This window comes from Plecotus auritus (assembly GCF_963455305.1).
Source record: "Plecotus auritus genome assembly, chromosome: 8".
Taxonomy (NCBI): Eukaryota; Metazoa; Chordata; class Mammalia; order Chiroptera; family Vespertilionidae; genus Plecotus; species Plecotus auritus.
This window is the reverse complement of record NC_137782.1, coordinates 48,415,788-48,487,876: the sequence shown is the minus strand read 5'-3', so window position 1 is coordinate 48,487,876 and position 72,089 is coordinate 48,415,788. Positions and strand designations below refer to the sequence as shown.

General features: G+C 39.3%; 2 protein-coding genes across 2 annotated transcripts; both read right to left on the bottom strand.

Moving 5' to 3' along the window:
- Nucleotides 1–38,323: 38,323 nt before the first annotated feature.
- On the bottom strand, nt 38,324–40,207 carry LOC308255940 (endogenous retrovirus group K member 9 Env polyprotein-like; the record flags this gene model as incomplete). Its single annotated transcript, XM_080683796.1, has 1 exon — nt 38,324–40,207. One exon carries the CDS (start codon nt 40,205–40,207, stop codon nt 38,324–38,326), a length of 1,884 nt encoding a protein of 627 aa, XP_080539922.1.
- Nucleotides 40,208–43,398: 3,191 nt separating this feature from the next.
- On the bottom strand, nt 43,399–45,531 carry LOC308255939 (endogenous retrovirus group K member 10 Gag polyprotein-like; the record flags this gene model as incomplete). The annotated part of the gene is made up of 1 exon (XM_080683795.1): nt 43,399–45,531. One exon carries the CDS (start codon nt 45,529–45,531, stop codon nt 43,399–43,401), a length of 2,133 nt encoding a protein of 710 aa, XP_080539921.1.
- Between the last annotated feature and the right edge of the window lie 26,558 nt (nt 45,532–72,089).

Below are 72,089 nucleotides of genomic sequence, written 5' to 3'. Positions count from 1 at the left end.
AAAGCCTGCGGCAACCTCAGCATTCAGTCTTCTCTGTGAGAAGATACCCCCTACTGGCGATGTGCCTACAACCAAGGTACATGCCCTTGACCGGAATTGAACCTGGTACCCTTCAGTCCCCAGGCCGATGCTCCATCCACTGAGTCAAACTGGTTAGGGCTAGCTTAACTTTTTAATTGGTGATTCCTGTGAATTAAGTTAATATGAAGAATCAAACATTTTTAAATATTTTACTGAAATTAAAAATAAGACATGTTCTGCAAGTTACAGTATTGGCTGGGTCTCACACACAAAAATCAAGTATTAGCGCATTTGAATTTTCATGCATTTCACTGAAGTTTCCAGTTTGGGGTACATTTAGCTATCACATGCTGGCTCCATAAGTAAAATCCAGACCTATATTTGTCTGTTGCATTCTCACCACATAGGATAAAATGTCACTTTGTTTAGTGATGGATGGGGTTAAATAACAATGCTCATTTGCTGAGTATTGTGTAATAACTTCTGAGTGAAATTTGCCAAAATTGAGGCACACCTACTGGACACTCACTCTCCTCCTTGGCCCAGAGTAAGGCCAGCACAATCACTGATATTCCTTGGTCTGGGTTTTGCTGTGCTGTGCTTTGGTTACATCAAAGGATGTAACTGCTTCTTATTAATGAGTACTCTTGAGGCTGATAATAATGGAGTCTCATTTGCTTTGTGTTTTCTAAATGTGCAATGTGGGGCCACCTGAAAGTTTTGTTACTATCAGAGGCTGTATGATTTCTTTAAGTGAGGGCAACAGAACGCCTCTGTCTCAGTGTCCATCTGACCTGGGTCAGGGTTCCACCTGCATGCCTGCTCTCTGAATCTTTTTGTTTGCTTGTGTCATCAGACTGTGACTGCTCCATCTTCTAAGATGTTTATTCCGGTTAGGTTTTGGCTGGCTGTGAACTCAGTAACAGGAGCCTGCACTTTGCACATCAGTTCTTACAGAAGACAAGAGCACCTTTATGTATACTAAAGAGTCTTGATTGCTTTTCTAAAATTCAAATTTAACTGAGAAGATTCCATTTCATTCCACTGTATTCCTATTCTTTTTTATTCCATTTTGTTTTGCTAAATCTGGCCACTCATCCACACACAGTGAGCTGGAACCCAGAATCTAGCAATACCTCTTCAATAAGCAGAGCTTTTCTTCACAGATTCTGAAAGTGAACTTCAACACATGTTAAATATTGAGTGATTTCAAGAACAACAAGCAAATTTATGAAGCCATTCTGCAGTATTTGTACTAGAGTCCCAGGGCTGCTGTAACAAATTACCACATATTTGGCGGCTTAAAACAACATAAATTTATTTTCTCACAGTTCAGGAGGCCAGAGTCTAAAATCAGTATCACTGAGCTGATGTCAAAGTGTTTAAAGGCCGTAGTCCCCCAAAGACCCTAGAGCTTAAACACACCTTGCCTCTTTCAGTTTCTGCCCTGGCATTCCTTGGTTGGGGACCACATTACTTCCATCTCTGTATCCCTGGTCACTTGGCTTCTCCTCTCCTGTCTGAAATCTCTGTCTCTGCCACCCCATTATAAGGACAAGTGTGAGTGCATGTAGGGCTTACCTGGGAAACCCAGGTATATATCCCCATTTCATGAGCCTTAATTAAATCACACAGGCAAAGTGATAGCCCGGTAAGCTAACATTCCTGGGAATGCAGACACCTTTGGGGGCCCTTATTCAGTCTACCACAGCATAACTGTAGGAGATTTTCAAACTTCAATTGGTTGAAAGTGAAAATTTACCATTTTGGAGAGGGATATACCATGTTGTAGTAGTTGTTAAACTGTAATTCCAAAGAAAATTCACATTCATTCTGCTAGTTTCTATTTATTCTCATGTAATAAGATGTTGGCAATTACACCTAAATTATATGGCTTGGGATAAGATTAAATGAAACAATGTAAGGTACTTAGCACAAGGTCTAGTTTATAGAAAATGCTCAATAAATGTTAGCTGTCTTATTGGAATTAATAGAATTAACAGCTATTATTGCTATTACACTGAATTAGTTGTAGATAAGGAGAGTACAAAGGAAAGCATTCTAATGAGGATTCATTTAAATAGTCCAAGTTCCTGGCAACTGAAAATGAATTTAGAGCTTAAGGGTAAGGCTTGTAAGTAATGCAGTTAATCAATGCTTCAAATGTATAACCTATGTGCACCCATGACTTACTGTAGAGCAGATATAAAAATATATTTAGGAAGTATAATTTCTATGGAAAATGCAGTAATTATAGTTTCATCTCATGATACTGACTTTAAAAATATCTGTAATAAGAAAAACTTTTAAACATAATGCTGACACACACACAAAAAAATTTCACATCCGCTATGCTGTGTTGAAAATATCCTTTTACATGATAGAATACATTAATTTTTTTAAACCAAATGTAAATTTATAAAAATATATTTTCTCTACTCTAAACTTGAAAAAATCAGTGGCAATATAAATTTATAGATTTAATAATGGAATCCCTAAGCTAATGTATTTTCAAGTACATATGAATTTAATAAGCATATGCCAATACACTTACTTCTCTAATCTCAGCTCAATGTATATAATTATACAAGCTAAGTCTCTGTATAAAAGTGAGATTTTGAAAACAGAACATTTCTATAATTATTGAAAGGTACATTACATTAGATTGATTTCATGATCCCCTTACTCACAAACATATGGACAGATAAGTTTTGCTGCAGCCCTTTGGGCAATTCAATTACACAATGCAAATGAGGTTGCACATTTCAAACTCAATTACAGGTTTCCCTAAAAAAAAGGTATAAAATAGCATGCCTCTGGAAAGCACACACACACACATGCTAATTATAAATATATTTACCAAATTATTTATTAAAAGTACTGTGTTTACTATAATAGTCAGGTTGGGCTCTGTAACAAATTACTACAGCCTGAGTGGCTTAAGCAACAGAAATTTATCTTCTTGCATTTCTGGAGGCTGGAAGTCCAACATCAAAGTGCCAACAGGAACAGGTTTGGTTTCTTCTGCGGCCTCTGGCTCACCTTCTCTCCGTCTCCTCACATGGGTTTTCTCTGTGTGCTCAAACTCCGGTCTCTCTTCCTCTTCTTATAAGGACACTAATGCTACTGAATTAGGGTTCTGCTTTTATGACCTAATTTAACCCCAATCACCTCCTTAAAGGCTCCACCTCCAAATACAGTCACACTGGCATTAGGGCTTCAAACTATGATTTTTTCATGGGGAAGTGGGTTGGCACAATTCAGTCCATAACATTTACTAAATAATTATGTTAAAAGATTAAAATCATCCTTTGCAATTTATTTATTTAAAAATATTTTTATTGGTTTCTGAAAAGAAGGAGGAGAGACAGAAACATTAATGATGAGAGAGTCATTGATTGGCGGCCTCCTGCAGGTCCCCTACTGGAGATCAAGCCCAAAACCCAGGCATGTGCCCTGACCGGGAATAGAATCATGACCTCTTGGTTCATAGGACAATGCTTAATCACTGAGCCACACCAGCTGGGCCATCCTTTGCAATTTAATGTCCCTTAGGAATTTACAACAGTACACAAGTATAAATAGGAATGATAGGACTTATGGTGATCATCGCTGCTATTCCCCAAACATACATGACTTTCTGCCTTGTGGGTGTGCATCACTGTGGTTGGGAGAGATCTTACGAAGTAGTTCTGTCCAGTGAGTGAATAACAGAAATTATGGATGTCACTTTTGAGACAGAGCATATAATTGTTAGTATAGGCCTTCTCCTCTGCCATTTGGACAAGCATTTTCTAGATAGATAGTGAATACCCAATTGTGTCATATGTATCATGTGGCCAAACCTAACATATCCTGGCTGGTATAAGAAGTGGGTATTGATACTACAACACAACAACAAATTAATGCATAGTATATGTGGCACAGGCAATGAAGATACTGTTACTGGAGGCAATAAACATCTATGTATATGAAATGGGAAAACGTCTGTCAAAGCCACATAATGTATAAAATAATTTTGTGTCCCTGGGGAACATAAATGATTAATATAGGGCAATGGTCAGCAAACTGCGGCTCGTGAGCCGCGGTTTGCCGCTCTGTTGACTAATGAGTTTGCCGACCACTGGTATAGGGTGAATGACATTGGCCATATTTAGCAAAGAAAAAAGGCATTAACTTTTGTTTTATTGATAACTTGTTTGTATTTTGTATAGTGCTTATCTAAGAGTAAGAAATTTTTAAGATATATGTGTATAGCCTGGCTGGTGTGGCTCAGTGGCTGAATGTAGACCTATGAACTAAGAGGTCACAGTTTGATTCCCAGTCAGGGCACATGCCCCGGTTTGCAGGCTCCAACCCCAGTAGGGGGCATGCAGGAGGCAGATGATCAATGGTTCTAATGAGAAAAATATTAACTTAGAAATGAATTGGCCAATGTGTGAGCAAAAATGATAGGAGAAAAAGAAAGGCTTACAAATGTATGCGCGAGTATGATGCCCCACATTGGGTGCCAGTTGTGAGTGCCCCACGTTGGGTGCCAGTTGTGGGTGTACCCGCCCCCCCCCATGTCCTGCGTGGTTCAGGGTTCAGGTTCAGGGTTCAGGTTCAGGGTTCAGGTTCTGGAGGAGGCCACATGCAAATGAAAGAGACTAGACAAGAAAATATTAATTTGGGAATTGGGGGCCAGGGGGAAGCCCAAGAGAGGACTCCGCTTTGCTCTGGCCTTGTGATCCCTTTTATTCAGGTTTGGGATCCACCTATAGCCCTTAGGCAGGAAATTCCAGTAATAGCTTGATGATAGCCCATCAGCAAGTATTTACATAAGACTAAAAGGTGGAAATTGCTTCAGCTCCCTTTGTCTCCACCAGACAGTGGGTGTATGGCTCTGACCCTTGCCAGAGCCTCAAGGTTGACCAGCCTTCCAGACTCATTGTCCACCTCTTTCTGCTAGTGAAGGCAATGGGCAGCTTCCAACATGTATGGACTTGAGTATTTAGAGGAGGTAACTGCTTCTCATCTCCAAATAGCAAAAACTAAAATTGAATGAGAAGGTATATTAAAACCCAACTGCATTTAATCAATATTACTTTCATCCACATTGGTAAAAATGTTTCACTAGATGTAAGTGGTGCTCAGTAAATCTGGTTAGTTGGACAAAATGGACTGAAGATAAAAGAATAAGGGAATGCCACCTCCACAATGCCAAGGCAGTGACAATAAGTTGAGGAAAACAAAAACAAAAACAAAAACAAAGAGAGCCACAGAAGCAAGAAAGCAAAGCCTGATGGTTAATTTTAGTGTCACTTTAGTTAGGCTTTGGTGGCCAGCTGTTCGGTCAAACACCAGTCTCGATGCTGCTGTGAAGGTATTTTTTACATGTGATCAACATTTAAACCAGTAGACTTTGAGGAAAGCAGATTAACTTCCATTATGTCGATGAACCTCACCTCATTAGTTGAAGGCCTTAAAAGCAGAGACAGGTTTCCAACTGCCATAATTCCAGCTAAAGGCTTCGCATAGAAATCATGCCTGAGTTTCCAGCCTATAGGTTTTAGACACAAGCCTCAACATCAGCTCCTCCCAGAATTTCCAGCCTGCTCACCTACTCTACAGATTTCAGACTTCTCAGCCCCCATGATTTCATGAGCCAATTCCACACATGTCTTATTGGTTCTGTTTCTCTGGGAAACTCTAACTAATAACATGAGGGAATACAGCAAATCTAAGAAGTATGTCTGAAATGTGACTATTCATCGAAAGTTACTATTGAAATACTGAAGCAGGTTACTAAGACTTTAAGAACATTATTTTGACAAAAAGAAGAAATGATCAAATGTAGCTTGGAAGTCTGTGACCCCATGAAACTGAAAATGGCCTTTATGTTCCCAGTGTTCCACTGAAAAAAAAAAAAAAAACAAAAACAAACAAACAAAAAAAAACATGAGAAAGAACACATAACACCAGGAAGAAATAGGAAAACACATTTCATTTATGGATAAAGAAAAATGAAAAATGAAGGACCTGGACTTCAGCTCTGTCGAGGCTCCCACACTCACAAGGAAAAGCTGGAGGGACAGAAAATGAATGACTCCTCTTGGACCCAGCAGAGCACTGAGGTTGTAGGGCAAAAAAAATCTCAAGTGCATGAACCTAGGCTCATCCAGAGAACCATAGCTGAGATCAGCTTCCCTACAAGCAGCAGCTGGTACCATAAACTATATAAACAATGTGTGGTGACTGATACATTTCCTGGTGCCCAGTATGGACTAGCTTATGAGAGAAAAGTTCTTAGGAGCCATAGTGTGAGTGGGGTCCGCACACTTTTGTGAGATTTACTATCAAGCACCCCAATAGATTCTCAAATAAAGATCCAAAAAGATCTCATTTCTGTCTCTGCCATGAGAAGGGGAGAAGTGACAGTTGTGAAATCCACCCCAAGAGCCTTCTTCAAAGAAAGACACTCTACAGAGAAAATAAAATTCCCCGGTTTTAGCCCAGCTGGGAGACTTTCTGTCTTTCTGTCATCAACTAAAGAGGTAAAAAACAGTCAGCCTGGCTGGTGGTTGAGCATTGACCTATGAACCAGGAGGTCATAGTTTGATTCCCAGTCAGGAAACACGCCCAGTAAGGGGTGTGAAGAAGGCAGTCAATCAATTATTCTCTCTCATCACTGATTTTTCTCTCTCTCTCTCCCTTTTCCTTCCTCTCTGAAATCAAGAAAAATATATTAAAAAACCCCCACATAGTCAACCAAGGCTAGGGCTTTAAGGAAATAGAGAATGCTGCAGCCAGGGGAGGGGGTGGGGAATAAAATCTGCATCACTGGAAAAACATTTGTGGGATATCATTCCAAAGAGACAGGCTCACTATAACTCTAATATTTAACTGGAAGATTGTTGAACACTCCCCCTTTCCCCATCCCTCACCATATCAGCAGGGCTATGGTATAAACGCAGTGGATTATTGCTGAAGGAGCTGCAGCACACAGACTCTCGGGGGAAAACTTACGAAAGTCCTAAGTAAAGAGGAGAGACAAAAATAAAGGCGCTGGTGGCATCTGAAGTGTCTGGAATCTCTAATACTATAAACACTTAACACAGACTTAATCTGAGCTAGATTACCATAAATCCTCACAATAAAACATTTTACTGCCCACTATCTGATCCAGTATGTCTGGTTTTCAACAACAAATAATGTTACAAATCATGTCTAAAGGCAAGAAAAAATACAGTCTGGAGAGACAAAGCTATTATTAGAACCAGATAGAGATGTGATACAAATTTTAAAACTATCAGGAAGGGACTTTAAAATAATCATGATTACTATGATAAAGGCTCTCATGGAAAAAAGTGGACAACATATAAGACTAGATGGCAAATGTAAGCAGAAAGCTGGAACTCCAAGAAAACAATTGTTTAATGTCAGAAACCAAACACACTGTGACAGAAATAAAAGATATCGTCATTTGGCTCATTAGTAGAATGGAGGAAAGAATCAGCCATCTTGAATATATGTCAACAAACAGAACAGAACATCCAAAAATAATGAGACAACTTCAAAAGATGTAACATGTGCATAATTTGAAAACCAGAAGAAGAATCAACAGAGAAGAGAGAAGAAATATGTGAAACAATAATGGCCAAAAGTTTTTTTTTTTAAAGAAGGAAGTCATTGCCCTAACTGGTTTGGCTTAGTGGATAGAGCGTCGGCCTGCGGACTGAAGGGTCCCAGGTTCGATTCCAGTCAAGGGCATGTACCTTGGTTGCGGGCACATCCCCAGTAGGGAGTGTGCAAGAGGCAGCTGAATCGATGTTTCTCTCTCATCGATGTTTCTAACTCTCTATACTTCTCCTTTCCTCTCTGTAAAAAATCAATAAAATATATTTAAAAAAAAAAAAAAAAAAAAAGAAGGAAGTCACCAAATTTCATATGCAGGAAGTAGAAAACAACAACAAAGACAAATTAACATCACCATGCACTCCACTCACACACCCTAGGTTTATCATACTCAAAATGCAGGACTGCAAAAAGATAAAGAAAACCTTGAAAAAAGTCAGAGGAAGAAAACACCTTATCTATAGTAAAATAAAGATAAGAATTAATGCAAATGCATTGCTAAAAAGCATACAGGATAGAGAGAAATATTTAATATGTTAAAATTACAACCTAGTATTCTATACTCAGCAAAATTATCCTCCAAACTCAATGGAAAAGTAAAGATGAAACTCAGAGATGACATTCGTGTGATTTCTCCCCAACATCCCTTTGCCGGTAAAGATCTTGTTCTGTATTCTCCTTCTTTTTTTTCAGTCTCACATTAAATCTTTGGATTTTAACTGGAAATTTATTCCAAATATTATAAATTAAGTTAAAGGAATAATATAAATTTGTTAAATGTTGCTAGTAATTGTATTGTAATCCTATTGTATTAGATAATCATGTTTTAATTTGCCATTAGGTTAAAAAATTTCAAAAGTGATTATTGCACAGAAATTTCTTTAAGGCCTTTAGCACAAAATTTTAATGAAGACTTTTACATTCATTATCAATAAATATCTATGTTCACTAGCCCCAAAGAAGGGACCAAAAGATAAAAAAATGTAAACCTGAAAATAAGCAAATTGTGGCATTAGTAAATTTGGATGCATGGTAGAGACATTTGGTGGTAGCTGCCTCTCCTATCTGTCTTTTTTTTCCCCTCCTATCTGTCTTTGATACCCTCTGCTAAATATATCCTTGAAAGGGGATAGAAACATCTCTCTTGGTATGTCTGATTCACAGTCACAGGTCAATTGCATACTGTCTGCTTCTCAGATATATATAACTTGTTATTTTTGCATAATGATTCATGCCTGGCAACACTGGGAACTTGGCTCTAATTGCTGAGCTCCCAAGTTTAGTTCATGTCAACTGATCAAGTTAATTTTCCAGCTGTATCAAATTTATAATCACATGAAATAAACTAGCATCTGCCCTTAGCACCCTAGCTACTTATTTAAACATTTTCTCAGTTATGACATATAAAATCATTCTCCCCAATACTGCTTTGACCTGACACACTCTATTATCTTCTTGTGAGTTCCTTCATTAACAAGTTAATACACTTTGACATATGCTCAAGATCAATTTTTCTAAGAAATTTTGCTCTAACAACCCATAACCCACACATTCCATCAACTGATGATATTGCCTCCAAATTCCAGGAGAATAAAATGAAGTTATCAAGAGTAAAAATTAATTCATTACCCCCTACTCCTCACTTATCTACAAAGCTATAATTATCTGTCATCAAAATTATAGCCTTTCCTGCAGTGTCCAGTGAAAAGGTGTTCCTTCTAGTCTAGGTGTATTCCTGTACTCATGCCCTGGACCCTTTCCTACAGCCAAATGACCCTAGTGCCTTATTATCCCTAAATACAGGGTGGGGCAAAAGTTGGTCTACAGTTGTGAATACACAAAACACAGATTTTATTCTTGTATTTTTATTTATTAATTAATGTATTATTTTCCACACAAACAACTATAAGCCTACTCTTGCCCCACCTTATGTAGATCATTTATTTGTATTCCTGCATGGTTTACCTGTTCCTCTATTTAAGCTTCTTCTTATGGCTTTTAAACATCCTATCTAATGAAAGAGTAATATGCAAATTAACCATTACTGTGCTACACCCACAAGCCATGCCCACCAGCCAATCAGGAGCAAATATGCAAATTAACCCAACCAAGATGGCTGTGGCCACCAGTGAGCAGGAGGCTTGGGTTTCCCCAGCAATGGAGGAAGCCAAGCTTTCCGCATACCCTGGCAGGCCCAGGCCTCCACTCAAGGCTACAAAGTTTCAATTATAGAAGATAAATAAATCCCAGATACCAGGGCCTCAGCTTGGGTTGCCGGAGGGGGCGTGGCCGGCCTGCAAGCCACCACAGGCCCCTCGCCCAGGTAGCCCCACGCCCCAAGGGAACCCCCACCCTGATCCGGGACACCCTTCAGGGCAAACCAGCTGGCCCCCACCTGTGCCCCAGGCCTCTATCCTATCTAATAATCTTATCTAATAAAAGAGTAATATGCAAGTTGACCATTACTCCAACACACAAGATGGCTGCCCCCATGTGGACACAAGATGGCCGCCACAAGATGGCCAGCAGGGGAGGGCAGTTGGGGACGATTAAGCCTGCTGGGGAGGGCAATTAAGGGTGACCAGGCCAGCAAAGGAGGGAAGTTGGGGGCGACTGGGTCTGTAGGGAAGGGCAGTTGGGGGGACCCAGGCCTGCAAGGGAAGGCAGTTAGGGGTGACCAGGCCTGCAGGGGAGGGCAGTTAGGGGCAAACAGGCTGGCAGGGGAGCAGTTAGGCATCAATCAGGCTGGCAGGGGAGTGGTTAGGGGGTGATCAGGCTGGCAGGCAGAAGTGGTTAGGGGCAATCAGGCAGGCAGGCAGACGAGCAGTTGGGAGCCAGCAGTCCTGGATTGTGAGAGGTATGTCCAACTGCCCATTTAGGCCTGATCCAGGTAGGATCGGGCCTAAACGGGCAGTTGGACATCCCTCAAGGGGTCCCAGATTGGAGAGGGTGCAGGCTGGGCTGTGGGACATACCCCCCCATGCACGAATTTTGTGCACCGGGCCTCTAGTTTTCAGATAAGAAGCAACCACCATTCCATCTGAGGGAAACAATGCCTGGTTATAAGTGAATCCACTATATATGGTGCCCCTTTCCCAAGTCCCCTATACCTTTGGCCTGACATAGAGGGATTAGAAGAAAAAACAAAAACAAGAAGAAAGCCGAGGACAATGTGAATCAAGAGAAAGTAGGTAAACTGTCCTTGAACCCTTTTCCAGTTGTAGGTTTCCAAAGCTGACATTGACCCAGGCTTAAAGAAGAGAAGAATCTTAATTTTTAAGTGGAATTGAGCCTGGATCTATACTTAGTCTGGACCATAGTTTTTATTAGTTTGGGAACTTTTCATTACATGATTTTGAAGAATTAAGCTATGGGGTATGCCTGAGATGCTCAAGGAGGTGAGAAAGAACCAACAAAATGTAAAAAGTGTATTGGGGGAAAATGAGGTTGCTTCTGCTTATAGAGTCTGAGTGCATTTTATTTAGAAATTCTTTTCCATCTAATTTTTACAACTCCCATTCATTCACCTAATATTTACGTAGTGCTTGCTATGTGCTAGACATATTTAATACAATGTTAAAGATAACAGACACAGAACTTTAATCTAGGGGGAAACAGATATTTAACCACATCACTCCAGTAAGTATAAAATACAACTGTGATATTCATGGTAAAGGAAAATATATTCGTGGTAAAGGTTCTTGTTGAGGCATAAATCTAGATCTGGGAGTATAAAGCGAATTTATACCTGAAGTATAACCACACTAGAGCGAAGGAAAGAAGCATGCTCAAATGGAGCAGCATGTGTGAACATCCTGGTGTGGAAAAGAGCATTTTAAGGCAATGGAAACAAAGCCAGTGTGAAGAGCAAATGGACTTGACATCAGTTGAGGATTGAGAACTAGGTTGATAAATATGGGCTGGATCATACAAGACCAAAAGTATTTTTAAGGTTGTCCAAAATAAGGCTGTGTGTTTGTGTGTAGGGATTACAGGTACTATTTGCATGGATGTTGGGGTTTAGAATAGTACGTATATTAAGAAGAGGTATTATGTGTGTACTGGGTGGGGTGTGTGTGTGCGTGTGTGTGTGTGTGTGTATGTGAAGAAGAGTGTGTATACATTGAGATGGATGTTTATTGATAGGTATTACATGTCTTCACTTATTATCTTTTTCTCTTAAGTTTTGAACTTTTCCATGTAACCAATATGATTTATTGAGATTCCTCTTCTACATCCTTATACATTTCTGTATCTAATCTGCTATATGACATAAAATCAAATAAGCATGCATGTGAAATAGGACAATATCTTCCCAATAATGATTTGAGTGGCACTCCCATTAGGGAGCAAAATATGTAAGTTAAACCAGTCGAGACAAAGAATTGGTGGTTCAGGGATTTTTCTTTGTTTAAAATTCTCAGCTTGGTTATAGAAAATGATTTTGTAAAGTGTTTCTATAGAAATTACACAAACAAAAATGATCATCTTTGTAAAATCAGGTCCCCAGAAATAATACACCTTAGAAAAAACTTTAAACTTAACAACACATTTAGATAATGGCAAAAATATTACAGCGAAGGAAGCAATGGTCAATACATAGCATAGACAGCAGTGTCTTGATGTCTAGAACAGGATTTAAATTGTATCTTGTTTCCAACTTTTACCAAAATATTTATTTTAGAGGAGATATTTCTGACCAGCATTTCCTGACTGGCTACTAGCCAAGTTCCCCTAGTCTCTCTTTTTAGTACAATTTACAGCTCCGCCTAGGCCACTGGTATTGAGGAAATTAGAGAAATGTTTGGCTGCAACTTCTGGAATACATTATCTGCATGTAACTAGCCTTAGGGAGGTTCATAATAAAATCACACAGACAATATACATGTGAGGAAATGCAAGAGCACTAGTAAAGTCAAAGGGATTCCAGGGTCAACGTGAAAATTCCTGACCACTGACAATGCTCTTCTCTCCTAACAGATAAGAGGATACAAATTAATCACCTTGAGTGGAGTCTCCAAAGGCATGAAAGAGCCAACTGGAACAACTTAAGCTGAAGTTGCAAGTTCAGGCAGAGAAATTGTCTGAATCAGGGACCTTGGCCCAATCCATTTCATTTGACAGTTCAAGAAAGATTTGCAGTAACAAAATCACATTAGGGAATAGAGAACAAAGCACCAGAAGAGAACAAACAAGAAACTTGGCTCTCACACCAAGGGCAGAGCTAACAGTAAAATGCTTTACTGGATTCGGAGATGGAATACAAGTATTTTTCCCAGTAAGTACCATTGAGGGATTTGTGGGAGTATATTAATACCAATTTTCAAGTACTCTGCTGAGATGATTCAGCTTTCATTTAGTGTCCATTTCCAATTTTAAATTTTTGTACTTCAAAGGATCTTGATGCTATGGCCTCTTGAGATATTAAAGGAAAAATTTTTTATGAAGTCAAACCAGAAGACAGAAATAGGGAATTTTTGAAGAGGTATCACAAATGGCAAGATCACAAATTCCAAATTGTTTAGCTGTTGGTTATCCTTCACTGAACTGTTAGGATGTTCCATGACTACAGGCAGCCTGGTGGAGAGGAGGCTGTAAACTGACAGTGGTCAGAGACTAGACTTTAATGCCTGAGATGACCCTCCCCACCATACACACTCATCTAAATTCAGGAGCAGGTGCACAAACAAGTGTCTGGGCTTGAGAATTGCTCACACGATGTTATCAATTAAGATAGCTGATACCACTAAGAGAGAGAGAAACAAGAAGCCATGTAAAGGGCACAACATATATACAGGAAACAAAGAAAATCCAACAACTTGTATAGATGTACCAGACAAGGCAGAATAAATAGGAATAGAGCATTCCTATATAAAATAGGATTTTAAAATTATCATTACAAAGAAGCAGGGAGGATATAATTAAATGAAACAAGTATAAGAAGTGGTAAAAGACTAAGTAGAAATATTGTGTATGAAAATTATAATAGTCTGAATGTGGAATATAACAGATGAGATAAATAGCAGAATGGAAACAGCCAAAGAAAGAATTAGTGAGCTGGAAGGTAAGGTCAAGGAAAAGTAATAGAGAAAACAAAAGAAAAATCAGAAATGTGATGAAAAAATGAAGTATCACATCTGTTCTAGAAAGAAAAATAAGTGAAGGAATATTTGTAGAAATGTTGCCCAATAATTATTCTTAATAAAGGAGAATAGAAAAGGGTGGCTATGTAACACATAGTGTGATTTAAAAAGAAGAGCCCAGCTGGTGTGGCTTAGGTGTTCAGGGTCGACCTATGGACCAGGAGATCATGGTTCGATTCCCCGTGGGGCATCTGGGTTATGGGCTCAATCCCCAGTGTGGGGTGTTCAGGAGGCAGCCAATCAATGTTTCTCTCTCTCCCTCTTCCTTCTTTTCTGAAATCAATAAAAATATTATTTTTAAAGGAAAAACCTAGAAAAAGCTTTATGAATTGTAAGGCCATCAATTCAAGAAAAGTTTTTAAAGTACTTCATAAAGGAAGAGCAGACCCCTGCAGTGTTCAAGTTCTTCAGAGGAACAGAGCCAATGCTAGTAGGTTGTGTGTGTAAAAGGAAGACATTTATTTTAAAGAATGACCTCACATGATCATGGAAGCTGGCAAGTCCCAAATCTGTAGGATGGGCTGGCTGACTGGAAACCCAGGACACAGCTAATGTTATAGCTCAAATACAAAGGCTGTCCAGTGCAGAATGTCCTCTTGCTTGGGGGAGGTCAGTCTTTTGTTCTATTTAGGCCTTTAACTGATTTGATAGGTCCACCCACATTATTGAGAGCTATCTGCTTTACTCTAAATCCACCTCTTTAAATGTTAACATTAATCTCATCCAAAGATTAACCTTCACAGAAACATCTGGAATAATGTTTTAACACATATGTGGGCATCCTGGCCCAGCAAGTTGACATGTAAAATTAAGCAACACAGGAGGATCCAAGATGGCGGCGTAGGTAAACACCTAAACTGCTGCCTCGCACAACAATTTCAAAACTACAACTAAAAGACAAAACGTCTATCACCCAGAACCATGGGAAAGCTGGCTGAGTGAAAGTTCTACAACTAGAAGGAAAGAGCAAACAGCATTGAGGGGTGCACAAGCGCGGAAAAGCTGAGGTACAGAGACGCGCGAATCGGGAGCACTGCTGTTTTCAACCCGAAGGGAGATAAGCTCCCGATTACTCCGAACTCCAGTTTCTGGGGAGACGCGGGGGACCCAAACTCCTACAGGGAGAAGCTGGACTGTCTGCCGTGGGGTCGGAAAGTGAGGGAGGATTGCTTGCAGGGCTGCATGCAGGAATAACTGTTTACTGTGCTGGGCACGGGACACAGGGACACGGTCGGAGACTCAGAGCCGCAGAGCCGGCTTACTGGCAGCCATAGCTGTTTGCCACGCCCTAGCCTAGTCACACCCTGAGACCCCGCCCTGCACAATCTATGAACCCACCCAAGCTCCAAGCAGCGGCTTTAGCATATGAATGGTCTGCCCTATTGCAGCTTAACCTAGCAAACTTGCAGCCCGGGTCAGACAGCTCCAAAACCTCCAAACCCCAAGCAAAGAGGAGAAAACTGCAGTTCTCGCTGTAGCGCCTGCTGGGTGGCCTCAGACAGTAGCTGACCTGCACCCCATTGGAGATCCAGAAGCCAGTGTACCTATTGGTCAGAGTGAGACACCAGATTTCAACTCCTCACATCCATAAGTGACACATTCAAGAGGCAGACTCAGTGAGCACCAAAGCCCCACTGAAACAAGTCCTGCACCATAAGCGTGTCTCCAGCACAGCAGTTCTTCCATTATAGACACAGTGGGTCCTTACAGCCAATTGGCCTGGAGGTTAATTCCTCCCAGTGTACCAATAGCAATCAAGGCTTAACTACACCAAGACTTTGCACTCAGCCCACAAAGGGGTGTACCAAAGGCGTCCACCTCAAGTGATTGGGGAGGCTGAGCTACTGGCCCCTATAGGTCACCTATCACACAAAGCCACTCCATCAACACAGGGAAGCAGCAAAATGCGGAGACCAAGAAACATGTCACTAATGAGAGAAATGGAAGAAAGCAAACTACTGGACGACATAGAGTTCAGAAACACATTTATAAGGTTACTCAAGAATCTTCTAAAAACCGCTGAGGAGCTTAGTGAGACCTTTAAGGATCTTAATGAGAATACCAAAAAAATGGAAAAGGACCAGTCAGAAATTAAGCATACACTGTCTGAAATAAAGAATATACAGAAACTCAACTGTAGATCAACTTACCCCAAGAATCAAACCAAAAATCTGAAATATGAGGAAACAAAAAACACCCAACCAGAAAAACAAAAAGAAAAAATCCAAAAATATGAAGATAGTGTAAGGAGCCTCTGGGACAACTTTAAGCATACCAACATCCGAATTTTTGGGGTGCCAGAAGAAGAGAGAGAGCAAAATATTGAAAACCTACTAGAAGAAATAATGACAGAAAACTTTCCCTACCTGGTGAAAGAAATAGACTTACAAGTTCAGGAAGCACACAGAACCCCATACAAGAGGAATCCAAAGAGGACCACACCAAGACACATCATAATTAAAATGCCAAGGGCAAAAGACAAAGAGAGAATCTTGAAAGCAGCAAGAGAAAAACGGTTAGTTACCTACAAGGGAGCACCCATACGACTGTCAGCTGATTTCTTGGCAGAAACTATGCAGGCCAGAAGGGAGTGGCAAGAAATATTCAAAGTTATGAATAGCAAGAACCTACAACCAAGATTACTCTACCCAGCAAAGCTATCATTCAGAGTTGAAGGTCAGATAAAGAGCTTCACAGACAAGAAAAAGCTAAAGGAGTTCATCACCACCAAACCAGGATTACATGAAATGCTGAAGGGTGTTCTTTAAGAAGAGGAAGAAGAAGAAAAAGGTAAAGATAAAAATTATGAACAACAAAATGACATCAAATACATACCTACCAACAAGTGAATCTAAAAATCAAGTGATAAAAAATCTGAAGAACAGAATGGACTGGTGAATATAATAGAATCAGGGACATAGAAAGGGAGTGGACTGACAATTCTCAGGGGGGTGGGGGTGTGAGGGGTACGGGAAGAGATTGGACAAAAAGCTTACACCTATGGATGAAGACAGTGGCGGGGGGTAAGGGCATGGGGTGGGGTGGGGAATCAGGTGGAGGGAAGCTATGGGGGAAAAAAGAGGAACACCTGTAATAATCTGAACAATAAAGATTTATTTAAAAAAAATAAAATAAAATAAATAAAAACCTTTGTCCATTAAAAATAAATAAATTATTTATCTTAAAAAAAAATTAAGCAACACACACACGCACACACACACACACACACATTAGCTCTCAAATCAGACATTTCAATGGGAAATCAAAATATCAGAAAAGCAATGAAAAATAGTTTGAAACTGTTAAAGAAAAAGAATTTTAAATATAAAAGTTTATAATCAAATATTTTAATGGGAGGGTAAAATAAACATATTATCAGAAAATTCTCCAAAGCTTATAACAAAAACTTTCTTAAACATCTTTCTTAGAAGAATTAATTTGCCTAAAAGTGAAATAAATTCATGAAGACTGTGTGAGCTTCTGGGAAACAGAGATGATAAAATAATTTTGTAAATGTTAGTGTTGCCTTAAAAATCAGGGGGAAATTAATGCATACAAGTGACAGTGCCAGCCCCCAAAAACCATTCCAGATTGGTGTTGTCCCAAAGAAATCTAATGTAAACCACAAATGTGAGCCAAAATGTGAGCCACATCGGAATTTTAAGCTTTCTAGTAGCTGTATTTAAACTAGTAAAAAAAAAAACCACACACACACAATAAAAATAGGTAAGATTAATTTTAATAATATAGTCAAAATGTTATACAGATCCAATATTACATATATCCAAGTATTTTATATCCAAAACATTATCATTTATGATGTAATTAGTATAAACAATTATTAATGGGATTTTTAAAAATTTCTATTTTTCACTAAGCCTTTGAACTCTAGTGGGTATTTTACACTTAAATATCAATTTGGACTAACCACACTTCAAGTCCTCATTAGCCACATGTGGTTAATGGCCACCATATTGGAAGAGCACAGTTCTAGGTGATAATAACAAGGCAGGTGGTCAGCCTGATGCTGCCGAATATTCCGCAGTAAATTAGTGGCAGATGCTGAGTGTGGGGCACCTAATGAAGCAGGTTCGAATCTTGATGAATGTCCAAGTGGTCTGGTAGAAGGAAATTTCAGCTCCAGAAATTTGCTCAATTTATTCCAGAACATATTTTGAATGAGTATTTTGGGTTATAATACAATGCATCAATGTTTACTTACTTTAGATCTGCATAATTGTTTCTGGGTTGAAATGTATTTAATGAAAACATTACATTAAAATCAGCATAAATTTATGAAACAATTTAAAAAGATATTTTTATTATTAACAACTATGATTTTCTTGATCTGTTAATCTTTATCCTTTAACTCATTTTGTATATGACATATTGAATGCATAATTAATAGACCAGATATGCATCAGTAGAAAAATAATAGCTTTAATTTTAAGCTGTCATCACCCTAAAAGAAAAACTGCCTTCATGAATTCTGATGAGTCATCCATTGAAAAGAAGCACCATATTTTTTTCAGGATGATTCTCACTCTCACCTAAAGCTCAAAAATCCTCACACACATCTGCAAAAATTCAAAAAATAAAGTACTTCAGACTCCAAATAGCCTCTCTACTCAGGCTGTAATGCCTTTTGCACCTTTTTCCACATCACTCATGCTTCATGGCGGATTTTAGCACCTGCCATTACATGTCAGGAGTTAAAATCTAGAAAACAAAATAATGACTAAGTAACTCTGCTGGTGAACTACTGCATGAATAGAGTTGGAAGTAGGTCTGATTAATGCTAAGGCTGCAGGTTCTAGGAGTGCTCTACCTCTCTCAGAAACTAAGAAATTTAAAAGGTGTAACACAAAAAGGAAGAAATGAAGCAGATTACCTGTACCCTTTTTTTCTGATTGATGGCCTCTGCTTATTTTCTCAGAAACTCCCCCTTTTCTCCAAAAGACCTGCTGTCTTGTGAACACCCCTTCCCTGTTTTCACATCTCAAGGCCTCTACACTTCTTCCTATTCCTTCTCTTCAGAATTAAGCTTGGCCATCTTTGCCCCAAAAGCAAGTGAAACTGTACTCCCTAACATACCTGTTTTGCCACTTACCACACTGTAGTCTGAGCATTACTGTCTCTTCCCATTGAGTCATACTTACAGCCCCAGAATCTTCAAATGTTTTACACTTTAAATGTACTCCTATAAGAAGCAAAACTTAAAAATTCAAAGTCTCTCAATCCCTTTCTTTTACCAAAAAAAGTATATGATTTTGACTCCAAGATGTATTATGAGTCTTTATAAAAGGTAATTGCTTTTCTAAGTTCCTCAGTTGACAAGACTATCACACAAATGCTGTGTCTCAGTACTTAAAAGACGAGAACTCTCTTGACAATGATATGCATCAACCTGCATATATTAACATTTAATTCTATTTGCAGCCTTCATTTTTAGTGACATTACTTACAGGAAGACCCACATTTAGTTACCTTTGGACTTTATATCTAATATTTTAAAATGTGTATGGAAAGATATTATTGATAATTGTGGTTTGATTGGCTGCATTTCTAGTCATTTTGGTTTTGTTGTTCCTGTTGCTATTCAATCACTGGCAGGATTATCTAGGTTAGACCAATAATTTATCTATGTGGAAGTGTTATTGGTGGGGAGCTCTCCATGTCCTCACCTGTCTGATGCCATAGTGATTTTCCAAGTTATATATACTGAATGAGCAAGTGGATTTAGATGACATGCTAAATAAATAAATAAATAAATAAGCAAACAGACATTGAATTTCTACAGAATTTTTTTATAATCATGTTTATTTGGAAATGTCAGTCTACTTTCAAATCATAAAAAGATCACATTGATATAAAATAGCAAAATATCATAAGACACTCTGATGTGCTTTAAATACAATTCTGCAGTTTGAAGGGGCTATCTGGTCGGATTAAATGGAGCATTTCATAAATATAAAGTCTAGAAACAGTAAGTAATGAAGTACACCATGACTAATGAAATCAATCTAATTACACCTTGGACTTTGGAGAATACATCATTTTCGCAATTTAATTTCTCAATGGCTGCCTTCAGAACTCCCCTAAACATGATTAGAAGTAAGCAAGGTCAAACAAGTTGTAAATACTCGGGTTCAGAAAATAGAGTCTACGTGAACAGCCCAGCATGGAGACCGGAAGCCAGCTCAGCCCAGCATCAGGTAAAGCGGGATCCACTGAATTACTGCACAGTTATCAGGGCTCTGCTCTAGGGACAACCGTTCACATTTCATTACAATTTCAGCTTCTGTTTAGCTGCCTGAACTCCTACTAGGCAAACCTTGTGTAAAATTAAATTAAACTTAAAAAGCTCCAGGTAATTATATAATAAAATTATTTAATATGAACAATGATTCCCTAATACATCTATTTCATAAATCAAGTCTTAGGTGGAAGGTTAAGCATATGCCACAATTAACTTGCTTTGACAAATAACAACCTACCGATTTCAAAACCCCTTTATATTTTATATTTTAAAAACAAATAAACCTTTTTGTTTTTGATAGCACTGTATATGGAGTCAATGTAGAAAACATAGCATTTATTCTGGAAAGTGTGGCCACATTACTGCTTTATTAGGTATATATTATTTAATGATATGTCATTTTTGGGTGGGGACAGCTAGCCCTGCCCAGGTTCTGTTGACCTCCGAACCTTTTATGAGAATTAATAAGTGATCCTGATGAACACAACCCATGTGGAGGAGAAAAATGGTTACACATTGAAACTTCCCCATACCACAGTTTAAGGAACATTTAATGGGTCACACAGGAATTTCCAAGGTGACCACAACTGTCAATTAAGTGCTGGTGAAGCTCAAACTTCAATCTTACTCTTTCTGCCAAGGAAGTGGGGCTATAAAAACCCACTTAATGATGCAGAACATAGCATTTTATAGGAGATGAATTGAGGGCACAGACATGGAACTCAAATAACTCAGAACAGAGAAAATAGATTGTCATTGAGCCACAGGAAAGGAGATAAAATGCACTTATCAGTGATAAGTAGCTAGAAATAGGAATATTTCAGTGTGTACCAAGGAAAAGGAAAAGCAAAACACAGTATATTTGGTTATTTATTTATTTATGAGTGTTTAAAAATTACTGATGTAAAAACTAATATAATACTGATTACAAATAATATGAAGAGCTCCAATAAATATGAGTCTGTGAAGAAAAAAGTATATAGGATAAGGAAGAATGAGAATATAAGAAATTCTTCCATATCACCAATACCTATATAACATATTAATTCCTATTTACCTTATTTATCCCATTGTGTAACCAGAATGTTATAAAAATATGACTCTAAGGAATACAATCAGAAAATACCCTTATTTTGACCCTTTAAATTTGCACATTGGGACTAATTTTTTCTTTGCCCCTGTGTGAAAACATGCCATATAATTCTCGGTCAGTCTTAAAAAATCTTATAGTCACTCAAAGCAACAAATACAGTCTCCATTCTGAAATTAAATCTGTTCAGTCCCAAGGTATTCCTCCCTGAATTATTAGAAGATCTTTTCTCATTATCAGAGCTCGCTAATCTGCAATGTCCTTAATGCAACATGTTGCATTCATATTTCAGCTGGTCAACTAAAAATCTGAGGATACTTCATTTTCTCTTAGTCAATTCAGCCTTACCTCTTCCTCTGACTTTACTAAACAGGACTCAACACAATTTCCCATAAGTACTCTTTTGCATGTGGCCTACATCTGGTTCATGTAAAACATACATCCTTTGCCCAAACAAATCCTAGGCTACATAAGTTAGTACCAATCTAGACACCAGGGGACACACAGTAAACTCTCATTGTTCCCACTAAATACCTCTCACTAGGTTTTAGGTGAAAAAGGCACCACAACCTCCCATTCTCCTACTTCCTCTAGAGATTTTTTATCTGATAAAGTGTGTCTTTAAATGTAGGTAGATGATAAGATAGATAGGTAAATAAATAGGTAGGTGGGTAGGTAGGTAGGCAGGCAGGCAGACAAATAGATGTACAATATAGACACCCATCTGAGCACATCTGCAGTACCCCTATGGGATTTGGGCATAAGGAAAACTGGTACAAACATGCAGATGCCCATACTTCTTACTGTGCTGTGACTAATAAAATTCTTTATCTTTGACCCAAGAGTCTCATGTCTTTTTCCAGGATCCATGAAATGGCAGACTAACTTGTTAACTTACAAGTAGAGTAAAACCTTCACAGTACTTAACAGACTTCCAGTCCAGAGTGACTTTTAGCACTTTATTACAAAGTAACATTTTGAGTATATTGAGATTTGTACAATGGATACTCCTTTTACTAAATTTTACGTCCTCAGAGAATAATAGTTTTTTTTCATCATTTAGAAAACTAAAAAGTATATGAAAAAAATTTAGCCATTTTTCAAGTTTTAATAATTTTTAATTAAAAAACTCAAGTTGATCCAGGAGAGTTAAACTTCCAAATATTAATATTTAGAAGTGCTAGAAGTGCCCTTGAATTACTCTGCTTTGAGATCTCATCAGAGAATAGACAGCAGGCTAGCCAACGTCTTAAAGAAAAGGTGTCTGTGATTAACTAAGATAGGTAATGGTGTGCGGTAAGTTTAGCTGGGAGGATATTCATAAGCAGTTAAAGAAACAGAAATCTGTAAATGAAATAATGAGACATTTACTCACAGAAAATATAAGAACCTTAATTGGAGTGAGCAAGAGAAAACAAAAATAGTGAGAGTCAATGCTTTTGTATGGCATAAACCATGATATTTAGTGAAAATGAAAATCTCAAAAAAATTTGCACCATTTTCTTATCTGTCTTGATTGAATTCTATTACTGCTCTAGGACTAAAAAGGCTACATCAGATTCACACTCACTAAATGCATAGCTTTTCCCACAGGTGTTTGTCAGCATAGATCCAGGGACATTTAGCTTCCAATGAATCTGAAACCATTTTATTAATATGGAACACTCAAGTTAACAATTTGCATTGTGTCAAAGATTTTCATCTCCCAGTGACAGCACTGTTTCTCTCAAGCAATTTCAAACGCTAACAAGGGAGAACAAACAAAGGCTTTTGAATTTCTTGATGTTTTTGCATAAAGGCTACACATTATTTCCATTCCGGTCAGCAATCCTAACAATTTTTTTTTGCAGAAGCTGTAGTTCTAAAGTGAACAGGTGGTGTGTTCCCCTGTGCCAGAAAAGGGCAGGCAGATCACTCCTCACTGCTGGTCATTAATGGAGAGCAGCTGCCTCGCCAGAAAAGGGAGACAGCACATGAGTCATCAACCTCATTTTATTGTATTTCTTCAACCACTTCATTTTAATGGGCTTGTTCAAATATTTCCCCCTTCCATTATACACCACAACTTTCACAATAAAATTGATGGATTAGTACTTACCTAAAAGTTTACTTTTCTTCTTTAATAGGTAATTCTACTTTAGAAGCAGGAAGCTGTCCCCATCCCATGGTGGATTTTGACGCATGCCAGCAATGGTGGCTTCCCAAAAATAGTTCTTTATTAGAACCCTACAGTTCCTGAATTGCATGTTTGTTCCATAAGACATTTGTCCTCCAGTATCTCTTTTTCAAATGCAAATTATCCTTAGAGCAACACTGAACCATTAGCAGTTATTAATGATTTCTTTTGACAGGTTTACTCTATAGAAACAGGTCAAGTGAGTTTCACAGTTTAAGAAGAATTGACCAGCCCTGGCTTGTTTGGGTCAGTGGATAGAGCATTGGCCTACAGACTGAAGGGCCCTAGGTTTGATTCTGGTCAAAAGCAAGTACCTCAGTTGCAGGCTGGATTCCCGGCCCCAGTTGGAAGACATGTGGGAGGCAACCAATCGATGTGTCTCTCTCACATTGATCTCTCTCTCTCTCTCTGCCTCTCCCCCTCCTTTCCACTCTCCCTAAAAATCAATGGAAAAATATCCTCAGGTAAGAATTAACAAAACAAAACAAAAAACAAAAGAAAAGGAGAAGAGTTGACCATATCTGGCTCTGCCTCTGCATCATAATTTCTTGGAAGCTTATTAAAAATAAAAGTTTTCAGGCTTCACTTTCAGAGACCCTTAATTAGTAAATCTAGGTGGGTCTCCAGAATGTACTTTTATCTAAGAAGACTGGGTGATGCTGATGCAGCTGGTTCACAGACCAATGTTTGTGAAAAACTGATAGGACATCACTTACTAAAGGTAATTTGGGTATTACCTGAGATGCTGCAAATCCAGGTGTGTGTGTGTGTGGGGGCGGGGTGCGGTATGGTAGAAGGAGTAGCCTGATAAACTGTATGCCCTGCATTAGCAGGAACCATGTGAAAAACTCTGCCTCCACTGCCTAAGGGGATGCCTGCTTCCTAGTCAGTACACAAGAGTTTTCTAAGAGATGGATATATAATGATGAGGATGTGAGGGAGAAAATACGAGATCGAGTACAGGAGAAAGAAAGAATAACTAATATTATTTTTGTCTGCCCATGTTTTCTTCCTAATGTGATAAAAAATAATGTTCAAGAGAACTTACCAATGGTCCTACATATATTAAAATTTCTCCTCTCCCTGTGGCAACAAGTAACTTGTAGAGAACAAAAGTGCCACCAACTGCATAAATCCTGAAGAGTGGATGGAAGAGGAATGACATAAAAGTTCTGTAGCTTCAGAATCTGCCGAAGGCAGTCTCCCCAATCTATTTATCTAATTATTTTACTTTTCAAACTCAATATTTGATATGCATATATGGTGCAAGAAGTTAATACTTAAATATGCTGTCAGAAAGGGGGAGGCTGGTGACAGGAAAGTAAAAATGAAATGGATTTTAACAACAGTTCTGTGATTTGGGTCAAGATATTAACAATTCTAGAGAGGGAATAATGGCGGCGGAATAGACAGACGTGTTCTGAGCCTTGTCCCGGAGCAGAAAGAAAGAACAGCTGAGGGTCGCACAAGGAGTGTTTGTTGGCTGGTTGGGAGACAGCTGAATTCCAGAAGGAGGCGGGGGACTGCTGAACGGGGTTCCCCTGACCTGGCAGCACCCACTGCGGCTGGGTCCCCTCCCGGAGCTGCGGGCTTGGACGCGGAGTCTGCGCCATCTTGATCCGGAAAGTGGAGCTTATCTGAAGCCTGAGAATCCACAACTGCGGCACCCCAGGAACAGCTGCGAGCCCCAGAACAACGCTCCCCAACTGGCGCAAGCACACGGGTTCAGAGGAGCTCTACATTCCACCACGGAAAGGTCAGATTTCGCCTGAGATAAGGTGAGGTCTCTGGTCCCGGCGGGAGAGAGGAACGCGCGTTTCGCGGGAGCTGGAGGACCAGGGAAGTCTGTGCCTAGAAAAATCCGTGGCTGTAGGGGCTGGCGTGATCTGTGAATGTGGAAAGGGGTCCTCAGAGCTGCTAAGAGAAGGGCACTCTAAAAAGCAACCCATTTTGATCTGAAGTGCAGGGACACCCTAAGAATTTCAGGCAGTCCAGACTTATGCGCAGCCCCTGCGTTCCCTGGGTGCCTGGGTTTAAGCGCAGCCACGGAGTGCGCACACTTGGGCTTTTTCCTCTTGAAATTCTGGCTTCTGATTACTAAGCCCAATACATAGGATCACCCAGTTGGGGACACCCTGGGAGACTGCAGGGGAAGGTTGTTTTTCTGGAACCCGGGGATCGGAGCGGGGAGTGAACATCAGAGAGTCAGCTCTGAGGCAGACCACTCCCACAGGCCGGTGGGAAAGAGTGCCACAGGGAAAGAAGGCTCTAACACTGCCTAGAGAGGCCATAGATAGACCCGGAAGTCAATCCAGAAACACTGCCACCCAGGGGCTGAATCACAAATTGACTCTTGTGTAATCAAAAATAAAGGAATACGAGAAATTAAGACACACCGCCTGCTTAAAATCAGGACTGGCTTACAACACCGAAGAGCAGTGGATCGCAGGGAACTGCAATACTGTCTGGACTGAGAAACAGGCGTGCCAAACAGAAAAACAGAGGAAGTGAATGACCTTCACTACTTCACATTTTATTTTTACCTTTTATTTTTTTATTATTTTTTATTTTTTTTTTATTTTCATTTTTTGCATCTTTTAATCAAGAAACTTTTTTTTTCTTTTTTCATCACTTGATTTTACCTTTTTAATGATTACATTTTTATTTTCAATCCGTATTATTACTACTGCTATTTTATTTTATTTTATTTTATTTTTTTAAGTGTCATTTTACTTTCTCTTCATTTTATTTTGGGATTAGGGTTCTACATTCTATTTTTATCTTTCCTTTAGCATCGTTTTACTCTATCTCAACTCTACCTTTAGGCCATCACTCTCTTCCTAACCTCCCCCTTTTCAGTGTCCTGTTTATCTTACCCTTTTACTGCTTTAGATTTTCCCTATTCTTTCTGTTTACCCCTTGTTAAAATTTCACCCTACTTACATATCTAATCTCCAATCCCCTGCTCCAAGTCCACATACACCTCTCCCTTCACTGTCTGAGCTATCCATAAACTTGTCCTTCTCTCTGTCCTTTTGTTGTTGTTTGCTTGAATGTAGATTATACCCAATTTTTATGCTTTTTTGTGAGATTGTTTTGCTTATTCTTCTTTTGTTTATTTTTTTGTTTGTTTTGTGCTTCAGCTTTCCCTTGCCTCACTCCGTATTAGTTGGTGTTGTAGTTTGTACTAATCCCCAGGCACTTGTTGCTGGCATTTGCTGGGATTAGTGATTGTTCTATTGGAGTTTTATCCCCAATATATATAGTCTGTTCCCCTTTCTCTCTTAGTCACTTTCTTGTCTCTCTTACTTTTTTTTTTTCTTTTTCTCTTTACTTTCCCTTTTCCCAATTTCATTTTCACACTCCTTTTTTCTTTTTTTCTTTCTTTCTTTCTTTTTTCCTCTTCTTCTTTCTCTCCTATCACCTAATTTGCCTTTCTCTGGTGGTCACCTTTATTGGAGGTTATTAATATCGTGAATACATTCCTGTTCAGTGCCTTGTGAGTTGTACCTGGTAGTGCTGTATTTTGTGCCTTTAAATCAACCCAGGAGAGAGAGAACTACATAATCAGACACCCAGAGAAGAGAGACCATGGGGAGACAAAGAAGCAGCCCGCATATGAAAGAAAAACAGGCGTCACCAGAAAAGGAAGTAAACGAAATGGAGGCAAGCAACCTTCCAGAAAAAGAATTCAGAGAAATGGTCATAAGGTGGCTGAAAAGAATGGAAGACAAATTCGACAATATGAGCAAGAACCAAGAGGAAATGAAGAAGAACCAAGAAGAAATGAAAAATGACATCGCTGCTGTAAAGAACTCAATAGAAAGCATCAAGAGTAGACTAGAAGAAGCAGAGGACCGTATCAGTGAGCTAGAAGACAAGATGGAAAAAAATACCCAAGAAAAGCAACTTCTAGAAAAAAAAATTAAAAGGCAGGAGGAGAGTCTAAGGGAACTTTGGGACAACACGAAACAAAACAACATCCGCATAATAGGGGTTCCAGAAGGAAAGGAAGCTGAGCAAGGAATAGAAAACCTCTTTGAAGAAATAATGACAGAAAATTTCCCAGATATAGGGAAGAAAAAACCCACACAAATCCAAGAAGCTCACAGAGTCCCAAGCAAAATGAACCCCAAAAGACCGACGCCAAGGCACATTATAATTAAATTGGCAAACACCAACGACAAAGTAAGAATCTTAAAAGCAGCAAGAGAGAGACAGAAAGTTACATACAAAGGAACCCCCATCAGACTAACAACTGATTTCTCAACAGAAACTCATCTGGCCAGAAGGGAATGGAATGAAATATACAAAGTCATGCAAAGGAAGGGGCTGAATCCAAGAATACTGTACCCAGCAAGGCTGTCAATCAAAATTGAAGGTGAAATCAGGAGCTTCACAGACAAAAAAGGACTAAGGGAATTTATTACCACCAAACCAGCAATGCAAGAAATGCTAAAGGGTCTGCTGTAAAAAAAAAAAAGAAAGAAAGAAACAGGAAGCGAAGAAATAACACAGGGGTAAAGAATAGGAATGGCGACAAATAAGTACCTATCAATAATAACTTTAAATGTAAATGGATGAAATGCCCCAATCAAAAGACATAGGGTAACGGATTGGATAAGAAAACACGACCCATATATCTGCTGTCTACAAGAAACCCACCTCAGAAAAAAAGACGCACACAGACTGAGGGTGAAGGGATGGAAAAAGGTTTTCCAGGCAAATGGAACTGAAAAAAAAGCTGGGGTAGCAATACTTATTTCTGACAAATTAGATCTCAAACTGAAGGACATAACAAGAGATAAGGAAGGCCATTTCATAATACTAAAGGGAGCAATCCAACAAGAAGAAATAACTCTGGTAAACATATATGCACCCAATACAGGAGCACCCAAATACATAAAAAAACTCCTGGAGGATATCAAGGGAGAGATTGACAGCAATACAATCATAGTAGGAGACTTTAATACCCCACTATCACCACTGGACAAATCCTCTAAACAAAACATCAGCAAAGAAACATCAATCCTAAATGACTCACTAGACCAGATGGAATTAATTGACATCTTCAGAACATTTCACCCCAAAGCCACAGAATATACATTCTTCTCAAGTGCACATGGGTCATTTTCAAAGATAGACCATATGTTGGGACATAGGCAAAGTCTCTTCAAATTCAAGAAGATAGAAATCATATCAAGCATCTTCTCAGACCACAGTGGCATAAAACTGGAAATCAACTACAATAAAAACAACCCAAAGAAATCAAACACATGGAGACTAAACAGCATGCTATTAAACCATGACTGGGTTACCAGAGAGATCAAAGAAGAAATAAAAAACATCATGACAACAAATGACAATGAAAACACTACAATCCAAAATCTATGGGACACAGCGAAAGCAGTCTTGAGAGGGAAGTTCATAGCTCTACAAGCCTACTGCAAAAAACAAGAAACAGGGGTAATAAATTACCTAACCCAACAACTCAAAGAGTTAGAAAAAGAGCAACAAGAAAAGCCCAGTGTAAGCAGAAGGAAGGAAATAATAAAGATCAGAGCACAGATAAACGACATAGAGATCAAAGAAACAATACAAAAGATCAACAAAACCAAGAGCTGGTTCTTTGAAAGGATAAACAAGATTGATGAACCTCTAGCCAGGCTCACCAAGAAGCAAAGAGAGAGGACCCAAATAAACAAGATCAGAAATGAAAGAGGTGAAATAACAACAGATCCCGCCGAAATACAAAGGATTGTTAAAAAATACTACGAACAACTCTATTCCAACAAACTGGACAACCTGGAGGAAATGGACAGATTCCTAGAAAAATATAACCTTCCAAAACTCAATCAGGAAGAATCTAAACAGCTCAACATGCCAGTAACTATGGAAGAAATTGAAGCAGTCATCAAAGAGCTTCCGGCAAACAAAAGCCCAGGGCCAGACGGCTTCACAGGAGAGTTCTACCAAACATTCAAGGAAGAACTAAAACCTATCCTCCTCAGACTATTCCAAAAAATTCAAGAGGAAGGAACACTTCCAAGCTCCTTCTATGAAGCCAGCATCACCCTCATACCAAAACCAGATAAAGACAACACAATGAAGGAGAATTACAGGCCAATATCCCTCATGAATGTAGATGCCAAAATCCTCAATAAAATTCTAGCAAATAGGATCCAGCAGTACATCAGAAAGATCATACACCATGACCAAGTAGGATTTATCCCAGGAATGCAAGGATGGTTCAATATCCGCAAATCAATAAATGTGATACATCACATAAACAAATTGAGAGATAAAAATCACATAGTCATATCAATTGATGCAGAAAAAGCATTTGACAAAATCCAACACCCTTTCTTGATAAAAACTCTCAACAAGGTGGGAATAGAAGGATCATACCTCAACATAATAAAAGCTATATATGATAAACCCACAGCTAACATCATACTCAATGGGCAAAAACTAAAACCATTTCCCCTAAGAACAGGAACAAGACAGGGATGCCCACTCTCACCACTCCTGTTTGACATAGTACTGGAAGTATTAGCCACTGCAATTAGACAAGAAGAAGAAATAAAAGGCATCCAAATTGGAAAAGAAGAAGTAAAGCTGTCCTTATTTGCAGATGACATGATATTGTACATAAAAAACCCGAAAGACTCCATCAAAAAACTAACAGACTTAATAAATGAATTCGGCAATGTAGCAGGATACAAAATTAACGCCAAGAAATCTATGGCATTTCTATACACCAACAATGAACTTACAGAAAGAGAGACTAAAAAAGCAATCCCATTTTCCATCGCACCAAAAAAATTAAGATACTTAGGAATAAACCTAACCAAGGAGGTAAAAGACCTATATGCGGAAAACTACAGGACCCTGAAAAAAGAGATAGAGGAAGATATAAACAGATGGAAGAACATACCATGTTCATGGATTGGTAGAATCAACATCATTAAAATGTCCATACTACCCAAAGCAATCTATAGATTCAATGCACTCCCCATTAAAATACCAACGGCGTATTTCACAGACCTAGAAAGAACTCTCCAAAAATTCATCTGGAATAAAAAAAGACCCCGAATAGCCACAGCAATCCTGAGAAAGAAGAATAAAGTAGGAGGGATCTCAATACCAGATTTCAAGCTGTATTACAAAGCCACTGTCCTCAAAACAGCCTGGTACTGGCACAAGAACAGACATATAGATCAATGGAACAGAATAGAGAATCCAGATATCGACCTAAACCAATATGCGCATTTAATATTTGACAAAGGAGGCATGAGCATACAATGGAGTCAAGACAGTCTCTTTAATAAATGGTGTTGGGAAAATTGGACAGATACATGCAAAAAAATGAAACTAGATCACCAACTTACACCATACACAAAAATAAACTCAAAATGGGTACAGGACTTAAATATAAGACGGGAGACCATAAAAATACTAGAGGAATCCACAGGCAGCAAAATCTCAGACATATGCCAAAAGAACTTTTTCAGTGATACTGCCCCTAGGGCAATGGAAGCCAAACAGAAAATAAACAAATGGGACTACATCAAAATAAAAAGCTTTTGCACAGCAAAAGAAACCATCAACAAAACAACAAGAAACCCCACTGTATGGGAGAACATATTTGCAAATGGTATCACTGATAAAGGTTTAATTTCCAACATCTACAGGCAGCTTATACAACTTAATAAAAGGAAGATAAAGGATCCAATAAAAAAATGGGCAACGGACCTAAATAGAATCTTCTCGAAAGAAGACAGAAGGAAGGCCAAGAGACACATGAAAACATGCTCAAAGTCACTAATTATCCGAGAGATGCAAATCAAAACAACAATGCGATACCATCTCACACCTGTCAGAATGGCTATCATCAACAAATCAACAAACGACAAGTGTTGGCGAGGATGCGGAGAAAAAGGAACCCTCGTGCACTGCTGGTGGGAATGCAGACTGGTGCAGCCACTGTGGAGAACAGTATGGAGTTTCCTCAAAAAACTGAAAATGGAACTCCCATTTGACCCAGTAATCCCACTCCTAGGAATATATCCTAAGAAACCAGAAACACCAATCAGAAAGGATATATGCACCCCTATGTTCATAGCAGCACAATTTACAATAGCTAAGATTTGGAAACAGCCTAGGTGCCCATCAGCAGATGACTGGATCAGAAAACTATGGTACATCTACACAATGGAATACTATGCTGCCGTAAAAAAGAAGGAATTACTACCATTTGTAGGCACTTGGATGGAATTAGAGAACATTATGCTAAGTGAAATAAGCCAGTCAATGAAAGAAAAATACCACATGATCCCACTCATTTGGGGATAATGAAAAACATTATAAACTGATGAACAAAAAGATAGTTACAGAGGCAGTAAAACATCAAACAGACTGTCAAATTACAGTGGTAAGGTTAGGGAGAGGTGGGGGAAATAAGAGATCAACTGAAGGACTTATATGCATGTATATAAGACTAACCAACGGATGCAAAACATTGGGGGGTGAGGGCATGTATGGGAGTGGGGTGGGGGGGGGCAATGGTAAGATATGTACACATATAATACCTTAATAAAAATTTGAAAAAAAAAAAAAGATATTAACAATTCTAGTGGTTGTGTTTTTTAGTCTGCCAATTCCTCAATGCAGCCCCAAAATAATGTGAGATTTTGTAATATGCATTATGTGTGATGAAATGGAGTAAAAACATACTAAAGATGAAAGTAATTTTGCTTCTCACAGCAAGGGATTTATTCTTTTATAATTTTTTCCCCCACTCTGCCAATTCTGGTCAATAAAAATAATTGGATTAGTTAATCTGCTATTTCCTTTAAATGGCTGAAGAGAGGTTGAGCTTCATTTTCATCTGGTAAGATTCCCATGGGCCTACAATCTCCAAGCAGCTAAATTCTCTTCTGTTGGCTAATAGGGTAGATTAATGTGTGTGTATACACACACACACACACACACACACACACACACACACACACACACACAGGAAGAGAATGACAGGGACAAAGAGAGAGAGATTTTAGGATACAACAGATTATAGGAAAAAAATGAGTGAGGTGATAACATTTTTTAATGCTATTCTTGAAAAGTAATGCAGCTTGTCTCAAAAAGGAAATATATTTGTGTTGGCAATATATATTTTAGAACTGGTTCACTGTATGTTGACAAGGTCCAGGATATTCTCATGGAGATTAGTTGGTGATTACAAGTTACCCTTCCAGAGTTGAAGAAGACAAATGTAAGGCTAGCAGGTTCAATGAGCATTCTCCACTATCATTAAAGGTAATGTGCGTGGATGTGGAGAAACTTCATTTCTTCAATGTGACCTTTTCTCCTTTCCTTTTGATTCAAACTGGCCCCATTCAGCACCGTGACTCACCCACTTCCTTACCCCCTTGCACAACTGCTCCCTTAATCATTAAGCCCTCAGGACAATGAAGTTCTGGTCAGCATCAAATATTCTTAGAAACAAAGCCTCAAGTCTGTGAATTCCAGAGACAGATTCATTCAAACCAGAAATAATATCTAGGCCTCAGCTGTGTTTCAACTCCAGACCCAGAAAATGAAACAACTCCACCAACCATGCCTTCCAAAACCAGACAGAGTGATGCCATGGCTGACATCAGGCAGGGCCATATGTAATGATCAACTACTGCCTACGCTAGTGCTGACCAATCAGTAGAGACCACAACCTTAATCATGACCCTAACTCCCTTCAATCAATAGAAACAATGAAGAGCTATAAGTAAACATTATTGCTCAGTATTATGTGTTTAAAGGACGGATTATATAAATATAAAAATGCATTATATTGTATGCCAGATTATTTTTATTTTTTTACTTAAGTTCTTTATTTTTTTAATGTATTACATAAGTCTCCTTTTTCCCCCATTGACCTCTCCCCGGCCACCCCCAAACCCCAGCACATGCCTTTACTCCTCCACCCCCATCTGTGCCCATTGGTTATGCTCTCAAGTCCTTTGGTTGATCTCTTACCCCCACAGCCGCTGCCTTCCTTCATAGGTTGGACAGTCTATTCTATGCTCCTATAATTATAGTTCTGTTTTTATTCATCAGTTTATGTTGTTCATTATATTCCACAAATGAGTGAGATCATGTGGTATTTATCTTTCTCTGACTGGTTTATTTCACTTAGCATAATGCACTCCAGTTTCATCCATGCTGTTGCAAATGGTAAGAATTCCTTCTTTTTTACAGCAGCGTAGTATTCCATTGTGTAGCTGTACCACAGTTTTCTAATACTCTTATCTGCTGATGGGCACTTAGGCTGTTTCCAAATCTTAGCTATTGTAAATTGTGCTGCTATGAATATAGGGATGAATATATCCTTTTTGATTGGTGTTTCTATTTTCTTGGGATATATTCCTAGAAATGGGATTACTGGGTCAAATGGAAGTTCCATTTTTAATTTTTTGAGGAAACGCCATACTGTTTTCCACAGTGGCTGCACCAGTCTGCATTCCCACCAGCAGTGCAATAGGGTTCCTTTTTCTATGCATCCTCGCCAGCACTTGTCGTTTGTTGATTTGTTGATGATAGCCATAATGACAGGTGTGAGGTGGTACCTCATTGTTGTTTTGATTTGCATCTCTCAGATGATTAGTGACTTTGAGCATGTTTTCATATGTCTCTTGGCCTTTTGTATGACCTCTTTTGAAAGTTGTCTATTTAGGTCCTTTGCCCATTTTTTGATTGGATTGTTTATCTTCCTTTTGTTAAGTTGTATGAGTTCCCTATAAATTTTGGAGATTAAACCCTTATCTGAAATAGCATTGGCAAATATGTTCTCCCATGCAGTGGGCTTTCTTATTGTTTTGTTGATGGTTTCTTTTGCTGTGCAGAAGCTTTTTATTTTGATGTAGTCCTATTTGTTTATTTTCTCCTTAGTTTCCATTGCCCTAGGAGCTGTATCGGTAAAGATACTGCTGTGATAAATGTCTGCTATTTTGCTGCCTATGGCTTCTTCTAAGATTTTTATAGTTTCCTGTCTTACATTTAAGGTCTTTATCCATTTTGAGTTTATTTTTGTGTATGGTGTAAGTTGGTGGTCTAGTTTCATTTTTTTGCATGTATCCGCCCAATTTTCCCAGCACCATTTATTGAAGAGACTGTCTTGACTCCATTGTATGCTCTTGCTTCCTTTATCAAATATTAATTGAGCATAATATCTTGGGTCGATTTCTGGATTCTCTGTTCTGTTCCATTGGTCTATATGTCTGTTCTTGTGCAAGCACCAGGCAGTTTTGAGAACAGTGGCTTTGTAACATAGCTTGATATTTGGTATTGTTGATCCCTCCAACTTTGTTCTTTCTCAATATTGCTGAGAATGAGTATGAATAAAGGAATAAAAACTATTCCTTTGTTGAACAATTGGAAAAAAGGCAATGGAAAATGCCCCACCTAGAGTAAAAAATATAAAAATATTATCCAATCAATCTCTAAAGGCCTTCTTTCTTTTTAAAACATATAAATTAAAAACTGGCATATAGTTAAGAATTAAAATTTATCTTTAGTTTAAGTTACATTGTCTGATAGTGTTTTCTTCAGAAAAGTTAATGCTATTAAAATGGTCAGTGTTTATAAATACATATCTTATGCAAATATTTCTTTCTTCATTTATTTACCTCCATAGAAAAAATATCAACATTTTATTATTAAAACTTAACAAGAAATTAAACACTTGAGCACATGAAAATGTAATAAGTAATATGTACTTTCTTTCAAGTCATTTTAGTAATTTTCCTTTTCAGCTAATTAAAAAACTGTTCAAATAATATCAAACTGTTGAATATTTTTGAAATGTTATCAGCTGTATTCAGACCCCCTGTGATCTCAGAATCTATATCTTATCAAAAGGATAGAAGTCCAGAACTCTAATTAGATCCATTGAGAAAAACCTACATTTCTATAATAAATGGTTATACAAACAGTTTTGTGTACATCTTTTCTATGAAGAAAAAAATCTAATTATAAAGTTTATAACCTAAGTTCAGATACCTTTGCTGTACTTCAGCTTAATGAGAGCAAAAAGATAACTAGACTCATTGAATTTGAGTTTATAGGTTATTTTGCATTATTTGTTTTGCTGCAATAAACCAAGAGACTTGTATTAATACCCATCACACACATTGTGACTCAGTCTTTTCTTTCCTAATCTGTGACCTTTGAGACCTGTTAAAAATTCAAAATTTAAAAGACCTACTTATTTTAAAGATATTACAAATCTAGCATTGTTCCCTAGAATAGATGGATGACAGACCGTTTTAATAAGTTTTTAAATGATTTATAAGTGCCAAAACCGGTTTGGCTCAGTGGATAGAGCGTCGGCCTGTGGACTGAAGGGTCCCGGGTTTGATTCCGGTCAAGGGCATGTACCTTGGTTGCGGGCGCATCCCCAGTAGGGGGTGTGCAGGAGGCAGCTGATCGATGTTTCTCTCTCATCGATGTTTCTAGCTCTCTATCCCTCTCCCTTCCTCTCTGTAAAATATCAATAAAATATATTTTAAAAAAATAAATAAACAAACAAATAAATAAATAAATAAATAAATAAATGATTTATAAGCTAAGTTGAAGAATCAATTTAGAGGATTTTTCCCAATTAGTTTACCTATCTTCCTTTTCTGTAACTCATGCCTTACCCCATTTCAAAGAGTAGCAATGGGCACCATATGGACATCGGAACAAATGCATTCATCACGGCTCTCAGGGTCATGACCTTACAGTTCAGAAGAGTGTTCCATAACCCATGCTATCAGTTAACACCATTATTCTGTAAAATCAGTTTTAGTATTTCATTACTAAAAATATATTACAATAGTCTTCAGGTTAGTAAATTAAGTTGATTGACCAAGTTTAAATAGTTCTCTGACATCCATTTCTTAAACCTTTGGTATATGTTAATACTTATCTGCTAGGAAGAGCTAAATGATCATGAATGAGTATATTGCAAGCACCTATTAAAATTACCTTTGCTGGCCTGTGATGAGCATTAATTAAATATTTGCCAAATAGAGGGAAACCAAGATGGTGGCATAAGGTATACACCTGTACGTGCTGCCTCTCACAACCACACCAAAATTACAACTAAAAGACAAAACATCTATCACCCAAAACCATGGGAAAGCTGGCTGAGTAGAAGTTCTACAATTAGAAGGAAAGAGAAAAGAGCATTGAGACGTGCATAAGCGCGGAAAAGCTGAGGTACGGAGGCGTGCGAATTGGGCTGGCGCCTGGCGACTGGGTGTGCTGTTTTTTTCAACCAGAAGGGAGACACAAGCTCCTGATTACTCTGAACTCCAGTTTCCGGCAAGACTCTAGGGACCCAGACTCCTACAGGGAGAAGCTGGACTGTTTGCCATCAGGTCAGAAAGTGAGGGTGGCTTTCTTGCAGAGGTGCATGCAGGAATCATTGTTTACTGTGCTGGGGTGTGGGACATGGGGATGCGGAAACTCAGAGATGCAGAGATGGCTGACTGGCAGCCATCGCTGTTTGCCATCCCCTAGTGATTCCCTGAGACCACGCCCCGCCCAATTTATAAACCCACCCAAGCTCTGCGCATCAGCTTTTGCATATAAATGGCCTGCCCTATCGCAGCTTAACCTAACAAACTGCAGCTCTGGTCAGTCAGTTCCAAAACCTCTAAACCCCAAACAAAGAGGAGAAATCTGCAGATCTCACTGTAGCTCCTGCTCAGACAGTAGCTGACCTGCACCCCATTGGAGATCCAGAAGCCAGTGTACCTAGTAGTCAGTGTGAGACGACACCAGATTTCAACTCCTCACATCCATAAGTGACACATTCAAGAGGCAGACTCAGTGAGCACCAAAGCCCCACTGAAACAAGTCCTGCACCATAAGCGTGTCTCCAGCGCAGCAGTTCTTCCATTATAGACACAGCGGGTCCTCACAGCCAACTGGCCTGGAGGTCAATTCCTCCCAGTGTACCAACAGCAATCAAGGCTTAACTACAATAAGACTTTGTACTCAGCCCACAAAGGGGTGCACCAAGAGTGTCCACCTCAGGTGATAGGGGAGGCTAAACCACTGGGCCCTATAAGTCACCTACCACAGAAAACCACCCCATCAACACAGGGAAGCAGCCAAAATGCAGAGACAAAGAAACATGTCACGAATGAAAGAAATTAAGGAAAGCAAATGACTGAATATAGAGTTCAAAACCACATTTATAAGGTTACTCAAGAATATTCTAAAAACCTCTGAGAAACTTAGTGAGACCTTTAGGATCTTAATGAGAATGCCAAAAAAATGGAAAAGGACCAGTCAGAAATTAAGCATACACTATCTGAAATAAAGAGTATACAGAAATTCAACAGTAGACCAAAGACCCCAAGAATCAAACCAAAGGTTTTAAATATGAGGAAAAAAAAACACCCAATGCCGGAGCCTGCCGGCATCAGTCGAACAGTACCTGCAAGGGGGGGAGAGGATGAGAAAAGACAGACAGAAAACAGAATGGGATCGGGAGGACTGTAGCACTTCCCGCTTACAGTCCCGAGTTTATTTCTCACCATACATTTATACAGGGTCAGTTACATTCCATACAATACATCATTCCTATTATGTGGTAAACATAATTATACCCCTTTGTTTCAGGTTTCCTACTGACCTTTACACAAAGCTCCTTATCTTGGCTAAGATTCCAATGGCTATACCTGCACATACACCTCCGGCGCCACCTAAGTTCCTTTCCATGAGATAGTCTAGCTATGCTTCTTGCTTAAGGATAATTACGCTTATAAATCAACTGTGCTTGAAGATTAACTAAGCTCTAGGGGGCAGAATGTGTGATTACTAAACTATTGTGCTTAAGGGTCTCTAAGCCTAAAAGGGGGGCAGGATGTATGACTAACCTTGGGAACAGGCAGGCCACTTTGTGAAACCTGCCCTCTCAGGACTTTGTCAACTGAGGTCGCTCCCAACAATTCCCCCCTCCTTAAAAATTAAGTAGGTTGGGCTTTTAATTTTAGTTCATGTAGCCCAGTGCGCAGTGCAAGAATGCCTTTACCTACTCTACGCATTAAGATAGGAAATAAACAAAACAGTATCAGAACTAAACCTCCTAATCCAGAAATTCCTAGAGCTAAATGCTGAAAATCTCCTACAGAGGGAACAATCTTGAGAAATTGATCAAGAAAATTTCTAGCAGTATCACTGGCATCAAAACGCAAGGGTCCTGCTTCTTGCAAAACTTGAATCTCTTTATGCAAAGCTAATAAGTCTAAAGAATCATCCGCACTATGCCATATGCCTTCTAAGTGGTTCTTCACTCTATTCCAGGTATGCACACTCTTATTATATTTCTTAGAAGTAACACAGATCCAACTATAATCTGCGTGACAGTCCAATCTAGATCTTATTTGGAGACTCTGTACCTTTTCTCCTAGGTACAGTACCATGTCATGTAAAGCATTCAGTTTCTCCTCTATTTTCCTATCAATATTTTCCTGAGTGCCCAATGCCTGGGAGACATTTTTTGACAAGTTATTAACAAAATGCGCTGTTTGTACTTGCTGAGTTAATGCCACTGCCGCTGCAGTAGCAGAGGCAATCAAGGTGATGAGAGCTGTGATACCTGCTATCAGTAAGCCAATGAATCTCCTTGGCCTGGATAGTGCCCCTGTGATCTCGTGCCAAATCTGTAAGCCCTTGTCTGAATACCAGGGGCCTGTAAGATTGACAGGCACCATTACAAAGGATGGTTGGTGTACCACAGCAACTTGTTTCCCATTTTCTAAATCCTTGACACAGTTGGTCAAATTGCATTGGACACACTGTAACTGGTATCTATTTCCAGAAAATGTGACATTAATCCTTCCTACTAATAGAGCATAAGGTTCAGGCACACAGGCAATGACAGGCCTTTTTTCAGGCAGATTAGTATAAAGTAATGACTCTGGTCTAATGCGAGAGATGTCCTTATTATCTTTCTGAACCAGAGGAGTACCCATACTTGCTCCTAATTTCCATAACCCATATTGGAATTTCCCATTACTTAATCCCCATATTCCCTTATATATTCCCAGTTCTAAGGAGTCTGTCCTATTGGGTTGAGACCAGTCATAAATGGAAAAATTAGTTCCTGGGAGTACATACTGTACTGCCTGAGGACCATGACAGCGTTTCCATGGCACAGCGTGCTTGGCAGTCAGGGATTCTTTTTCACAAGGGGGCAAGTCCTGGGGTGGAGTGATGTTGATTACCTTTCCCTTTTTCCCGCTCAGTCCTTTAAGAAACACTGTCCAGCCGGGAGATGCCATTGCTACAGAGTCCATTTGTAGACATCCCGTTACATCACCCTCTAATGACAAACAAATAGGCATTCCATTCCCTTGTCCAAAATAGTCAAAACCCATATGTAGTTCTGGTCTTATATGTCCATTAGAAGGTATCCCCAGGGTGTGAGTGTCATTCACATATACTGGAACTGACGGTCCGCCCCATTCAGCTGGATGAAGTAAAGGAGGGTCAGGAACGTAGGCCCAGTGGATGTCTCCTCGGACGCTCGGTACTTGGCAGCTTAGGATAGCCATCATTGCCAGGAACATTGAGACTCCTGTCTTTGGAGTAGAAGTCTGTATCAGCGTCTGTTCTGCTTCAACCGCCAACTTCTTCATCTGTCCCCAGGTGGGCACCGCTGCTGTCCGTGTTGTCTGAGCCAGGTTGTAGGGTTGCTCTTGGAGAGTCAGTTGTCGAACTCCCTTGACCAGCTCGCCCATCTCCTGCGAAGCGCACAAGCCTCTCCGGAAGCCACCTCGCACTTTCGGCATCCTGGGGAAAAACACAAACATGCCCTCGTCCCCAAATGAGCACGGGGTCTGGTCCATGCCATTGTCCGGTTAAAGGGTCCTTCCACCTGACCTGAGCATAGGTGGATGCAGTTCCTGTATTCCAGAAACGCTGTGCAGCTGATCGCCCATGCACATCCAAAATTAAAAAATTAAGAATAAATAGAGTATGATGTAATAAGTTCTGTGGTGTCAGGGGATATAACTCCCCCCTTTTTATTTTTTGTAATTGTATCTTTAGAGTGCTATGAGCTCTTTCTACTATCCCCTGTCCTTGGGGATTGTATGGAATTCCTGTTTTATGGGTAATATTTAGCTTCTGGCAAAACTGTTGAAAACTTTTTCCAGTATAGCCTGTGCCATTGTCAGTTTTAATACATTTTGGCTGTCCCATAACTGCAAAACACTTTAAACAGTGGGCTATACAGTGCTTACTTGCTTCACCAGTCTGAGCTGTAGCCATAATAAAGCCAGAAAAAGTATCTACAGTGACATGTATATACTTTACCTGCCCAAAACTGGAGATATGAGTCACATCCATTTGCCACAAATGATTAGCTTTTAGTCCCCTTGGGTTAACCCCATAATGAGGCACTGATTGAGTAGTAGGACAATTTGTACATTGTTTTACTATTTGTCTGGCAGCTTCCCTGGTAATTTTAAATTGCTGCCTGAGACTATTACTATTTTGATGATGCAGCGCGTGAGATTGCTCAGCCAATTGTTCCTGGGTATATAATATTATTCTAGTTGCAATGTCTACCTGTTCATTCCCTTTTGATAATGGTCCAGGCAGTCCAGTATGAGCTCTGAGATGACCAAAGAAACATGGCTGGATGCGCTGCTGTAGGGCGCGCTGTATGTCCCTAAACATACTTTGTACTACGGAATTAGTTGTCCCAATAAAGGGAACAGTTTCAATTACTTCCATTGCTTTTACTACATACTGACTGTCTGAATACAGGTTAAATGCTTGATTTGGAACACACTGTAATACTGCTAAGATGGCACACAGTTCTACTACCTGCGCAGATGTATAGGTAGTTAGAAAAGTTGTTACTTTACCCTGAATACTGTAGGCTGCATTACCATTAGATGAACCATCAGTAAAAATTAACAAAGCCTCTGTAATAGGTTCTTTTTGTACTATTTTGGGAAATACAAAAGCATGCTGGCTTGCAAACTGCAAAAGTTTATTGTGAGGGTAATGATTATCTGTTTGACCAGGGTAATTAGCCATAGCCGCTCCCCAGTTGTCACTATGTTGTAACAACCAATCTACTTGCTGTTTAGAGTAAGGAAGACAGATATAAGGCGGCTCACGTCCAATTAATTTGCAAGCTTCAGTCCTTACCATGTGGATAAGAGTAGCTACTTGATCATAGTAAGGTGTAAGTACTTTTGCAGGCGATACAGGCAGGTGAATCCATAATAAAGGACCTTCCTGCCATAATACTGCCGTGGGGGTGTGTTGAGTAGCAAGAATGTAAGCTCCCCATGGCTGAGAATAGTCTAAATATGAAACCTGCTGTTGACCAATAGCTGTTTCTACTATCTGTAAAGCCTGTCTGGCTTCTTCTGATAGCTCTCTGGGAGAGTTAGGATTAGAATCTCCCTTGAGGACTTCAAAAAGAGGCTTAAGTTGTCCTGTGGTGATTTTAAGATAAGGTCTTAGCCAATTAATGTCTCCTAGCAGTTTCTGAAAATCATTAAGTGTTTTTAACCCATCCTTTCTTAGCTGTATTTTCTGAGGGGTAATACAATTCTGATGTAAAGTATATCCTAAGTAAGAGAAAGGAGACTGTCTTTGTACTTTCTCAGGGGCAATGACCAGTCCCTTTTCTTTAAGCCCTTCTTGTAGTTGAGCATATGCAGCTAGCAATATGCCTTCATTCTGATAAGCTAACAGAATATCATCCATATAATGTATAATATAAACTTGAGGAAATTTCTTTCTAGTACTAATAAGAGCTTGAGCAACAAACTTTTGACATAACATGGGACTATTGGCCATCCCTTGAGGGAGAACTAGCCAATGATATCTCCTCATAGGTTCCTGAAAATTAGTGGATGGTATACTAAAAGCAAATCTTTTACAATCTTGAGGTGCTAGGGGAATAGTATAAAAACAGTCCTTAAGATCAAGAATTATTTTGTAAGTACCTGCTGGAATGGCAGAAGGTGAGGGAAGTCCTGGTTGTAAGGCTCCCATAAGTTCTATTGTCTCATTAACCTTTCTTAAGTCCTGTAGTAATCTCCACTTTCCTGATTTTTTCTTGATGACAAATATAGGAGAATTCCAGGGGGAGTTAGAGGGTGCTATATGGCCTTTGTCCAGCTGTTCCTGCACCAGCTGCTTGGCGGCCTGTATCTTTTCAGATGCTAGGGGCCATTGATCAACCCATACTGGATTATCTGATTTCCATTGAATTGGATCTGCATGGGTTGCAGGATAATCAAAGGCCCCCCCTAGAAATACCCTAACCCTGCTCTAAGAGGTCTGGGCTCTGGCATGATTGGTTCTATTCTTCCTTGGCCCTCTTTTCCTAACCCCTGGCCTGGCAGCAGTCCTTGATTAAACATTTGCTTAGTTACTGGGGCGCTGGGACTATAAATATAAACTCCCATTTCTTGCATAACATCTCTACCCCATAAGTTCACAGGGAGCTTAGGAATAACATATGGTTGAAATATTCCCTTGTGACCTTCATTATCCTGCCAATGTAATTGATTACTACTTTGTTCTGGACTAGTAGCTTGGCCAATGCCTTGAAGTTGTGTAAGAGCAGGCTGCTTTGGCCAGGATAAAGGCCATTGTTCTTGAGTAATAACCGAAACATCTGCTCCGGTATCCAGTACCCCTGTTAATTTTCTTCCATTTACTGTAAGTGTTAACTCTGGGCGTTGAGCTTTAATAGCTTGAACCCAGTATAAGTCAGAGGATCCGAAACCCTTTGTTCCTCTCTGGGTGCTAGTGGCTGTATGACCTGTCCTGACATAGGGCAATAGAATTAATTGAGCAATCCTTTGTCCAGATTGTATCACAGAAATAGTAGATGGTGAATGAGTCATGATTTTTATTTCTCCTGTATAGTCTTCATCTATGACTCTAGGTGCTATGAATAAACCCGTTATAGTAGAGCTACTGCGTCCCAGAATTAGTCCCATAGTACCCGGAGGTAAAGGCCCATGAACCCCTGTAGGCAGAGCCTGTACTCCCATTTCAGGTGTTAATACTGTGTAGGAGGCGGCACAGAGGTCCAGTCCTGCGCTCCCTGAGGTTGCTCTGTATAAGTCCTGAACGGATTTCCCTGTTGTTGGTTGGGTCCGCTCTGCAGTGCCCCAAAGCATTGTTGAGGGGCCTGGGGCTGGCCCCACCTCCCGTTTCCCTGCTGGGGAGGCAGCATGTTCCCTTGAATATCTTTCTTAGATTTGCATTCCTTGGCCCAATGATTTCCTCTTTTACACCTGGGACATAAACCTGGCTGTCTGAAATTCCCTTGCCTCTGAGGGCACTGTTTAACTTGATGGCCCATTTGTCCACATCCAAAACAACTTCCCTTTTTACCGGGAGCATTACGACTCCCTGCCTTTCCTTGTTGGAAGAGGACATCCTTTAAAGTTTTTCCTTGGAGTGCTGCGGCTATAGTTAAGCCTTGAACATAGGATGGTCCTATGTCTGAGCACAACCGGATGTAATCTGATAAATTCCCTTTCTTCCTAAAAGGTCTTATCGCAGCCTGGCAGGCCGTGTTAGCATTCTCAAATGCCAGTTGTTTTACCAGTAACATTCCTGATTCTCCATCACCAATGAGCCGTCCTGCTGTTTGCAGCAGGCGGGATACAAAATCCTGAAAAGGCTCATCAGGTCCTTGCCTGATTTTAGATAAATCTTCTGTTTGCCTTCCTGTGGAAGGCAATTTTCTCCATGCCTTAGTGGCAGCTGTATTGACCTGAGCATAAGCCCCAGGAGGATACTGAAGTTGGTTGTTCAGTCCTCCATAAGGTCCTTCTCCTGCTAGCATCTCAAAAGTAAAAGGAATATTTTGGCCTCTGTTTATTTCTGCTGTAGCTTGACATTGTTCTATAAATTCTGATTTCCACAACAGATAATCTCCTCCTCCCAAGCAAGCTCTTGCCATGTTCTTCCAATCATTAGGAGGCAGAGCATCCGTAGCTAAAGTGTCCAGCAGCGCCTCAGTAAAAGGTGCTGTTGGCCCATACTGGGAACAAGCTACTTTAAGTTCTTTTAGTTGTTTAAATGGAATGGGAGAGTGATATCTCTGCATTTGTCCCTGATCATCTGGCCGTTCCAGTATGGGAAACGCCATATGAAATCCTCCTGTGTCCTCATCCTTTTCTGCTGCTCTCTGTAACGTCTGCTGCAGAGGGGAATTTAAACCTAGCTTGCTAGGTCCCCAGGATAGCTCTTTATTTTCTGACGGAGGGACCCGTATTGGGCACGGTTCCCCTTCATCCAGTTTTTCTACTTTTAGGATGGAGGGCTCCTGAGGCATTCCTCTGCCAGAGGAAGGCGTAGAACATCTACTATGCAGCTTAATTGTTTTTTTCTCAGGTGGTGACATTAGCTCACAATTCTTTAGTTTGGAGGCCAGTCGTAACAGTTCTTCCTTAATTCCTCTAAGTCCCTCTTTCATTTCTACCTCCTCTCCCAATTTCTCTGAACAGTTTGGCTGTGTTAATTCCCTTTTTATCTCAGCTAATTCCTCCTCCATTTTCTCCATACGACTGGGGGCTGGTTCAGTTACTGTTGCCAACACCCTCTGAAAGAAGAGCCAACCGTTATCATTATCATGATAATGAGCGGCTGCATCTTCTAAAGCCTCTTCTTCCTCGGGAGGAAGAAGATCCCAAGGCTCGTCCTCATACAGGTTTTCCTCTTTCTGTGCTAGCAGCACTTCCTGCTCTTTATTCTCTGATTTTAAGTGAGGGTTTTCAGACAGCGGCCGTTCTAGCGGTGCTGAAGGCTCAGGAGATTTATTAAACCCCTCAGGAAGGGATAACTTTTCTAGGCTGGGGCAAGAAAGGTTCTTGTCTTTCAAAGACAGCCTCTCTAGACTAGGACATGATGGACTTCTTTGCCTCATTCCCTCATTCCACCTTTTCCCTTCATGGCGGGGGTCAAGACAATCCCGAATAAGATTCCACAAAGAAAATGTATCCACAGGCACCTTCTTCGGGCCATGAGCAGAATAATAATCTTGTATTCTTTTTCCAACCCTAATCCAAGTCTCAAGATTCACAGTCCCTTCTTCTGGAAACCAAGGACAAACTTCTACCACAAAAGCCAGAAAGCGCTCAAGCTGTTTATGCCCTACCCTAGTTCCCCGAGCGCGAAGCATATTTTTAAGCACATGTACAAACAACTCTTTACTATTACTTTGTCCCATAATTTATCTCTCCCGACTATAAACTCACTGCTCCACTTACCTTACTCGGTGCACCTTCTTCTTAAATTGCAGTGTCCTTCTCCGTTTCCCCCTATATCAGGTCTCCTGTTCGGGCGCCAGAAAATGCCGGAGCCTGCCGGCATCAGTCGAACAGTACCTGCAAGGGGGGGAGAGGATGAGAAAAGACAGACAGAAAACAGAATGGGATCGGGAGGACTGTAGCACTTCCCGCTTACAGTCCCGAGTTTATTTCTCACCATACATTTATACAGGGTCAGTTACATTCCATACAATACATCATTCCTATTATGTGGTAAACATAATTATACCCCTTTGTTTCAGGTTTCCTACTGACCTTTACACAAAGCTCCTTATCTTGGCTAAGATTCCAATGGCTATACCTGCACATACACCTCCGGCGCCACCTAAGTTCCTTTCCATGAGATAGTCTAGCTATGCTTCTTGCTTAAGGATAATTACGCTTATAAATCAACTGTGCTTGAAGATTAACTAAGCTCTAGGGGGCAGAATGTGTGATTACTAAACTATTGTGCTTAAGGGTCTCTAAGCCTAAAAGGGGGGCAGGATGTATGACTAACCTTGGGAACAGGCAGGCCACTTTGTGAAACCTGCCCTCTCAGGACTTTGTCAACTGAGGTCGCTCCCAACAACCCAACAAGAAAAACAAAAAGAAAAAAGAATCCAAAAATATGAAGATAGGGTAAGGAGTCTCTGGGACAACTTCAAGCGTACCAACATCAGAATTATTGGGGTGCCAGAAGAAGACAGAGAGCAAAATATTGAAAACCTATTAGAAGAAATAATGACAGAAAACTTCTCCCACCTGGTGAAAGAAATAGACTTACAAGTCCAGGAAGTGCAGAGAACACCAAACAAGAGGAATCCAAAGAGGACCACACCAAGACACATCATAATTAAAATGCCAAGGGCAAAAGACAAAGAGAGAATCTTGAAAGCAGCAAGAGAAAAACAGTACTCCCTACAAGGGAGCACCCATATGACTGTCAGCTGATTTATCAACAGAAACTATGCAGGTCAGACGGGAGTGGCAAGAAATATTCAAAGTGATGAACAGCAAGAACCTACAACCAAGATTACTCTACCCAGCAAAGCTATCATTTAGAATTGGAGGGCAGATAAAGAGCTTCACAGAGAAGAAAAAGCTAAAGGAGTTAATCACCACCAAACCAGGATTATATGAAATGCTGAAGGGTATTCTTTAAGAAGAGGAAGAAGAAAAAGGTAAAGATAAAAATTATGAACAACAAAATGACAACAAATACATGCCTATCAACAAGTGAATCTAAAAATCAAGTGGATAAAAAATCTGATGAACAGAATAAACTGATGAGTATAATAGAATCAGGGGCATAGAAGGGGAGTGGACTGACAATTCTTGGGGGAAGGGGGTGTGAGGGGTGCAGGAAGAGATTGGACAAAAATCTTACATCTATGGATGAAGACATTGGCGGGGGGTAAGGGCATGGGGTGGGGTGGGGAATCAGGTGGAAGGGAGCTATGGGGGAAAAAAAGAGGAACATCTGTAATAATCTGAACAATAAAGATTTATTTAAAAAAATTAAAAATAAAAATAAAAAAAAACATTTGCCAAATGAACAACTGGAAAAAATTTAAAAGGCTCCTGTTTAGCTGAACTATATTGTATTTTTCAATGAGTTCACATGCTTATGCTTCTGGTACATTCCACATATATTAATTCAGTAAACAAACTTATTCAGTAAATGCATTCCAAGACTAGTGTTCAGTACTGGGGTTTGACAGATGATGGCCTCATGAAGTTTATAGTATAGGGCAGTGCTCCTCAATTTTTAATGCGAGTATGAATCACTAGAGTAGTGTTAAAATGCAGATTGATTTAGTATATCTGTGACTGAACCCAATATTCTTCTTTTATAATAAGATCCCAGGTGACTCCAATAATGCTATATATAAGAGCCACACATTAAGTAAAAAGAGTATAGTAGATGATCCTGAAACTAACTATATAACTAAAAAAAAAACAAAATGTAAAATTATAATTATGACAAAATGCTATAATGGAGGCCATGTAACAGCAAATTTATCCTGACAGGGTGAAACAGTGAAGTCTTCCCTGAGGAAGTAAAAAATGAGTTGTTACCTGAAAGATAAAAGTTGTCTCGGGAAAAAGACCAAGAGGAGAGAGGATCCACTCAGGTTTCCCGGCCAAATTACAGTCACAATTATGCTGCCAAACACACATCCACACATACTCAAATGAAGAGAGGGGACAAATTAGTTACTTTGTCACCTTGGATACCTTCTCAGAGTATAATCTCAAGATTGATGGTTCAGTAAAGAATTACATAATGCTTCACATATCTAGACTTCAACCCATTACAAATGAGTATTTGCTTCTGAACTAAATATTATATCTGGAGTTTCAATCCATTTAATAGCACATATTCTGTACTGTGAAGTTGTTAAGAAACAGAGTGTTAAATAATGGAACATGTGAGAGTAGAGATTTAAATCTAGTTTTCCCAAGTGATGACTGGATCTCATTCTGAGGAGACACAAAGCATAATTTCCCACATATGGCAGAATGAGCTCTCTGTAACACAGTACTACACACCACCTGTCTGCATGAAACTGGGTATTCTAAAAACATCTTCACAAAAACAGAATACAGAAATAAATTAATATATAAGTAAAAATACAGAATCAATATCAAATATCACAGTGACAGAAGAATGCACGCTATGGCTGGCACATTTAATTCCATATTATGCCATTTGGTAATAAGGTTTACTTATCTAAAACATGGTTTCCTTAAATTTCTTGTGATTTTGGTGGTATATTTCATGTAGTAAAACCACTTGAAATTCATAGAATGAAGTTAATATTATCACCACAAATTTGTTAGAGAAGGGTTTTCCTTTTAGATCCATCACCTAGTTGTGGAATATAACTCTTCTCTAAATCTAGTATGTTTCTCGATAAGAAAGAAATTGAGATGTAAAGTCGAATAAATATTTCTCTAAACTCAAAATCTTACTCTTTCCCCCAGGGAATCTCTTTAACCCATTAAAATATGAAAGAAGAAACCTGGAATAGTAAAGGTATATAAAAATCTAAAATTTTGCCCTAACCAGTTTGGTTCAGTGGATAGAGCGTCGGCCTGCGGACTGAAAGGTCCCAGGTTCGATTCCAGTCAAGGGCATGTACCTGGGATGTCAAGGGCATGTACCTCGGTTGCAGGCACATCCCCAGTAGGAGGTGTGCAGGAGGCAGCTGATCCATGGTTCTCTCTCATTGATGTTTCTAACTCTCTATCCCTCTCTCTTTCTCTCTGTAAAAAATCAATAAAATATATTAAAAAAAAATCTAAAATTTTCAAATTCTTCCCAACATGATTCCAATAGTAAATAATAAATAAAATATATATTTTTGCTTATGGAAACATTTAGCCCTCTTGCATTTTTGCCTTGTTCATCACCTGGTCAACAACATAGTAGAGACTGGGAGATGTGCTTGTCAAGAAAAGAGAAAACTAAGACAAAAATACCAGAAACATGAGAAAGAGTGAAGGAATTAGCAGAGAGAAGCAGGCAAGAAGCCATCGGATAGCAATAAAGAGGAAAACAAAGTCAAGAGGAAAAAAATTACAATCGCAGAAATTAAGCCCTCACATCCTCGGGCTCCTTAGTGTAGACTCTAGGTGGCTTACACATGACAAGTTAGTTCTTGCTCAAGATCTTGGGAGGATGAGATGGTTCATTGTTCTGATCAGTGCAAGGAAACAAAGCCCTATTCACTCAATAACTCTGGTCACAAGCCCCTTCTATTGTAGCTCTAACAAGCCCTAAGTGTTTGTGATCATTTGCTTCCAGCCAGTCTAGAGAAAAGGCCTCTTGCCCTCAGGAAGCTCAGCGTGGAATACAGAGAGAGAGAAGTAGAAACAGCACCATGTGGAAAATGCTCCTTCAGTCCTGGGAGTACAGAGGACTATAAACAGCATAGGTGACTAACCAGCCTGCAGCAGCGTTTCTGAACTCCAGAGCCACTGACTTCCTGAGTCAGATAATTCAGGGGGAGAGGTGACCTGTGCACTATTGATGTTCAGCTGCATCCCTGACTTATACCCATCACCCATCCGTGCCTCTACCACCAGCACAGCTGAAGTGCTACCCTCCCTGGGGAGGGGAAGTTTGGCAGTCGAGGCTATAAACTCAACATCTTCAGGGGCATCCCTCTGGATGTTCTCGCCCCAGTTTTCAGAATTCCAGATTATCTGCCAGAGCCCTGACCTTTTGAATAACTTTACCTTCTTATTCAAAAGTCTCTGGTGCTATATAGTTTTCATAATTAGGCTGTTAGCTTTCCATTTAACTGTGTCCCCTGTCTAATACTGGCAACCAGGGTCTCTTTGTATGCCCTCACAGGGCTCTCTGGCTGTCACACTTAACCGTTAAGCACTTATCAACAGCTCTCAGTCTCTCATTATTCTGCATGGTGTCATTACAATTTAGTGGTAACCAGCCAATCCCAAACTCTTTATAAGCAATGTCCCCCACATTTTTCAAATATTTTCACCATTGTACCTGCCATAGCATCCCCGCCACCATATTTTCCAAGGACACCTGCAGTGATATTAACAACTCTTCTGCCAACTTGTGCCAGAAACCCGTTTGTCCCACCTGGCCAGCAGGACATTGTCCTATCTGCTTACTAGGGAGTGTGAGAGTCAGTCCCAAACCCTGTCTTATTCATGTTTTTCTAGATCACTCAGAGCAGTCTGGGTTCACTGAACAGTAGATGCCAATACAGAATTTAAAATGATTTAATTGAGGAAAATGTCTTTATGTGATGAAATGGAGGAGGGCACTGGGTAAGGCAGGGAGACCTGCCAGATTAAGAGCCAAGTCTAACTGAGAGAAAGGAGAGAGAGAGAGAGAGAGAGAGAGAGAGAGAGAGAGAGAGAGAGAGAGAGGAGGTTGGTGGAATACTGGGTCTAAGGAAGCTTCACCAGTTTTGTTGGGGAATCCTTGAGCCCAGGCTGATCCTCAGAGGATGCCTGTGCCCACCAGCTACAGGTCTGCCTTCTGTATACCTGCAGCGTGCAGTCACTGCGGGAAGCAGCTCTTAGGAAGCACACCCATGTCGCAAATGTGAGCACAGATGGAAGCACAGCAGCTGAGGCCCTGGACCAATTATGCTCCCTGTAGTTAGAGGCTTGTGAGGCACATTCTCCTGCCCTCCACAGCCAGGAACATAAACGAGTTAGAAATTTTCTGGATAATAAATTTTCACGAGTTCTTTGAGGTCCAGAGCTCGGTAATACTGGTCCCACTAACACATATGATATGCTATTTAGCAAAGTCTATACACTGTAATTGCATAAATAAGTAATTTAATGATCAAGCTAAAGAACATATATACAAAAGAAGGACCCATTGTCCCTCTTTTTGTTTTTTACATCCATTAATAAAGTTCTTCTGTCCTCTCTCAGAGCTGGTAAGAATATTAAGTCTCTCTTTGTTGATCATCCCTCCAATAAAATGCGCCCTGTATAGTGCAAACACGATCATTTTACAACTGCTGTTAATATATCACCCCACTATTAAAAATATTTGTGGTCATACTGTTTTCCAATAGGTATTATCTAAACAAACTGGTCTGGCCTTCATAGCCTTCTATCTTCTGCTCCCAGCACCCTTTTTAGTCTTATCACCAATTTTTGACCTTCAGTGAAAATTATACTCCTTGCTATTTATTCTCTTATCACTTTTAGCTTGGGTTCCTAGACTTTGGTTAACACAGTTTAATCCTTCAAAATGTTTTCTCTCCATCATTTATTAAAATTGTATCTACTCTATACATCCAACATGGACAATGGCCATGAGGATTTTTCTGATCTCCTTAGATGAAATAATTATTGGTATTCCTAAATGCATTCTCCTTGTACTTTGAAATGCAGCCATGTAGTATAATTTCTTGCTTATTAATTTTTCAGACACCCTTCTCAACTGTAACCCACAATTCATGGCATGGTCACAGCTTCAACACAATGACTTGTGCATGTAGGAGCTCAATAAATCATGTTTACATTAATTATATAAACATGAATTTGACTTCGCTTTAGCTATCCAAAATATGTTTTTTGCAGTTTTATTGTTCTCATTTCTTTTTGCTGATCAACACTACAACAAAAAAGAAAAAATGAAATTATGCCAATATAACTTTATTTTTATTTATTTATTTTTAATTTAATAAATCTTTATTGTTCAGATTATTATAATTGTTCCTCCTTTTTTCCCACATAGCTCCCCTCCAACCAGTTCCCACCCCACCCTCTGCCCTTACCACCCCCCCACACTGTCCCATCCATAGGTGTACGATTTTTGTCCAGTCTCTTCCCGCACCCCCACACCCCTTTCCCCGCGAGAATTGTTAGTCCACTCCCTTTCAATGCCCCTGATTCTATTATATTCACCAGTTTATTCTGTTCATCAGATTTTTTTATTCACTTGATTTTTAGATTCACTTGTTGATAGATATGTATTTGTTGTTCATAATTTTTATCTTTACCTTTTTCTTATTCTTCCTCTTCTTAAAGAATACCTTTCAGCATTTCATATAATACTAGTTTGGTGGTGATTAACTCCTTTAGCTTTTTCTTCTCTGTGAAGCTCTTTATATGACCTTCAATTCTGAATGATAGCTTTGCTGGGTAAAGTAATCTTGGTTGTAGGTTCTTGCTATTCATCACTTTGAATATTTCTTGCCACTCCCATCTGGCCTGCATAGTGTCTGTGGAGAAATCCGCTGACAGTCGTATGGGTACTCCTTTGTAGGGAGTACTGTTTTTCTCTTGCTGCTTTCAAGATTCTCTCTTTGTCTTTTGCCCTTGGCATTTTAATTATGATGTGTCTTGGTGTGGTCCTCTTTGGATTCCTCTTGTTTGGGGTTCTCTGCACTTCCTGGACTTGTAAGTCTATTTCTTTCACCAGGTATGGGAAGTTTTCTGTCATTATTTCTTCAAATAGGTTTTCAATATTTTGCTCTCTGTCTTCTTCTGGCACCCCCATAATTCTGATGTTGGTACGCTTGAAGTTGTCCCAGAGGCTCCTTACACTATCCTCATATTTTTGGATTCTTTTTTCTTTTTTTAAAAAATATATTTTATTGATGTTTTTACAGAGAGGAAGGGAAAGGGAGAGTTAGAAACATCAATGAGAGAAAAACATCAATCAGCTGCCTTGGATTCTTTTTTCTTTTTGTTTTTCTGGTTGGGTGTTTTTTGTTTCCTCATATTTCAGATCTTTGATTTGATTCTTGGGGTCCTTTGATCTACAGTTGAATTTCTGTATATTCTTTATTTCAGATAGTGTATGCTTAATTTCTGACTGGTCCTTTTCCATTTTTTTGGCATTCTCATTAAGGTCCTTGAAGGTCTCACTAACCTCCTCGGAGGTCTCATCAAGTTTCTCGGCAGTTTTTAGAAGATTATTGAGTAACCTTATAAATGTGGTTCTGAACTCTATGTCATCCAGTAGTTTGCTTTCCTCCATTTCTTTCATTCGTGACATGTTTCTTTGTCTCTGCATTTTGCTTCTTCCCTGTGTTGATGGAATGGCTTTGTGTGGTAGGTGACCTATAGGGGCCAGTAGCGCAGCCTCCCCAATCACCTGAGGTGGACGCCTTTGGTACACCCCTTTGTGGGCTGAGTGCAAAGTCTTGGTGTGGTTAAGCCTTGATTGCTGTTGGTACACTGGGAGGAATTGACCTCCAGGCCAATTGGCTGTGAGGACCCGCTGTGTCTATAATGGAAGAACTGCTGCACTGGAGACACGCTTATGGTGCAGGACTTGTTTCAGTGGGGCTTTGGTGCTCACTGAGTCTGCCTCTTGAATGTGTCACTTATGGATGTGAGGAGTTGAAATCTGGTATCTCACACTGACCACTACGTACACTGGCTTCTGGATCTCCAATGGGGTGCAGGTCAGCTACTGTCTGAGGCCACCCAGCAGGCGCTACAGCAAGAACTACAGTTTTTCTCCTCTTTGCTTGGGGTTTGGAGGTTTTGGAGCTGTCTGACCCGGGCTGTAAGTTTGCTATGTTAAGCTGCAATAGGGGAGGCCATTCATATGCTAAAGCCGCTGCTTGGAGCTTGGGTGGGTTTGTAGGTTGTGCAGGGCGGGGTCTCAGGACATCACTAGGCTAGGGCGTGGAAAACAGTGATGGCTGCCAGTAAGCCGGCTCTGTGTCTCCGACCATGCCCCCGTGTCCCACGCCCCAGTGCAGTAAACAATTATTCCTGAATGCAGCCCTGAAAGCAAGCCCCCCTCACTTTTCGACCCAATGGTAGACAGTCCAGCTTCTCCCCATAGGAGTTTGGGTCCCCCATGTGTCCCCAGAAACTGGAGTTCGGAGTAATTGGGAGCTTGTCTCCCTTCAGGTTGAAAAAAGCAGCGCTCCCTGTCGCCCGCCACCAGCCCGATACACGTGCCTCCGTACCTCAGCTTTTCAGCGCTTGTGAACATCTCAATGCTCTTTTCTCTTTCCTTCTAGTTGTAGAACTTCCACTCAGCCAGCTTTGCCGTGGTTCTGGGTGATAGACATTTTGTCTTTTAGTTGTAGTTTTGAAATTTTTGTGCGAGGCAGCAGTTTAGGTGTTTACCTACGCCACCATCTTGGATCCTCTCGGATTCTTTTTTCTTATTGCTTTTCTGGTTGAGTGTTTTTTGCTTCTTTGTTTTTCAAATCTTTGACTTGATTCTTGCGATCTTCTAGTCTGCTGTTAGATCTCTGTATATTTTTTATTTCAGTCAGTGTATGTTTAATTTCTAGTTGGTCCTTTTTCATATCCTCGAGGATCTCGCTAAATTTATCAGCCTTTTCTAGGAAATTCTTGAAAAACCTTATAACCGTGGTTTTGAACTCTATATCCAGTCATTTACTTTCCTCCATTTCTTTCATTTGTGATCTGTTTCTTTGTCTCCGCATTTTGGCTGCTTCCCTGAGTTGATAGAGTGGCTTTGTGTGCTAGGTGTCTTATAGGGCCCAGTGGCTCAGCCTCCCCAGTTACCTGAGGTGGACACTCTTGGTGCACTCCTTTGTGGGCTGTGTGCACAGTCTTGTTGTAGTTAAGCCTGATTGTTGGTATCACTGAGAGGAATTGACCTCCAGGCCAATTGGCTGTGAGGATCAGCTGTGTCTATGCTGGGAGAACTTCTGTGCTGGAGACACCCTTATGGGAGAAGACTTGCAAAAGCCTCTGTGCTCAGCTTGAATGGGGCAGAGTCTCAGGGCAGAGCAGACAGCTTTGGCTTCCCGTCAGCCCTGCCCTAATAGGCCCCTGTGTCTCAGTGTCCTGTGGTAATCACCGCAAGCACCTCTGAGAGAAAGCTGCCCTCGAGTTCCACCTGCTGCCAGACAGTCCAGTTTCTCACCAAATGAGTCTGGGTCCCCAGAGTCTCGCCCAGAACTGGAGTTCAGTACAGTCGGGAGCTTTTGTCTCCCTCCCCCTTGAGAAAGCCAGCCGCGCACTCAGTTGCCAGTCCTCTCTGCGTATGCGTCTCAGTACCTCTGCCTCCTGCAGCTCCTCTGAGTCTCAGTGTGCTTTTCTCTTTCCTTCTAGTTGTAGAATTTACACTCAGCCACCCTTCCTGTGGTTCTGGATGATGTCCGTTTTGTCTTTTATTTTTTTTTTAATTTAATAAATCTTTATTGTTCAGATTATTATAATTGTTCCTCTTTTTTCCCACATAGCCCCCCTCCACCCAGTTCCTACTCCACCTTCTGCCCTTACCTCCCCGCCACTGTCCTCATACATAGGTGTACGATTTTTGTCCAGTCTCTTCCCGCACCTCCCTCACCCCTTTCCCTCTGAGAATTGTCACTCCACTCCCTTTCTATGTCCCTGATTCTATTATATTCACCAGTTTATTCTGTTCATCAGATTTTTTTATTCACTTGATTTTTAGATTCACTTGTTGATAGATATGTATTTGTTGTTCATAATTTTTATCTTTACCTTTTTCTTCTTCTTCCTCTTCTTAAAGAATACCTTTCAGCTTTTCATATAATACTGGTTTGGAGGTGATGAACTCCTTTAGCTTTTTCTTCTCTGTGAAGCTCTTTATATGACCTTCAATTCTGAATGATAGCTTTGCTGGGTAGAGCAATCTTGGTTGTAGGTTCTTGTTACTCATCACTTTGCTGTTTTGTCTTTTATTTGTAGTTTTGAAATTGTTGTGCGAGGCAGCAGTTTAGGTGTTTACCTATGCTGCCATCTTGGTTTCTCCCCAATATAATTTTATGAAATTATATTTTAAAAATCTGGTATGAAAGGAGGTAGAAATATTTTATACAAAAGGCATCTCTTTTCTTTCTAGTCAATAATACATGCATTAGAAAGCAAGAGCTACATGCTAAAATTCAAAATACTTTTGGTATAATTTTTACTCAAGAACAGAATTTCCTTCTCATACAACATTCTTTCCATTTTCTTAGAATTCTGAAGATTGCATAATAGAAATATTTTTAAATGAAAGTCTTATGCTTTTCTTTTAAATTAAATCTATGCCATTTTTTGTTGTGCTGTGAATACCCTTTGAGCCCAGAAGAATAGCATGTACCTCATATATCTCTATCACAAGGTCTGTGTTGAACAAGAGAGACAATGTGATTTCTAAATGAAGGTGTAAAAAGAAAAACTTTTAAAGTAAGAACATTCTTACTAAAAACAAAATTCTAAAAAAGAATTTTAAAAATATAAAATTGAAGATTCTTCATAGTTAGCCTCCTTGGCAAAGAGAGACTTCATTATTTTCCTGTTATTCCATCAATGAAAGGCATACTTAAAAAGTCTACAGCTTCCAACTTTTGATCTGACACAGTAATTGTTTCTCATCCTAAACTGCTTTCTATTAATTCTTCCCTCGGTTAAACTGACAATAAATTTTTTTTGCAGCAGACTCTCTGTTTCTCACAATTGTCAAATTTGAGAAGCACAGATGAGTCCAAGCATAAGCTGGCTTCAAATAAAGGTGAATATCTTAAAGATTGTTATGCGTTGAATTGTGTCCCCCAAATTCATATGTTGAAGTTCAATCCCAGGATTTTAGAATGTGTCCTTGTTGGTAAATAGGGTAGTTGCATATGTAACTAATTAGGTTAGGATGAGGTCATTCTGGAGTAGAGAGGGGTCCTAATCCAATATGACTGGTGTCCTTAGGAAAGAGGGAAATTTGCACATGGACACAACAGGGAGAACGCCATGTGAAGATTGGAGGGACACTTCCACAAGCCAAAGGAAGTCATAGGTTGCCAACCAACCAGAAGCAGCCAGGAGAGGAAAAGGTCCCTTCCAGGAACATTTAGAGTAGCATGTTCCTGCCGACACTCTGATTCTGCACTTCTAGCCTCTGAATTGTGAGACAATAAATTTCTGTTGTATAAGCCACTCAGTGTGTGCCATGGTTAGAGCAGCCCACAGAAACTAACACAGTGACCTAATGTGTAGTCTTCATTTATAAGTAGCTCTACAAGAGGAATAAGAGACTCAGAAGTATGTCACATTATAAGCAAAATTTCATTATGTCAACAAAGCCAAATAAAGCTCCAGCCAGGTAGCCAGAATCTAGTCTGTCCGGAGAGAGGGGCTTTTCTAGTGAGAAGGTTAGGACAGTGCAGAGTGACATTCAAGGGCTAGTATTTTCCACCTTTCTCTGAAGAAAATGTTACCATACTACCTTAATCAATAAAGAAAAAGAAAAAAGAAAATGTTACCATTAACTGTAAAGCAGCTCTGAGTGGTGACATCAAGGCATCTGATAATGACACATTCTTCAGTGTAGACTTACCCTGTTATCCAGACCTGGCCATAGAAATGCTATCTACATGCATGTGCTGACTCATGACAACTATTGGCTTCTGATCTGATATTGGTTAGCCAAGAAAGGAACTAACGTCATATGCTCTTTTGTTTTATTCAATTCCTGATTGCAGGCACGCACACACACACACACACACACACACACACACACACACACCACTCATGTACTAATTCAAGAGTTGGAAGACAAATGGTAAGAAAAACATATGTTCCAACTCCTTATGTCTTTGAATCAAGTCCATTCCATGCTTGTTTACTATAGAGATTTTTGGTAATGCTACAGTGTAACCAGGCAGGTGTTCTTTTACTTTCAGTTCTTAGAAAATCAGAAATGTGGGTTTTACCATTTAGTGTTCTTTAGACCTTTATTACAACAATCATTGTGTCACAATGTCAAAATGCCTAACATACACGTAATTAGTCTCCAAAGGAGAGAAAATACTGTAGACATTATCTTGTATTCAATATTCTATTAAGAAAACAAAGTAGGGCCCTGGAGTGTTGGCCTGCAGACTGAAGGGTCCCGGGTTCCAGTCAAGGTCACATGCCCAGGTTGCAGGGTTAATCCCCAGTAGGGGTGTGCAGGAGGCAGCTGATCAATGATTCTCTCTCATCATTGATGTTTCTATCTCTCTCTCCCTCTCCCTTCCTCTCTGAAATCAATAAAAATATATTTTAAAAAAGAAAACAAAGTAGGCAATTAAGTATATTAATGTACTATATTATACATTACTATGAAACATCTCTAAGAAAATAACCAAGTTGAATTTCTATAACTGGAAAGAAAAATAGTACCTGAAAAAGAAAGAAAAAAAATCCACCGGGTTGGCTCAACAACAAAGATAGATAACAGAGGAAATGAGTCAGTGAATTTAAAGATAAAGTAAGAGAAATCATCTCACCTGAAGAACAAAACAAAACAAAAAAAGATTGGGAAAAATGAACATACCATATTTTCCATGTATAAGATGCTATTTTTTTCTAAAATCATTAGACTGAAAATCAAGGGGTGTCTTATGCACAGAAGTCAGCCGAGGAGGGAGCCATGAGGGTGTATAGCTGCCCATACCTTATGAAACAGACTTCCTCCAATCAGGAGCCTTACTGTTACTGACACCAGCTGATGCCTTAATTGGAGGTGGAGGTGGAGAATGCGCAGATGCAACAGGGACCAGAGTGTTCTCAGCCCATGAAGATGTCAGAAAATAAAAAGAAAAATACTGGTAAGCGATTATTTTACTCTGCAAAATTCAAACTGAATGTAATCAGCTATGCAAAAGAGCATATAAATAGAGCTGCAGAGAGACAATTTGGACCTCCTCCCACTGAGTGTATGATCAGACAGTGGAGAAAACAGGAAGAACAACTCATTAAGACGCCAAAAAAGAGGGCCTTAAGAAGAAAACCAGCAAAATGGGCAAACTTGGAGCAGAGGCTTAAGACTTGGATTATGGAGCAGCGCCAGAGTGGCTTATGTGTGTCAACCAAGCTTATTCAATGTCAGGCAAGAATGTTTGCAAGTGAAATGAACATTGTTGATTTTACAGGAAAAGCAAAATGGTGCTTCAACTTCATGAGGATAGAAGCGTTGGCCATGAGAACACAGTTACCTCAGAAAATGCCACCAGTATATGAGGATGATCTCACATATATAGACAGTGACTCAGAAGACAGCAGTAATACAATAGAAGTTGAAGAAATTGATATGTCTGGAATTAATAGTGATGAAAAAGAGAGCAGTGATGCAACAGAGGCTGAATAAAGTGATGTGCTGCGTAATATCATAGTACTAATATGTAAACATTACAAGCGGTAAAAAATGTGTTCTGTTTTATGTTTAAAATATTGATATCTTAATTTTGGGTTGGAAAAGTGGGGGGTGTCTTATACATGGGGGGTCTTATACATGGAAAAATACTGTATTTGCCGAAACCTGTGAGACAATATAAAAATGTCTAACATACATGTAATTAGCCACAAAAGGAGAGAAGAGTAAATAAGGCAGGAAAAAAATATTGGAAGAAATAATGACTGGAAAAGTCCTAAATTTGTGGGAAGATACAAATTCACAGATTTAAGAATCTCGGTATCCTCCAAGCAGACTATACACTAGGAAAATTATGCCTACACATATCAGGAAAAAAATAATTAAAATCAAAGTTGTAGATAATTTCTCAAGAGAAGAACATATTACAAATGAGAGAACAAATCTTCAAATTGCTGAAATAAAAGCCAGCTGTCCCGTCTCTGCCTAGGTGGAGACCACAGACTGCTTGATCTACAGGTCTGAATTAAGTTATACCAGAAATACATTGGAGGAAATGGAATGTAACACAGGTCAATGTAGTATGTGTTAAGGATATTCCAGGACTATGTTCTCCAGAAAGATTCTGCAAGTGTATGGCCATGATGCCTCAAATGTCAATGAAAGTGCTCTTTAGAAAGTTTTAAACAACATTCACTTTGAAAGTAGAAGCCTGGACTATATCAGACAATATTGTATCTTGTTTCCCTACCACCCTTCACCATGTCCATTTGGATCAGTGTATCATTATTCAAGTACTTTTAGTGAAAGGGAAGAGTTGTAAGACCCTAAGATATGAGAATCGTGATGAGGAATCCTGAGCTATTAGGGGCAGAATGCAAAGTCCAGGTATCTGGGGATCCTAATGGAGAAGGAGGGGTTATCAAAGATGAAGGTATCTATTCATAACGATAACCAGTGCAAGCCACTGCAACAGGTTCATTTTATATAAGTCTGCTATTGCAAAAGCAGGGGAACACTCATTCATTCATTGCTAGATTGGCTGGGGGTAAATGGATTCGAGTCTGAACAGACTGGAAGGAGATGGGAATAGAATCTCACACCGAGCCTCAAATTTGTGCTGCAGATTTGCTGTCTACTGTCATGTTTGCTGACTTGAAGATGGCAAAGGTTATAGCAATGTTAAATCTATGGTCTTAACAGAGCTACAGTATCCCTTGAAAAAGCCTCATTATGGCATACAGAAAACAATATGGTTATAATTTTTAAAAATGAAATAATGGTATTATGTTTCACATGTTCTTTCAATGCAAGTTCTTCCTATCCTCATATGTGCTTTTTTTTAAAGCTGTTCAAAGAAAAAAAGAGAGAGAACCAATTAAGCTTTTTTTTTCTTTTTCCATTTAAAGCAGATAACTTTTTCAAAGTGCAAATAGATGCAGTGAATTTGAATTCCGAATGTTGGTCCCAAGAACATGCCAGTTTGAACTCTGTACTTAAAGACGCAGGAGAAGATCCTTCTTTTCCTTTCACCGGTGCCTCTGCTTGATGAAACATAAGGAACATTATATCAAATAGTCACTAACACATGCACGTCTCCCCAGTCGCATATGTTACGGTAATTTTCACCATCTAGGCCACTTGTAAATGGAAGCATTTCCATACTGATTGTTCAAAGATAAAATGCAAATTACCGAAATAAAAGTGAGCATAGTAGAGAAAATGCTGAAGTTTGGAGTCATGTTTTAAAAGGCACACCTGGTCTTTATTAAAATATAAAGTCTCTAATTTCTCTAAGTTAAAAAAATGTTTAATATGTAGGAAGGCCAGCAAAGAATGTAGAAATATTTCCATTTCCCAGAACTGATGAAACTCAGGGAGGTGCTATTTTACACTTGAGAATCCTTGTTTGTTTAGAATAAAATAAATAATAGCGTTAGAAATATAACCTGCCTTCGGTATCTGTGATGTAAATTCTTGAAATATTAGAGCTTTTCTGTCTGGATATCAAGAGAAATTGACATTTGAAAACCAAAAAGAGCATCTTGCTCAATAGGACTTTCAAAATTAATGAGACCTGGACCATCAGCAGATAGTGTGGATAGGGACAAACAGAGATGGAGCTACAGAGTTCTATATAAGGAATGACTCACTGATGAATTCATGATACTGAACATAGAATATATAATTTCATTAGAATATATTATACCAAATAACCTGTTTCACTCCAATTTCCCACCTCAAGAATTAATTTCTTGTTCATTTATTTTCTCCATTGAGTGGAGTCAGAAAGAGACCTTAAGACAATACAATGATATTTAAAGTCATAATTATTAAGGAGCCAAATAGGTCTTAGACAAAATTATGAAGTGAGAAAAGTGATCTTCAGCCTTCCCAATTTATTTTGTTCCTTTTCTTTATTTATTTGCCAATCTCATTTTCTATTCACTATGTTCAGAGTATCAAACAAACCAACCAAGAAAGAATAACAATAAAAAATCCAACTACCTATACTGCAAATTCACCATCATTTCTCACTTTCTTGTAGTCAGAAAACCTCAGGTAGGAACACAACTATAAAAAAAGTAAATAAATAATAGTGGATAATCAAATTTAAATCTTATCAGACAAGAAATGTTGATGCAGATGGCCTTCCTAAATATTCCCTTCACATAATGTCACACCAAATTCTCATAAGGAAGGGACAATGACCATCCATAGTACTTATGAGAAAGGTTGAACTATCATCATTAAGCAGTTTAAGCAAATTCCATAGAATAGGTCATTTATTTATTCTCTCCATCACTGAAAGAGTTTTACTTAGCTGCCAGGCCCTGTGTGTGATGGTTTGGAGATAAAGTGAATAAGACAAAAATCTTTCCTTGAAGGACCTCACAGTCTATACAGAGAAACATATAATAGGCTTACATTACACATCTATGTTGGAAATATGTAGAGAGGCTTTAGGAACAATACATAATTTTTCAGGATGGAAAACTTCTATTCCTTTTAGTTTCTCTAAGAGTGAAAAAGAAGAACAGGTTACCATCTACACGATATGGAATTCTTATTATTCTTTTGGACATATCTTTTATCTCTAATGCTACTGAGAATTTTTTTTTTTTTTTTAATCTCTGGAGTTCTGCAATTTTACACTGTTATGCCTCGGTCTGTAGTTATTTTTATTCTTCTTATTCAGGATGACTGAATCCAAGAATTTTTATCTTTTATCAATCTTGTAATGGTCTCAGAATATTCTCAGGATTCTTCTTCCAAGGCCCTCATGCCCACATTGTCTCTATTTTGTCCATTCTCTCCTTCTAAAAGTTCTATTAGATGTTCCTTGGAAACCCTCATTCTATCATCCAAGATAATTAAATCCCCTTTTATATTAACTTTCTATGTTTATGCATGTATGCTAACTTCTGAATTCTTACCGTAATCTATTCAGCTCATTAATTCTCTTTTCAACTGTGTCTAATGATTTTTCTGTCCATTCCAATATTTTGTTTCTCCAACTCCCCTACCTCCAGACTACATACTCTGTAGAGATGATTTGGCCATAAGAAATAGAACCCTAAATGACTTCTTATTGAGACTGAGATTTCCTTGTGAGGAACCAGCAGGAATCTGGAAAATCACAGCTAGGAGGTGCTCTCCTGCTCCAGGAAAGATTGAATGCATAACCAGGAAGGTCACTAGCAGCTGCAAGCTATTAATTTACTTCTGAATCCCCACAATCTTAGGGAAAATAACTCTAAAAATGAGAAAAGTTATAAAATATATTGTTATGTTTCATTATGGATTATTCAACTTGTGTGGAGATTTCACAAGGAAATACAAATTTTCTCTTTTAGGCTTAAGTACGTAAAATAAGGAAATCTCTGTTAAACATAAACTGGTACAATCCCACATGCCCCCAGGTTCCTTTGTTAGCTTAGATGCAAAGCAAAAATGCCTTCATACAATGCATTTTTTGGTTTGTTTTCTTGAAGGCTCTACAGAACTGGACATTTTGTGAAAAATCTAAAATCTTTTATTCACAGGTTTTCTATTAAAGTATCTTTCAAAAAACAGGTATACATATAATACGGGTTCAGCGACACCAAAGAGCCTGCCTGCCCCTAAATCTCCCTCCTGAGGACCTGTCATTTCATCACCTATATGGTTCGCTCATCGTGCGCAGCCCCTCTGCAGGCATTTACTTTTAAAATGCCATTACTGCCGGTCTGCGTGTGTAGAGAAATGGCAGTTCTGCATAATTATCTTCCAAAGTTATGTTCTGCAAAAAGTAGGGTGTTTTTTTGGTCCCATTAGAAGGCAGCTAGTCAATAGCCATTGATTGGCAGACAGTGCTCCTTCCTAGAGACAAAGAGGCAGAAAATTCCCAAAGGGGGTCACAAATGAAAACAGTCTGAACTACAGTGGCAAAGGAATCAGGGATGTTCTGACGGGTGTGTTAAAACTGCAAAGATAAAGCGAGTGAAAACAGGAGAGCAATGCCTAGAGGCAGCAGGGAAGAAAACAGCTGTGGGTGAGAGGAGGCACAGTTGCAGTAAAAGCTTCTTGTTCAGCTTAATGAGAAGGGACACAGGACAAAACTGGCTGCTGCTCTGGAAAAAAATTAGTCTATTTGTGTTTTGGAGGAGTGAATTTTAAAAATTTGATACATATAAGGCTCCACAGTAATTCTGAGATTGCATGAAAACTTTTTTTAAAAAACAGACTTTAAATCATCCTCTGTGTGAATTCTGGATATTTTAAAAAGGTGAGTTAATATATGAGCTGCACCCACTACACGTGTGCCTAGCAAATCACAAGTGATCAATAAATGGTAGCAGTGATTTCAGTTTTAGAGTGGTGTTTCATCCCATAAATATTGCTCAGAAAATGTGAGGTTTGTAAAGGTATTCTATACACTAAATAGTTTACTGTCATTAGCAAAAAAATAAGAAAAGGAAAACAGCCATGACTTGTTGTATGACTGTCTTATTTCTGTGATCAATGCTGAAGAGGACATTTGCTCCTTAGATCAATGCTAAATTAACAACTCAGTTGGCCGATGACAAGGCTGAATGACAGCACGAAACCCCTCAGGTTCTTCTCAAACCTCTCCAGACCATGCCCTGTGGAAGCACTTCATTTCTTTAATGGCAAATGTCATAGAAGAAATAGCCAGGTAAGTTAAACAGGAATAATTCAATTACATGATTTTAGATGGAAAAATTATAGAAACTATCTGCTATGAGGCCCTAATGTTGCAGAGAAAAAAGTAAAAACAAAAAACCTCAATGGACAGAAAAATTAAATAATGTAAATAAAGTCACACAACCATTCAGCAATACAGTGCCGAGACCCCACCCATCACCTTTCCCAATTTATTTATTTATTTAAAAGTAATTTTAATCAATTTTTATATACTTTTATTGATTTCAGAGAGGAAGGGAGAGGAGAGAGATAGAAACATCAATGATGAGAGAGAATCATTGATCAACTGTCTCCTGCATGCCCCCCACTGGGGGATTGAGCCCGAAACCTGGGCATATGCCCTTGACTGGATTTGAACCCAGGGCCCTTCAGTACGCAGGCCAATGCTTTATCCACTAAGCCAGTGGTCGGCAAACTCATTAGTCAACAGAGCGGCAAACCGCGGCTCGCGAGCTGCATGTGGCTAAGCCAAACCAGCTGGGGCACGTTTCCCAATTTAAAGGGCAAGGTCCTGGCAGGAGCACTGACAGCCTCCTGGTCCTCAGATGCATCAGGTCACACTTCAATATCACAGATAGTTGTCCTCCTGGACAAAAGATCACAGCCATCTGATACCAGAAACAAGAATGACAGAGGAAGGAACCAGTTTTCAACTTCACCCTTTTGCCTAGAGATGAACTGAGATCTCTCTGTGTTCAAAGGCATTCACTTAACTCTGATGGAACACGGAGTTCTTGCCAGACTCTGAGCGAGGCTCCTTCCCCTTTGTTTGCCTATCCTCGCTTTTCTGCAGAGTTCTCTTAAATCCAGCAGGGCTCCTCGTCAGCCACATGTCCTCTCCCTCAATGGCACAGGCATCTACCTTTGAAACAGTAAAAACCTGCACTTTGTGAAAAGAAGAAAATAAAAAATAAAAAAAATCAAGTGGTGAGGTATTTTTAATGTTCTTTGTGTTGGCCAGATCTTCCTTTCGAACTGAAAGAACTGGGTTTCAATTCAAACGTAGTTTCTGTAGCTGCGTCCAGATCATACAAAACAGTTAAAAGCCTGTTTCCACTGTATTTCATGCAGAGTAATTTTTTTTTTCTGCTCAGAAGGAAGATATTGAAAAATGAACACTTATCTACTCTTCTCCCTGATATTAAGACATTCTGCCTTCATTTCTGCCTTGTTGTGTATTCCTTCCCAGCCCCATCTGAGACTCTTTCTGCTGCTCCTCCATAGCAGATCCCATCCAGAGCTGGTGCCTCATCAGCTCCTCCCATTCTGGGTCATTTACAGCAGCAAGGCTGTTTTCTCAGACGCTCTCAACTACTCCAGAATGAATGCCTGTGTTCAGAAGCTCTCCCTACTCCTCCCCCAGCATGGTGTACCCCCACCCACCTCTGTATCCTCCATCTGTACACAGAACTTAAAGTTCAGAAATCTTATGTGAATAAGGTTGCAAAAACATTGATGAGATTTTTCATATTTTTCCAAGGAAGCTATGTGAAAAAATATCTCAGTGATTCACTGGCTTTCAAATGTTTGGTAGTCAATATTTAACTATTCAATATTTCTCTCTTTGAAAGCTGTCATTTGGGGTTATTTATTTTTATTTATAATTTTAACACAGATGAACATATTTAGATCTTTAAAATTATAATCTCAAATCCATATACACAAAGATGATGTTGATTTTGAAAACATAATTTTGATTGCAAAGGCTTGCCAAATGAAACTTCCTAAATCTAGCAAATCAAATGATTTGGGACCAGATATCATTTGCAGTGATTGGTTCATGTATTCTGATACTGGTTTTCTCATTATGTTCTCAGTTTTCTAGTACCTTAAAAATAATTATTAAATTATCATGACATCTACATCATTATATATTGGGGCAATTTAACTATTAGTTATGCCTATAATACTCAGTTACCAATAATCATAATAAATTTTCTAAGTAAAGCCCTTCCTTAATAAGACATTATTCTTTATTATTTTTATACAAGCTTTAGTTACATGGATAAACCTATCCATGCAAACTCACAATAAAGAGTATCTTTTATTTACTTTCAAGAATAGTATAAGTGTCATTCATAAGAAATAGGATAGGATCTTCTCATACAAGAAAATTTCACCAGAATATTTTCAATATAATTAGATCTAACCAACTAAAGCTGAAAGAGTGTCCATATATCAGCTTCTATTATGGAAATATAGTTTCTTTGTTACAATTAGTTAGACACTTTAAAAATGATACAGAGCAAAGATGTTGGCGTCGGTAAACACCTAAACTGCTGCCTCGCACAACAATTTCAAAACTACAACTAAAAGACAGAACGTCTATCACCCAGAACCACAGGAAAGCTGGCTGAGTGGAAGTTCTACAACTAGAAGGAAAGAGCAAACAGCATTGAGGGGTGCACAAGCGCTGAAAAGCTGAGGTACGGAGACACGAATCGGGCTGGCGACAGGTGACTGGGAGCGCTGCTGTTTTCAACCCGAAGGGAGATAAGCTCCCAATTACTCCGAACTCCAGTTTCTGGGGAAACGTGGAGGACCCAAACTCCTATGGGGAGAAGCTGGACTGTCTGCCGTGGGGTCAGAAAGTGAGGGAGGCTTGCTTGCAGGGCTGCGGGCAGGAATAATTGTTTACTGTGCTGGGGCGTGGGACACTGGGAGACGCAGAGCCGGCTTACTGGCAGCCATCGCTGTTTGCCACGCCCTAGCCTAGTCACGCCCTGAGACCCCACCCTGCACAATCTACAAACCCACTCAAGCTCCAAGCAGCGGCTTTAGCATGTGAATGACCTGCCTTATCGCAGCTTAACCTAGCAAACTTGCAGCCCGGGTCAGACAGCTCCAAAACCTCCAAACCCCAAGCAAAGAGGAGAAAAACTGTAGTTCTTGCTGTAGCGCCTGCTGGGTGGCCTCAGACAGTAGCTGACCTGCACCCCATTGGAGATCCAGAAGCCAGTGTACCTAGTGGTCAGTGTGAGATACCAGATTTCAACTCCTCACATCCATAAGTGACACATTCAAGAGGCAGACTCAGTGAGCACCAAAGCCCCACTGAAACAAGTCCTGCACCATAAGCGTGTCTCCAGTGCAGCAGTTCTTCCATTATAGACACAGCGGGTCCTCACAGCCAATTGGCCTGGAGGTCAATTCCTCCCAGTGTACCAACAGCAATCAAGGCTTAACTACACCAAGACTTTGCACTCAGCCCACAAAGGAATGTACCAAGAGCGTCCACCTCAGGTGATTGGGGAGGCTGAGCTACTGGCCCCTATAGATCACCTACCACACAAAGCCACTCCATCAACACAAGGAAGCAGCAAAATGCGGAGACAAAGAAACATGTCACAAATGAGAGAAATGGAGGAAAGCAAACTACTGGACGACATAGAGTTCAGAACCACATTTATAAGGTTACTCAAGAATCTTCTAAAAACCGCTGAGGAACTTAGTGAGACCTTTAAGGATCTTAATGAGAATGCCAAAAAAATGGAAAAGGACCAGTCAGAAATTAAGCATACACTGTCTGAAATAAAGAATATACAGAAACTCAACTGTAGATCAACGTACCCCAAGAATCAAGCCAAAGATCTGAAATCTGAGGAAACAAAAAACACCCAACCAGATAAACAAGAAGAAAAAAGAATCCATAAATATGAAGATAGTGTAAGGAACCTCTGGGACAACTTTAAGCATACCAACATCCAAATTTTTGGGGTGCCAGAAGAAGAGAGAGAGCAAAATATTGAAAACCTATTTGAAGAAATAATGACAGAAAACTTTCCCTACCTGGTGAAAGAAATAGATTTACAAGTTCAGGAAGCACACAGAACCCCATACAAGAGGAATCCAAAGAGGACCACACCAAGACACATCATAATTAAAATGCCAAGGGCAAAAGACAAAGAGAGAATCTTGAAAGCAGCAAGAGAAAAACGCTTAGTTACCTACAAGGGAGCACCCATACGACTGTCAGCTGATTTCTTGGCAGAAACTATGCAGGCCAGAAGGGAGTGGCATGAAATATTCAAAGTGATGAACAGCAAGAACCTACAACCAAGATTACTCTACCCAGCAAAGCTATCATTCAGAGTTGAAGGTCAGATAAAGAGCTCACAGACAAGAAAAAGCTAAAGGAGTTCATCACCACCAAACCAGGATTACATGAAATGCTGAAGGGTGTTCTTTAAGAAGAGGAAGAAGAAGAAAAAGGTAAAGATAAAAATTATGAACAACAAAATGACATCAAATACATACCTACCAACAAGTGAATCTAAAGATCAAGGTAATAAAAAATCTGAAGAACAGAATGGACTGGTGAATATAATAGAATCAGGGACATAGAAAGGGAGTGGACTGACAATTCTCAGGGGGGAGGGGGTGTGAGGGGTGCGGGAAGAGATTGGACAAAAAGCTTACACCTATGTGTAAGCTTGGATGAAGACAGTGGCGGGGGGTAAGGGCATGGGGTGGGGTCGGGAATCAGGTGGAGGGGAGCTATGGGGGAAAAAAAGAGGAACACCTGTAATAATCTAACAATAAATATTTATTAAAAAAAATAAAAATAAATAAATAAACTATAAAAACAAAAAAATGATACAGAGCACTAGCCGGTTTGGCTGAGTGGATAATCAGTTAGACTGAAGGGTCCTGGGTTCGATTCCAGTCAAGAGCATGTACCTCAGTTTCAGGTTCAATCCCTGGCCCTGTGCGGGGTGCATGTAGGAGGCAACCAATCCATGTGTCTCTCTCACATCGATGTTTCTCTCTTTGTCTCCCTCTCCCTTCCATTCTCTCTAAAAAAATCAATGGGAAAATATCCTCTGGTGAGGATTAACAACAACAATAACAAAAAAAAAATATGGAAATGTCTTTTTTTTTTAATTGCTTTAAAATTAGCTTACTTGAAGTTCATTGTAGTTGTGCTTTGAAAACTAATCAGAGGAAAGGGGCAGATGACTAGAAACTTAGTCACAGTTAAACAAAGCTCTCTTCCAATAGAAGCTGTGGATTTAAAAAACTGTTGCTCTCTACAGCTGAATTTCATGAATATTTGAAATATCAGAGACCAATATATACATATTTACAAGGAAAGATATACACCTGCACAAATCTCTTGTGGATTGTTACATGTGGCTTATTGACAGCTGGATGCATACATAAGTAGTGTCAATCATAGGCTCACAACTGCCGTGTTAATTTTGTTAACTTAGTGGTATATGGTGATGGGTTTATGCTAATTAGTTCATAAAATGTGTTTATAGTCGCTCAAAAAAAAAAAGGGAATCTTTTATTAGAAAGATAATTGTAGCAGAAAAATCTTGCTTTAGTCATTCAAATCAATGTTCTTTCATTTGCCCTGTTTATGTGTTGTGTTAGCAAATTGCTGGTGTTTTATAAATATTTAACTCAGGATTTCTCACCACCAGACAAGAAGTCAAGCCTCTGAATCAGAATACATTGTTGCCAAGTTCATCTTTGTAAGTATAACTATCATTAATGCCTTGTTAGCATAGATTAATATTCTGCAATTTAAGTGGCAGAGCTTCTTTGAATAAACACAAAAATCTACCAATTGCTGCTCCAGTGTTCAAAATTGCTTGACAATTAATAAGCAGCAGAAATAATATAAAAATATTTTAACTGCCTCAAATAAAAACAATAGAAAAGCTTATTTACCAGATATTACATACATACCGGTGTGTTAGCTTGAATTTTTAGCTCCATTAAACTATCACATAATTTTCTTAAAAATGTATGTTTTTCACATTATAGGTCCCTAGTTGTATTTGCTGTGGTTCATGTATATATTTGAAAGAGAATAAGTAATTAAATGAATCAGCTCACTCAATAATGGAGAGCTAGAAGCCCCACAATCTGCCCTTTGTAAGGTAGAGTCAGTGGTACAGTTCAGTTCAAGTCTGAAGGCCTGAGAACCAGGGGAACTGATGGCTTAAGCCCCAGGCCAAGTGTGAAGGCCCAAGAACCAGGAATGGCTGGCTGATGGCCAAGGGCAGAACATGGATGGCCGAACTCAAGTGAAGAAAGCAGATTCACCCACCCTTTTTGTTCTAGCTGGGTAGGCCATCAATAGATTGGGTGATGCCTACCAGATTTAATCAGATGCTCTGAAGAAAATCTAGGTTCATGCTCTAAATATCAGATGGAATAAGAGATGGCAACATAGTGCAATGTGCACTATACCTCTCGCTTAAATCATACACAGCAAATTCAAAACAAATGGACTAGAGAATTGTGTAATGGTTATTTTTCAAAACTGAGTGCTGAATTTGCAGAAATGTGTATGATTTTCCAGCAATCCAGGAAATCTGCTATATAATTGTTATAGCAATCAAAGCATAGCCGGTCTCTTTAGAGAAATGAAGCCTGAACTACATAGACAGTAATTCTATTACTTAATATGATACTTGGTTCTGAAGGATTTCTCCAGTCTGTCTTTGTATCTTTTCTTTTTTTTTTTTCATTTTAATTTCTTTATTGATTGAGGTATTACATATCTGTCCTCATCCCCCCATTACCTTCCCAACCCCCCCCCCCACACTCATGCCCTCACTCCTCTGTTGTCTATGTCCACTTATATGCATGCATACAAGTCCTTTGGTTGATCTCTCCCCCTAACCCCCACCCTCCCCTACCTTCCCTCTGAGGTTTGACAGTCTGATCAATGCTTCCTTTGTATCTTTTCAACTCATTATCACAAGTTACTTTCTTATTGCACACTCAAATGTGCACTCTGAGCATAGTTAGTTAACTGAAAAATAATGTGCCATACTAAATACACACATGCAAAATGAAAAATCAAATTGAGGTCAAGAAACATATCCCTGTTTTTTATAAAAAGTTTTTTAACATAGTATGGCAGCTTAGATGTGGCATAGAATGAAATGCTGTCCAATGTCTTACTCTTTTGTATTTTTTGTGTCATTTTCTTTCTAAGGAACATATTGTTCACTAAGCTATTTACTTAATTATTGAAGCAATTATTTATAAAAAGGAGAAAAACAATTATTCAAGTACTATTACTCAAGATCAAATTAACAAGAGTCATTTATAAGAATGTAGTTTATATTAACAGAGGTCCTCACCTTCAAATATTCCAATATTTATCACTAGGATTTTCCAATATATATAGTATGTTAAAACTGGAAGAGTTAGTTTGGTTTTGAAGTGATACTTAAAACACAACCATTTTGTTACATACTAAGACCTCACCATCTGGAAGAGGCTGATACATACTAGTATATATGGAATTTTTTTCTTTTTTAAAATAATGATGATCTGAAACAATTCATTAAAGAATGGTACTTAGTTCTAAAAGTGCCATCACATTTGACCTAATAACATACATATGATGTAAATGATAGAAATCAATATTTCTGGCCGTTTAAGTACGAGAAGCTAAAGCAGAAATGCCTAGAGACCTTGCTCATTGTCACAATGTAAATTTCAAATCCCATGGTGCCATTCTATTGCATATTATGCTCCAGGTTATACCACTTTCTCATTTAAATAAATATATATATATATATATATATATATATATATATATATATACACACATATATTTTCCCCAGAAACCCAAAAGAGGAATTTTCGGCACACACTTTGAAACTC